This window comes from Muntiacus reevesi, chromosome 1 (genome assembly GCF_963930625.1).
Source record: "Muntiacus reevesi chromosome 1, mMunRee1.1, whole genome shotgun sequence".
Taxonomy (NCBI): Eukaryota; Metazoa; Chordata; class Mammalia; order Artiodactyla; family Cervidae; genus Muntiacus; species Muntiacus reevesi.
Window position 1 is genome coordinate 115,671,972 of NC_089249.1, and position 72,089 is coordinate 115,744,060.

A 72,089-nucleotide genomic window follows, 5' to 3' on the forward strand; every position below is an offset into this window, starting at 1 on the left:
ATCTTAAGTGAAAATATCCAAAATGCGCCAACCAAAAGACATAGAGTGGCTGAATGGAAACAAAAACAAGACCTGTGTATATGCTGCCTACAAAGGCTTACTTCAGATCTAGAGACACACACAGTGTGAAAATGAGTGTATGGAAAAGGGAGTTCATGCAAATGGAAATCAAATGAAAGTCAGAATAGCAACACTTAGACAAAATACTCTTTAAAATAAAAGAAAGACACTACCTAATCAATCAAGGGATCAGTCCAAGAAGAAGATATAGCAATGCTTATCCTCTGGCTTAGACAGTAATCTGCCTGCAATACAGGATACCCAGGTTTGATCTCCAGTTCTGAAGATTCCCAAGGAGAAGGAAATGGCAACCCACTCCAGTGTTCTTGCTTGGGTAATCCCATGCAAAGAGGCCTGTGGGTACAATCCATGGGGTCACAGATGAGTTGGCATGACTCAACAATGAAACAAGAACAAAAACACACGTGCACCCAGCATAGGAGCACCTCAATATACAAGCTAAATCTTGGTCATGTAACAGAACAAGATAATGGATTAGTTTGTGTCTCCTCACACAGGGCATTAAGTAGGCACTGGTGGGGGTCCTCTGACATCTAAGGAGACAGGAGGAAGCCCCTCGTTACCAGGTAAGACTTGGGAAAGAGGCGAAGGAGGGAAAATGGAGGCAGGGCGGAACCAGTGCACCTGTGGGTTTTGGGGATGCAGAGAAGCTCTGATGCTCAGAGGAGCCCACTCACTGAAGAGGCACTGGCGTGGGCAGAAAGGCAATTCTGTGGATCCAATGATTGGAAGGGAATCCTGCCAGTATATCCTCTCACCCTGGGAGGCTCAGGCAAGCCTGTTGGGGTACTCTGCCTGAACCCCTACTCTCCTCTGCCCCCTCAGAGTGAAAGCACAGTGAAGGGACTGGAGGGAATGGAGAGTGACCTTGGGGGGTCGGAGGGAAAGGCTGCCAGAGACTCCTCTGCCTGCTCAGGCTCTGGCCAGTCTGATGGGGTCCCAGGTTTGAAATTTCAACCCCCAGGGCCCCTTCTGGGTGAATGGATCCTGGGCCAGAGCACCCCACCTTAGGCCTCTTCTAGCCATGTAGGTCCCCTCTGGGCCACACCCACCCTCTGAGGCCTTTCCTGGTGCATGGGACCCCAGGCCTGAAGTGCACTCGCTGGGCCCCCAACCGCACCAAGGCCTGTTATGGAAATGTGGGTCCTGGCAGGCTGAGTGCCACCCTTGACAGGGCCTCCTGGTTGTGTGGGTCCAGGAAGACTAAGCCCCACCCCCCTCCAAGGCTTACTCTAGCTGCAGCGGCCCTTGCAGGGGTGCCTGTGGAAATCTGCATCCCCAATGGCCTGCACAAGCACCTGTGCTCAGAAGCAACTCCAGGAGCAAACGTTGGTGAGAAAATCACACACAGAGGTGGACTGACACAGCAGGGCCAGAGACCTGCCTAGAAGCCTTGGAGGCCTGCCTGGGGGTGCAGGGGTAGGTTGTAGCTCACTGTGGGAGTAAGGACACTGAGAGAGAAGGCACCAGGGAACTTTTTATTTTTTATATTATTATTGTTGTTGATTTAGTTTTTTTAATCTTATTTTTCAGTTTTTATTTATTTATTTTGCTGTTCTGGTTCTCGTTTCTTTGTTGCTGTTTCATTTTTATTGTTATTTTTTCTAAAGTATGTTTTTTATTCTTTTCATTTTACCTTAGCTTTTATTCTGTGTTATTGTTCTTCTCCTTACTGTTTGTTGCTTTTTGTCTTTTTCCCATACAGCATGGCTTGCAGGGGTTTGGCTCTCAGGCCAGAGATTGGACTTGAGTTTTTGTGGTGGGAGTGCTGAATACAATCCACTGGACTAACAGAGAATTTCAGGTCCCAAGGAATATTAATTGGTGTGAGATCTCCTGGAAGTCCTCATCTCAGCACCAAAACCAATAGATGAAAAGATGTAACATGTTCCAGGGGTGGAAGAATCAATATTGGTCAGATAACTGTACTGCCCAAGGCAATCTACAGATTCAATACAATCCCTATCAAGTGACCAATGGCATTTTTCACAGAAATAGAACTAAAATATCTTAAAGTTGGGAAGGAGACACAAAATTAGTAAAGAGAAATCTATTGTACTCAATACACTAAAAATGAGCCACCAGAAAGAGAAATTAAGGAAACAATCCCATTTACCATTCCATCAAAAACAATAAACAACATAGGGATAATCTTACCTAAGAAAAGTTTTGCACTCAATATGCCAGAAAATTTGGAAAACTCAACAGTGGCCACAGGACTGGAAAAGGTCAGTTTTCATTCCAATCCCAAAGAAAGGAAATGCCAAAGAATGCTCAAACTACCACATAATTGCACTCATCTCACATGCTAGTAAAGTAATGCTCAGAATTCTCCAAGCCAGGCTTCAACAGTACGTGAACTGTGACCTTCCAGATGTTCAAGCTGGATTTAGAAAAGGCAGATGAACCAGAGATCAAATTGCCAACATCTGCTGGATCATTGAAAAAGCAAGAGAGTTTCAGAAATACATCTATTTCTGCTTTATTGACTATGCCAAAGCCTTTGACTCTGTAGATCACAACAAACTGTGGAAAATTCTGAAAGAGATGGGAATACCAGACCACCTGACCTGCCTCTTGGGAAACCTGTATGCAGGTCAGGAAGTAACAGTTAGAACTGGACATGGAACAACAGACTGTTTCCAAATAGGAAAAGGGGTACGTCAAGGCTGTATATTGTCACCCTGGTTATTTAACTTATATGCAGAGTACATCATGAGAAACGCTGGCCTGGAAGAAGCACAAGCTGGAATCAAGATTGACAGGAAAAATATCAGTAACCTCAGATATGCAGATGACACCACCCTTATGGCAGAAAGTGAAGAACAAAAGAGCCTCTTGATGAAAGTGAAAGAGGAGAGTGAAAAAGTTGGCTTAAAACTCAACATTCAGAAAACTAAGACCATGGCATCTGGTCCCATCACTTCATGGGAGATGGAAGGGGAAACAGTGACAGACTTGATTTTGGGGGGTTCCAAAATCACTGCAGAAGGTGACTGAAGCCATGAAATTAAAAGATGCTTGCTCCTTGGAAGAAAAGCTATGCCCAACCTAGACAGCATATTAAAAAGCAGAGACATTACTTGGCTGACAAAGGTCTGTCTAGTCAAGGTTACGGTTTTTCCAGTAGTTATGTATGGATGTGAGAGTTGGATTGTAAAGAAAGCTGAGCATTGAAGAATTGATGCTTTTGAACTGTGGTGTTGGAGAAGACTCTTGAGAGTCCCTTGGACAGCAAGGATATCCAACCAGTCCATCCTAAAGGAAATCAGTCCTGAATATTCATTGGAAGGACTGATGCTGAAGCTGAAACTCCAATACTTTGGCCACCTGATGCAAAGAACTGGCTCTTTTAAAAGACCCTGATGCTGGGAAAGATTGAAGGCGGGAGGAGAAGGGCACGACAGAGGATAAGATGGTTGGATGGCATCACTGACTCAGTGGACATGAGTTTGAGTAAACTCCAGGAGTTAGTGATGGACAGGGAGGCCTAGCGTGCTGTAGTCCATGGGGTCGCAAAGAGCTGGATATGACTGAGCAACTGAACTGACTGAACTGAAGGAGACAAAAGACATGTATACAAAATAGCAGTATTTTTCACACATCTAGAAGAAGAATTTTTCAGTGCATATGTAAACAAAAGACCCCCAAAATCGAGTTGGGGAGGAAGACTGAGGGTGGGATTGTGAACTTGAGTGTGAAGGAAGTGATGTTGTTACACCCACCTCATCTCATGTCTTGCCTCAAAGAATAAAAGGAAAAGAAAGAAAATTTAACAATTAACCTCTCCAGAAAAGGTCATGTGATTTAGACTTGATTTCCTCTCCTTTTGGGGCTTCCATGATAGTTCAGTTGGTAAAGAGTCTGCTAGCAATGTGGGAGACCCTGTTCTATTCCTCGATTGGAAAGATCTGCTAGAAAAGGGATAGGCTACCCGCTCCAGTATTCTTGGGTTTCCCTTGTGGTTCAGCTGGTAAAGAATCTGCCTGCAATGTGGGAGACATGGGTTCAATCCCTGGGTTGGGAAGATCTCCTGGAGAAGGAAAAGGCTGCCCACTCCAGTATTCTAGCCTGGAGAATTCCATGGACTATATATACCATGGGATCACAAAGAGTTGGACACAACTGAGCAACTTTCATGTCACTTTCTTTCTTCTCTTTTTATCAACTCAACCCATAACAGGATGGGTGTAACATCCTGTTCCATTTTCTATTTCAAAAGAGAGGCGTTTTCTCAAAACCAAACACAGGAAGGGCTCAGGAAAAAAGCAAGGACAGCTGAGAAATTGTTTCCTGGCTGCAGAATACAGACAAAGTATGTACACTTCTAAAATTTACTTATAAGCATTTTTTTGTTGACTAGAAAGAGCAAGTAATCCCCCAGCACAGTGCCCACACTTTGGGAGGGGAGGCAGGAGGGCATGGAGAGAGTGAAGGATGAACAATCTGCAGGGAGCTTTCCTCCTGCTGCTCAGTATCTTGGTTTGGACCTGAGGCATCTGCAAGGCAATAGCCTCTGCACCGTGTCCTGGATGGATGATCCTCCTCCAGCATCCATCCAAGAGTGCAGAAAGGAGCCCACCGTGGAATAAGGAAGTGTGCATCCTAACTCTTCTGAGGTAAGGGGGCTGAAGTCCTTCCTAGGAATGCATGACCCAATACCTACCTCTTCACAGAGGCACTGATTGGGGCTGTTTCCCCTGCCCCTACCTCCCCGACTCTGACTGCGTCCTGACTGTACCTTGCTGGGCATTGAAAAAAGCAGAGAGAGTGCAAGTCCCATAATATACAGATTATGTAAACTCTGAGAGACAAACAAGGTTATTTTTCTATTAAAAATACTTAAAAATCCAGGGAGGAAGGATGGGAAGAAGGGCTAGTTAAGGATTTGGGGATCGACATGTACTCACTGCAATATTTAAAATGAATAGAAAGTGTTCTAATTTCATTCTTTTACAAGTGGCTGACCAGTTTTCCCACTACTTGTAAAAGAAAGAAACTAGAACACTTTCTAACACCATACACAAAAATAAACTCAAAATGGATTAAAGATCTAAACCTAAGACCAGAAACAACTCTTAGAGGGAAACATAGGTAAAAAACTCTCCTACATAAACCACAGAAGGATCCTCTATGAACCACCTCCCAGAATTTCGGAAATAAAAGCAAAAATAAACAAACAGAACCTAATTAAACTTAAAAGCTTCTGCACAACAAAGGAAACTATAAGAAAGGTGAAAAGACACCCTTCAGAATGGGAGAAAGTAATAACAAATGAAGCAATGGACAAAGGATTAATCTCAAAAATATACAAGCAACTCCTGCAGCTCAATTCCAGAAAAATAAAAGACCCAATCAAAAAATGGGCCAAAGAACTAAACAGACATTTCTCCAAAGAAGACATACAGATGGCTAACAAACACATGAAAAGATGTTCAATATCACCCATTATCAGAGAAATGCAAATCAAAACCACAATGAGGTACCATTGCACGCCAGTCAGAATGGCTGCTATCCAAAAGTCTACAAGCAATAAATGCTGGAGAGGGTGTGGAGAAAGGGGAACCCTCTTACACTGTTGGTGGGAATGCAAACTAGTACAGCCACTATGGAGAACAGTGTGGAGATTCCTTAAAAAACTGGAAATAGAACTGCCATATGACCCAGCAAACCCGCTGCTGGGCATACACACCAAGGAAACCAGAATTGAAAGAGACACATGCACCCCAATGTTCATCACAGCACTGTTTATAATAGCCAGGATATGGAAGCAACCTAGATGCCCATCAGCAGACAAGTGGATAAGGAAGCTGTGGTACATATACACAATGGAATATTACTCAACCATTAAAAAGAATACATTTGAATCAGTTCTAATGAGGTGGATGAAACTAGAACCTACTATACAGAGTGAATTATGTCAGAAAGAAAAACACCAATACAGTATACTAACACATATATATGGAATTTAGAAAGATGGTAATGATAACCCTGTATGCAAGACAGCAAAAGAGACACAGGTGTATTAAACAGTCTTTCAGACTCTGTGGGAGAGGGTGAGGGCAGGATGATATGGGAGAATGGCATTGAAACATGTAAAATATCATATGTGAAATGAATTGCCAGTCCAGGTTTGATGAATGATACAGGGTGCTCGGGGCTGGTGCACTGGGATGACCCAGAGGGATGGAATGGGGAGCAAGGTGGGAGTGGGGTTCAGGATGGGGAATACATGAACACCCATGGTGGATTCAAGTCAATGTATGGCAAAATCAATACAATATTGTAAAGTAAAATTAATTAATTAATAACAAGAAATAAAAATAAAGTGGATCATCAATGAGGTCCTACTGTATAGCACATGAAACTCTCCTTAACATTACAAGGCAGCCTAGATGGAATGGAAGTTTGTGGAAGAATATGTATGATAGAGCTCCCTTGCTGTCCACCTGAATCTATCACAAAGTTGTTAATCAGCTATACTCCAATATAAAATAAAAGGTTTAAAAAATATTTAATATTCCACATATTATGAAACTGTATTATATGGAATAATTTAATTTTAGTCTAAACCAACTATAAATAATAGCTTTAAGGTCTAATTGTGTTGGTTTATCATGCATTGTTTTTAATACCTTGCCCATATAAGAACTGCCTCATAATAACTTTTGGTATTTCCTGAAAATACAAGGATTAGAGTACTTTTAACCATCACTTCAGATAACTCTCCTGAACACTAGCCTTTGGAAAACATTAGTCATCTGCTGTGTAGTAACATTATTTCATTCTACTTGGTTAGTTTTAAAGTGAAAAGTTTCTTGGTTTGGGTACCTCAGTCTACTTTGAATTTTAAAAAATACATTGCAAACTCATGAACTCTTATACAAAACTTTATCAGTATTTAATCTCAGAAAGAAAGTCTACAATTTCTCTTGCTTATAACTGCTCACCTTAAAAATTAAACAGTTATTTTTCAAGTAAAAGTGGATTTATTCAGGAATAGCAGGGGAATTGTAATTTGGGAGTAGCAAGCTACAGGAAAGCCATGGGCAAATCTCACAAAGAAAGAAGAAAATTATTTTATTGAGAAAAGGAAGGAGTTGGGAAAGATTATTTTGAAAACAAGTCCATTAGTAAAAAGTAAGAGGTCAGGGTGATGACCTATCCTTGTTGGCTGAATTGTTGGGGGAGACAATTCTTCTAGGAGATGCAGTGTACATCTTTTCCTGTTGGGGACTGTCATTGATGACTCCCTTGTTGAAGATTTTTTCCTTGGGGTCTATAATTGACAGTTTTCCTTATAACGTACCTCTAGTCATACTGTATGAGAGCACTTCTTTCTGGCATGCTGACTCCATTTGAGTGAAGTTTCCCTTTATTAAGTTTCACATAACACAGAAGTAAAAGGTCATTTTGTTCTCCCATCTCTGCTCCCAATCTACTATAGGAAGAAAAAAAAAGATACATTTTAGACAGGAATTCTGCTGAAAAAATTTGTGTGTGTTTTTTTTTTAAAGGTTTTAGATGCTTCGATTATTTACAACTTACAGGAAGCACTAACAGATTATTACATTTTCTAACATGTTCACCGTTAAAACAGTACATTAATGCAGGAAATTTTCTTAAACTTTTCTGAGAGCCTATATGTTAGCAGCTGTACAGCAATGAATCAGGTAGGAATTATTCTTTTTCCTACAACATTGATAGAAAATGGAGGCTTCCAGAGTTAAGTTCCTTTTACAAGGTCATAACAGCAAACAAGTCACATGAACCCTCTGATTTGAACCCTGGCAGCCCAACTCCAGAACTTGTACTTGGACTTGGCAGGGCAGCTCTGAGCTCCTCCAGCCTGACTCTCCCCCATCACTGTCCTCCCTCTCAGCTATTACCACTGGATCTCCCCAGCCTGCTCATCTTCCTCTTGGGCTGTGTCCTCCCACTTTCTTGCAACCAGGGAGGGAAGTGTCACTGTTTCAGGCCAGAGTCAATCTTCTACTTTCATTCAGAAATTATCTTCCCTCTCTTCAGAGGACTCAATTGTAAAGCAATACTTATATAGGATTTACTATGAACCAGCATAATGTTAAGAATATTGTAAGTACTATGAGATATTTAATTCTCCTAATGACCCTAACAACAGACTGATTTTTACTTTTAGCATCACCAGTTTATAGCAGAAAAACATGAAGCACAGAGAAATTAATCTTCCCAGCTGTCACATGGTTAATAAAGTATGGGAACGTGTGCATGCTGCTTAACATGGTCTGTGAGAGAAAAAATGGGACTGTCAAAGCCCTCTGAGTGCTGTTTGTCTCTTGAGATCATGACACACATGATCATTGTGACAAAACCATTTTAAGTAGAGCCTGGCCCAAATGTTATACTCTGACATACCTAGGCAGATCTTAAAACACCCTGGTTGCTTGTATCTCTTCCCTATCAGCTTAAGTAATAAGAAAAGTCTTATAATTTCAGTTAATAAATTAATTCTTACACGCACAAATTTGAGTAGCCACATTAAAGTTCTATCCTTTGTGTTTGAGAGAGAGCTGCATTCTTTAACTCAATTTCTTTTCCCACACTCGCTCTTCCAGCTTGTTCCATATCCCACTGATTCCCTGCATCCATCTATCCTCATCAAATCATTGATTACATTCATTTTCCATACTTGGCACGGTCTTTCCTGGCTACTGACTACATAAATTCAACCCCCAGTGCTCTATAGGCCATTCCTTGATCATTTCCTTCTGATCTCTTACCATCCCCTAATATACATACATGTGTTTTGTTTGGGGTGAGGGGGCTTCCCTTGTAACTCGGTGGTAAAGAATCTGCCTGCCAAGCAGTAAACGTGGATTTGAACCCTAGGTCAGGAAGTTTCCCCTGGAGAACGAAATGGCAACCCGCTCCAGTATTCTTGCCTGGAAATCCAGTAGATGGAAAAACCATGCAGGTTACTGTACACGGGGTTAGACAAGACTTAGAAACAAAACAACAACAACAGCAATTTTGTTTTTACTTTATTATCTGTCTCCTCCAGAATAGAGCTCCATGACACTGGGATTTGTCTCCATTTTGTTCACAGCTTGCTTCTGAGCCCCTAGAACTGTGTCCAGCACATGGTAGGTTCTCAATAAATATTTGTGCAATTACTGAGTGACCAAATCATTCAGAATTCCAGAAATGGTGTCTGGTCATAACTCATCTGCTTCATGTCCCATCTGCTTCTAATACACCCTAAATGCTTGTATTCTCAAGGCTTCATCATCAGCACTTTGTATTCTCATTCTATTCACTGCATGCCTCCCATGGACAGGTTGCTTTAGGGTTCATTAAGGACCCATGAGGTAATGTATATAATTTACTTGTATAGGCCTTAGGACACTAGGCTGAATACTTACCTTTTAGAGTCATACAAAGAACAGAGAATTGATATACAGGTTCCACAAGCAGAAGCCTGATGTGCACCATGAGAAAGGACTTCCGGATCTTGTGTTTTACTGAGTTGTTCTTCTGGGTTACAGTTTCCAGTGGCATCTGGGTCCATCATAATGGACCTCATGTGTCTGGTGGAAAACCGGAACAATCAGCTGCCAGTAAATCCCAGAGCACTGAAGATTCTTGAGCAGATATCTCAGCCTGTGGTGGTGATGGCCATTGCAGGGCTCTATCGGATGGGGAAGTCCTACCTGATGAACTGCCTGGCAGGACAGAACCATGGTGAGTGTTGTTCAAGACCCTTTACTTGGAAGCAGTGATAATACAGTCTGCTGATCATCCTCCTCTAGGGTCATGTTAAGGAAGAGCCTAACTCCCTACTGAAGAAAACTTCTAATTCTCACCACCAAATTTACAACTTCAAACCCATCCCTCCACAATGTTAACTCTTTTATCCAGTAATCAAAAATTCCCAACCTCATCCAAACATCTACTTCATTCGTCCTAATCCTATCCACTGCCATCTGCTCAGGAGCAATCTTCAACAATCATTCCCTTCCCTTCTCCTTCACCACGTTTGCCCTAAACCACAGGGTCATTTCAGATAGCACACAAATGTTGTCCAACATGTTCTGTTTTTTGAAAAGGATAGAAGGAAGTACAGATAGATGAATCTCTGTAAAGCCCATATCTCAATGGGGCTACCACCCATCTTTTTTTGCTTCAGTTAATTTGCTTATTTCCAAACTTTGGTAAATTATACCTTCTTTTTTCTCTTTTTCCTACTATCAACTATACACATACAGAATGGTACATAAAATATACATATATAAATACTGTAAAATTGATAAACATAATGTAATCATCTGTCTAATCACTACTCAGATCAAGAAATAATACTTCAACACCCCAAATCCCAAGTTTTGCCCTCATACCTTCATTAGACTTCACCAGTGTTGTTGATTCCAGCTTGTGCTTCCTCCAGCCCAGCGTTTCTCATGATGTACTCTGCATATAAGTTAAATAACCAGGGTGACAATATACAGCCTTGATGTACTCCTTTTCCTTTTTGGAACCAGTCTGCTGTTCCATGTCCAGTTAAGTACAACACCTTAAAGGATACAGAAAAGAATGGAAGGAATCTGAATCAACCCCTAACCTCCAAATCTGGATCCACACTAGTAAAAGAAAAGAGGAAAACTCTAACAAAATAATAGTGAAGCTCAAGAGGGAGGGGATATACATGTAATTAGGGCTGATTTGTGTTATTGAGCAGCAGAAACCAACACAACAGTGTAAAGCAATTATTCTCCAATTTAAAAAAAATAGTGAATATGTCTGGGCTATAAAATTGAGGATTTTATATACACACCTATTTATTTTGCTAATGAAAAAAAAAGGTCACTGAGTTAAAAACACTTTTTAAAAAGGAAAGAGAAAGGGAAAAATGAAACATTTTTCAAGTGAAGAAAAATTAATAAACCCCCTCTCTCACAAAACACCCCTGAGAGACAGGCTGTTGAACTCTCATCCCACCATTACTTGCACCTCCTTCAAACCACTATGGAGGAGGGACAAAGTTGTGCTTACCCAGCCAGGCCTGGACGAACACATTTCTCCCTGTCTTTCCTGGAATTCATCCAGATTCCTGCCTCCATTAAAAAAAAAAATTCCCTTTTGATTTTGGTTTCGTTTCTCATAATTCCCACCACAACCTGGATGGCTTTTAATAACCAGCTGGCCCTCAGCGTCTTCTTTTTTTTTTTTTTCCCCCAGCTTCTGAGTAACAGAAGTTGGAAAAACCTAGTAACAGTAGGCTTCCTGAGGAGCTAGAAGGAGGAAGAGCCCTAGGGGCGAACCAGAGCAACTGACTTGACCCCCGGCTGCAACTCCAGGTAAGTCTGCTCCTAAACTTGACCTTCCAAGCACACTTCGGTTAAATAACAATAAATGCCCCAGCGCAGACCCCACACTGGGGGAGGAGAGGAGCAGATGGAGCGCGGGGCCGGTGGGTGGCGACCGGCCGGGCGCATTGTTTGGGCAGCTTCGAGTCTCCTTTTGGATCCGGGGCTGCTTCCGAGCTTATCGCCCGGATGCGCCGATGCTCCTGGAGCATCTAAGCAGCGCTGCAGCAAAAAGCAGGAGAGCAGGTACGTCTTCTGAGGAATGGAAGCTGAAGACCCAAACTCACCCTTACTCCCCAGCCCGCCCTTCGCAGAGGCGATGGGTGCGGTGTCTTCTCCCAGCCCCCTCTTGCCCTCCTCAGACACATCCTGAGTGCACCCCGCTAGGCAGTGGCCAAACCAAAAAATGGTCTTAAACATAGAGTCAATTTAAATCCTAAAAGATGGACCTGGGATTATTTTTGTTTTAATGTTTGATACTCTGAATACATACTGAACTGTTTTCTTTGGAATAATTCTATCTTACTCTTACTGAAAAAAAAACTATTAATAATAACTGCAAGATCTAATCGTGTTTCTTTATCATGCATTGTTTTTAATGAGTGACACATACATTAACAGCCTCAGAATAACTTCTGGTACTTGCTGAAAATCCCCAGTGTGGTGTATTTTTGACTATCAGATAATTCTTAACAGTCACCTTTGGAAACTTGCTGGTCATCTTCTGCCTTCTATTAGCACTGTTCTTTTCTATTTGTTTCGTTTCTTTTTTATGACTTTTTGTTGTTTTATATTTATTTGTTTATTTATTAAGCCATGCCATGCAGCACCTGGCGGCGGGGGGCGGAGGGAGGGGGTTGATCTTAGTTCCTGGACCAGGGATCTAACCCCTGTCTCTTGCATTAAAGCATGGAGTCTTAACAATTGGACTGCTGGGAAAGTCCCTTCAAGTGCTTAGTTTTGAAGGTAAAAGCTTGTTGGTTTTGGTCCCTCAGTATACTTTGAGCTAAAATACAAAATCTTTGTAGACTCATTGACTTACACAAAGCTTTATCAATATTTGGTCTAAGATATACTCTGCAATTTCTCTTGCTTATAGCTATTCACCTTAAAAATAAAAGTTATTTTACAAGCCAAAGTGAATTTATTCAGGAATAGTAGAGTTATTGCAATTTGGGACAAGCGAGCTATTTTAAAAAAGCCATAAGGAAGTCCAGCAAAGAAAAAGAACATTATAGAGAAAAGTAAGGGTCTGGGAAGGTTGGTTTGGAAAGAAAAGTCAGAGTTCAAGGGTGATGACCAGTTCTATTGACTGAGTTGCTGGGGTAGTCAATTCTTGTAGGAGATGCAATGTACACCTTTTCCTCTTGTGGGTTGTCATTGGTAATTCTTTCCCTGTTTGGGTCCTTTAATGGTCCAGGACCTGGCAGTCCTGAGTTGACAATAAGAAAGTGAAAGAGAGAGCCGGAGGGAGGGAGAGAGAGAGAAAGAAAGAAAGAAAAAGAAAGAAAGAAAGAAAGACATGGGGACCCAAGCTCTGATGGAGCAAAGGTGCTTTAATGATTTTTCTGTGACTATATATAGGCTGTGGTACAAGAAGTTTCTTACGACAATGATAAAGATCAGAAAACTAAACGTACAGTAATCATTACCAAGGGAACAAAGGATAATAATGGTCACAAGGTCAGGAGACAATTCACATCTCAAGAAAGGGGGTGAGACTAAGCAGTTCTGTCATAAAAAGAATGTTTACTAAAGGAGACCCAAGCCTGTCTCACATTATGACCTCAGTCCTGAGAGCTACTAGCAGTTCTACTCGCTTCTAGCAGAAGCGGATAAGGAACAGAGGATTTATGAGAAACAGCATGTAGGAATCCTCCCGTCAAACATTCCCTGACAATTCCCCCTTATTTATTTATAATATTTGTAAAAAGAGTTCTGACTATAAGAGTTTGTTTAGTTTTAACAATCTTTGCATGAAGGTAATGGTAGATGACAAATATAATTGTCAAGACAATCATTAAAATTACCGTTCCAGACCCAACACTGTGAGTAATGCTTTGAAACCATCTGCGTGGGTCTAAGCCCAGATAACTGATCAGCTAGTTGTTCAGCTAAAGTTTCCACATTAGTGGAAGAGGGCAGATTATTAGAAAAAGTTTCAAATATTTCTTTTTATAATAATTGTACACTCAGAGAGGCATTATCATGGATGTTTTGTAAATGAAATTTGATTTGTTCCCAGTTGTAAGCATTATTATTGAATTGAACAGGAGTAACACAAAATTGAGTAGAATTCCAATCACATTTTAGTATCACCTGTTTTTGTACATCTAACAATTGATCTCCAACCCATTTGATGGCTGTTTTTAGTTCCTGTATTTCATCTTGAATAGCCTCATCTATTTGAGTCTGAGTGGCCCACATAGTATGAGCATCTTTAGTCCAATTTTGAATAAAATTATGTTTGAATTGAGGTTTTTAAAGCAACACCAGTGACAGCAGCAGTGGTGCAAATAGCTATTAATCCCAAAATGCTAAAAATCAGCCATCCAATGAATAGTTTAGATCGCTGGAGCAATTTAGTAAGTAACCAGGAAGCAAGTCCAGCCAGGGACCTTCTTCCCAGGGCCACTGGAGATTTATTGGTAACCATATATTATGTCGAGATCAAAGAATCAAAGGGGAGTCATTTCTCAAGGAAATAGAGGAGTTAAGACAAGTATATAATTTACAATTTATGCAAGTTGCAGAACGTAAAGTCTTATTGAATTGTAAATTTCCTATAGCTACAACAGAAGGAAGTGGAACATAGGCTTGTGTAAAATATGATTGATTATAGTGAAAGAAATAATTGCTATAGCTACAACTGGTCCCTGTGAAATGTGCAGTCCAAGTCCCAAGTTCTTCAGTGTTTGCAGCAAGTTTCCAGATGTCCCATTGTTTTGGCCCAATCTGTTTATTAAGGATGATTCGAGGACGAGGAGGGGCTATTCCACCGTCAAGCCAGCCAAGAAGTCCTCTGTTTTGGTTGGTAATGCTCTATTGTAGTATTAGTAACCTTCCATGCTACTTGAGAAACATAATCACACATAGTGCTGTTAATATTATCTGAGTAGTTAGATAACCGCATAACATGGGGTCCCCAATCAACAACTGTATGATTAGCCATAAACATTAATTTTCCTGATTTGGCCTGACATTTGTCCCAATTAACAGGAATATATTTAAAGTTCTTATTAGTAAACCCTTTGCATAGTGTTCTTTGTTCTTTCTTTAATTCTTTCCCTAAAGTTTCAGTAGTATAAACATGATTCACGGACAAAGAAAGGGCAGTAAATAATCCAAGCAGCATCTGAAAGTCCTCTTCTGGAGCCAGGGAGAAAGCCCACGTTTGTTGACTAATGTTTATGCATAATTCTGTTGGGCCCATACATAAATGAAGGATTTCATAACCTAGAAAGATATTAATTAGTTTTTCTTTAGGATGAGAGGGCCCCTCCAAGTTCCAAGGAGGGGGTATGTGTGTTGAGTCATTAGTGGATATGATTGGTCTTATATTTGTCCATTTTATAACCTACAATAAAAAGGGGGATTAAGTATATAAGCCCAATAAGTGTGATCAATTAAGTCAGCCTGAGTGGTGGAAGCAAAAGCAAGCAAAGCAAGCATAGTGAAGAAAAATATTTTCAGGATTCCGAGGCATTCCCTGTTGAGAAATCAGATTTTCAGTTTGATTAGTAAGGGTTTTCATCTGTCCCCAAGGAGGGAGATCATAATGTCGGTGATGTAGAGTGCGGTGTTTTTTGGAAATTTTTAAAGTCGCCATGGCTTGTATTAGAATTCTCTCCCCCTGGGGTTTTTGTTGTTTTGTCTCTAGTCTGAATGCTGGGGGCCCCCTTAGGTTGAATCTTCTGAAGAGGAAGTCATGTGAGTTCGTTGGATCCATCTGGAGAAATAGAAGCATACCCTTTTCCCTGTAAAATTAGTTTCTTAGATTTCCATTGATTAGTTAACCCATCTTGATATCAAATGGGCAAAGGAAGGGAGGTGTCCTTTAATGTTTCAAAATGTTTTTCTACTTTTGTCAAAATATCTCCTTGCAGTAAGTTTAAAAAATTTAAAACAAATAAGGCTATATTAACAATAGTTATAGAAAGAAAGGAAAGCGATAATGATGAAAATATACCCAGGAAATATTTCAATATAAAAGAAAAAAAAATCATCTAGAAATCTGTTTGGGACTGGTACTTGGCTGTGGTTTTGAATTAATGGGTTGATTTTCTCTTCATTCAGTACATACATTTTTCCTGATATAAGAAATGGGATCTGACTGTGTTTTAAGTGGTTTGTGTTATTTGGGGCAAAGGATTAGGAGCAAACATTCAAACATTTTTTCCTAAGTGAAATTATTGAAAAGCTGATGCAGAACAACTTGACAAGTGAAATGTTGCTTACATCCAAATATATTTGAACTTGGTCCTTGGAAAAGAAATGCAGCCTGGCAGCTGTAGAATCTCTCTATTCAGTGTGTTAAAGAAGATGATTACACTTTCAAGACAGACCTGAAAAGAAGGTGAATATTTTGTATTTTTTATATTCTTAGGAACAAATAATTTATTCAGCAAATGGTGTCTTTTTTATGTTGTTTTTGTTTTGTATAGTGAAACAGGCATTGAAGTTGGTGTTGTTTTAAGAATCTTACAGATTGTAAACAGAAATAAAGCTATATTAATAATAGTTATAGGCTTAAAGAATGTATTGCAGTAGAATCTAGTAAAATCTGTTCTGAATAAGGAAGATAAAAGTGTTCCTGTGTATTTCCTCTTATTTAATTTTTTATTTGCAGTTACAGTGTGTAATGTGTTTGTTTAATTGTGTCTTGTGTTTGTGGACTATAAGGAATGTCTGTAATCTGTTTTATAGAGAATGAATGTAAAAATTGCTTGAACTGCTTAGAAATACAGGCAGGGTCATTGTTTTTATAGAATTAGGTGTTTTCATTATCGCAAAGTAAGTTGATAGGTGGGTTATAACATGTTGTGTAGTTTTACCTTGGAGAGGTGTTGCCTCTAGAAAAGAATTTGTATTGATCGAGACATGTAAGAAGGAAGAGGAAGAAAGTTCAGGGCAATGAGTCAGACCTATTTGCCATAAAATTCTCTTTCATTTGTCATAAACCTTTTTTTTGTATTCATCATTTTATTTGCCATTTCTTATATCTTTTTACTAAAAGCATAGATCTTATTTTTCTTTAGCAACTATGAAGTGTCTTGTATGTTAGTATTTTATAGATTGGTAAATATATTTATTATATCATATATTATAATATATATATTTATTAATAGCTTAAATCTCTTTAGATTTTCTGTAAGAAAAACTTTTTGTAAGAGTAAGTTAATGTTCAGTAATTAATGTTCTAAAATCTTACTTCATTTGGAAATGATCTAGTTATTTAATAAACTTTTATTATTTAGTTTAGTGTAACTCCAGAAACTTAAGTTACCCCAATCCTAAGAGGTTGTTTTAGATTATAGTAATATATTATTCTATCAAAAAATAATTATTTTAATAGAGCTTATCTAAAAGTTTTCATCTCATTTATATATATATATGTATATATATAAAGAGTTACTTTTTTGTTGACAAATTTAGTTTACCTTAAACCTAGGCAAAATAAAAGTATTATATAATGTTGATGACTTAAGGTGTGTCTTAATTAGATTAACAAATAATTATATTTAGATTATATATTTAAATTATATTAGAGGAGTTAATAGAAATGTAAGGCGAAAGAAGTAATTGAGCAATTTTGTCCCCCTTTTTGAATTGCCATAGAATCTGAGATGATATCATAATTTGAATCTCTCTATAATTTGAATCAATTATTCCAGGATGAACAGTAATTCCTTTAGAAGCCAAATTAGATCAGCCTAGTAAAAGACTGAAGGTTTGTGGGGGCAGGGGTCCAAAATGTCTGGTAGGTACTCTAGAAGGGACTGCTTAAGGGTAAAGGAAAAAATCATTTAGGGCTGGTATATTGATGGCAGCATTGATCGGTGTTGAGGGTTTGAGGGAAAAGAGAATTTGCCTCTGGTTTTTGTTGTAGGGGGCCTGCGGGGTCCCATGTTTGGAATTTCCTGGAATAGGTTTTCCTTCAATATCAAATTTAGATTTACAGTCTTTGGCCCAATGCATTCCTCTATGGCAGTGAGGGCCAATTCTTGGAGATTTTTTATTAGCCTTCTTAGGGCAGTCCCTTTTTAAATGGTTTTTATCTCACATGTAAGTCATCCTTCATTTCCCTTATTAAAGGTAGTAGCCATTGTTTCAGCTAGTATTTGCATCTTTTGAGTTTTTGATCCTAGATTCTAACAAGCCTTCAAATAATCAGTAATAGTCCCAGTCTCACAAATTGCAGTGATAGCTCTTTGACATTCCTGATTTGCATTCTCATAAGCAAGTAATTTCTCTAGCTGTTTCTTGGTTTCTTCTCCGATTACAGTACGGGAAATAGCAGTTTCTAATCTAGCTAAAAAATTAGCATAACTTTCATTAGGATACAACAAAGGAGAGACTTTTGGAATTGCGCCTTTTTGGCAGAGGAGGAGCATTTGGGGCAGCCGGGGCAGGGCTAATAAGAAAATTTTGAAATATTTTGTGTTGTTTTAATTGGGCCTTTTGTAAAGTTTTGTCATTTAATTTATATTCATGTAATAAGTGTTCTGTCTGTTTTCGAATATTGGAAGTGCTAGAATTTACCTTGAAATGGCAGAATTACAGCTTTAATGAGAGCCCCTAGGGGCTAGAAATCAATTAGAATATTTTTTCATTGTTTGGTGGCTCATTCAACATTTTCTTTGGCCCGGTACCAAATTTCTAAATCAAAACTGCATTTTTCAGGGAACCAAGGATTACACTTAACCACTGTTTGAAAGTAAGCCTCTATTCGTTGGTGCAAAACCAAAAGTCCCTGAGCTTCAAACAAATGGTGAGGTAAATAGAGAAATGATGGGGCTTTCCAGCCGTTTGACCCGTGTCTTAGTACTTACTAACCTCAATAGCTCCAGACCTCAATAGGCCTCTGGCGTCACTCCGTCCAAAATGCCATGTATACCAGTGTCTGTGTTCTAGGCGCCAGTTGTTGGCATCCTTTAATGGACCAGGACCTGGCTGTCTGGAGTCAAAGATAAGAAAGTGAAAGAGAGAGAGAGCCGGAGGGAAGGAGAGAGAGAGAGAGAGAAAGAAAGAAAAAGAAAGAAAGAAAGAAAGACATGGGGACCCAAGCTCTGATGGAGCAAAGGTGCTTTAATGATTTTTCTGTGACTATATATAGGCTGTGGTACAAGAAGTTTCTTACGACAATGATAAAGATCAGAAAACTAAACGTATAGTAATCATTACCAAGGGAACAAGCGATAATAATAATGGTCACAAGGTCAGGAGACAATTCACATCTCAAAAAAGGGGGAGACACTAAGCAGTTCTGTTGTAAAAAGAATGTTTACTAAAGGAGACCCAAGCCTGTCTCACATAATGACCTCAGTCCTGAGAGCTGCATGCAGTTCTACTCCCTTCTAGCAGAAGCGGATAAGGAACAGAGGATTTATGAGAAACAGCATGTAGGAATCCTCCCGTCAAACACTCCCTGACATTTTCCTGTTGAAAAATTTTCCCTTGGGGTCTGTAATTGACAATTCTTCCATAACTGACCTCCAGTCTGTAGTTCTGCAACAAGCCCCCTTCTGGCTTGCTGACTCCATTTGAGTGAGTGAAGTTCATGTTTTTGGCGGGGGTGGGGGGTTGGGGACACATGAAACCCAGGTGGCTCAGAATCCGCTTGCCAGTGCAAGATATGCAGGAGACACCAGAGACGTGGGTTTGATCCCTGATTCAGGATCCCTTGGAGGAGAAAATGGCAACAGGCTCCACTATTCTTGCCTGGAGCACACAGCACATACATGATGGGGGAGGGGACACAGGCCTTCAAGTGAGATCTTACTTCCCAGACCACGGATGGAACTAGCACCCTCATCAGTGAAAGCACAGAGTCCCAACTACTGTCAGGGAATTCTCCAGGTTTTCCTTTATTAATTTTGACATAACACAGCATTAAAAGGTCATGTTTTACTCTCCCATTTCTGCTCCAAATCCACTATAGAAGAAGAAAAGAAATCGTACAGAAGAAATCTGTTAAATAAATAAATGTTTTTTCTCATAAAAAGATTTTAGATCCCTTATAATTCTTGACAATTTCAGGTTACAGAGCTCACTGACACATTATAACACACTGTCTAGTTGAAATAGTACATGAATCTAGAAAAAAATTTTTCATAATTTAGAGCCTATCTGTTACCAACTGTGCTGTAGTGAATCAAGAATTGTTCCTTTACATATAAACTGCTAAGAAAAAGAAGGTTTTGGAGGTAAGTTTCTTTTTCAAGGCATCAACAGATAATAAGCACTGTGAACCTTTAGGTTTGAACCCTGGCAGCCCGACTCCAGAACCTGTACTTGGACATCCCAGGATGGCTCTGAGCTCCTCCAGCCTGACTCTCCCCCCATCACTGTCCTCCCTCTCAGCTATTACCACTGGATATCCCCAGTCTGCTCATCTTCCTCTTGGGCTTGTCGTCCCACTTGCTTGCAACCAGGGAGGGAAGTGTCAGAGCCAGTCCTCCAGTTTCATTCAGTAATTACTGTCCCTGTCTTCAGACATTCAGTTGTAAAGCAATACTTACATAGAATTTACTGTGTACCAGCATAATTTTCAAAGTATTGTAAGCATCATGAAATCATGAGCTAGTTAATCCTCCATATAACCTTAATGACAGATTGAGTTTTATGTCTCATGCTGCCATTTTACAGAGGAAAAAACTGAGGCACAAAGAAATTAATCTTCTCGGCCGTCACACAGCCAGTAACATATGGAAACATGTGGATGTTGCTTAGTATTGTTTTTGAGAAAATAAAGGAACAGTCAAAGCCTTCTGACTTCTGTCTGTCTCCTAAGATCATGAAACATCTAATCATGGTGATGAAATCAATTAAAGTAGAGTCTGGCCCAGATGTGAGACCCTGGCATATCTAGCCAGACCTTATAACACCCTAGTTGCTTGCATCTCTTCTCTACCTGCTTAAATAATAAGAAATTCCCTTTAATTTCAGGTAGTAACTGAATTATTAACATGTGCAACTGTGTTAGGTACCTTCAAGATCTGTGCTGTTTTAAGAGAGAACAGCATCTTTATCTCAACTTCTTTCTCTCACAGTCACTCTTCTTCCAGCCTGTCCTACTCCACTGACTGCTTCATCTGGTCACCAGTCACATTCATTTTTCCTTTGTTGGCAAGGTTTTCCCTGATTAAATTCCATGTAAATTCAAATCCAATTCCCTGCTCATTTCCTTCTAAGCATTTGCCACCCTCTAATATCCACATATGTGGATGTTTTATTTTTTCACTTTCTGTATTATTTGTCTCCTTTACTAGAATAGAGATCATGAAGCAAGAATTTGTATCCATCTTGTTCACTGTTTGATCCTGAGCTTCTAGAACAGTGTCCAGCACATGGAAGGTTCTCAATAAATATTTGTGCAATTAATGAGTGATCATATCATTCTGGAACTCAAGAAATCATCTCTGGTCACTCCTCATCCCATTCATGTCCCATCTGTCTCTACTTACCCCCAAAACGTTAGTGTTTTCAAAGCTCTATCATCAGTGCTTTGTGTTCTCAGTCTGTTCTCTGTATGCCTCATGTGGGCAAGGTTGCATTAGGGTTCATTTAAGAATCAGTAAGATAATATACATACTGTACCTATACAGGCCTTGGCACACGAGGCTAAATACTTACCTTTTTGAAATATACAAAGCAAAGAGAATTGATATCTAAGTTCCACAAGCAGAAGACTAATGTGCATATGACTTCTGTAACCATGATGGATGACCTCAGGACCCTGTAGGGGTTTTTTCCCATTTTTTTAAATTGAAATATAATTTCTTTACAACATTGTGTCCATCCTGCTGTAGGAACATATGAATCAGCTATGTGTATGCATAAATCCTCTCCCTCTTGAGCCTCCTTTCTGTCCCCCCCATGCCACCCCTCTGGGACCTTGTGTTCTACTGAGTTGTTTCTCTGGGTTACAGCTTCCCATGGCATCTGGATCCACCATAATGGACCCCATCTGTCTGGTAAGAAACCAGAACAACCAGCTGACAGTAAATCCCAGAGCACTGAAGATTCTGGAGCAGATATCTCAGCCTGTGGTGGTGGTGGCCATCACAGGGCTCTATCGGACCGGAAAGTCCTACCTGATGAACCGCCTGGCAGGACAGAACCATGATGAGTGTTGTTCAAAACCCTTTACTTGGAAGCAGTGATAACACAATCTGCTGAATATCCTCTTCTAAGGTCATGTTAAGGAAGAGCCTAACTCCCTACTGAAGAAAACATCTAATTCTCACCACCGAATTTATAACTTCAAACCCATCCCTCCACAATGTTAAGTCTTGTATTCAGTAATCAAAAATTCCCAACCTCATCCAAATATCTACCTCATTTGTCCTGATCCTATCCACCGCCCTCTGCTCAGGAGCTCATCTTCAAAATCATTCCCTTCCCTTCTCCTTCACCACGTTTGCCCTAAACCACAGGGTCATTTCAGATAGCACACAAATGTTGTCCAACATGTTCTGTTTTTTGAAAAGGATAGAAGGAAGTACAGACAGATGAATCTCTGTAAAGCCCATATCTCAATGGGGCTACCACCCATCTTTTTTTGCTTCAGTTAATTTGCTTATTTCCAAACTTTGGTAAATTACACCTTCTTTTTTCTCTTTTTCCTACTATTAACTATAACACATACAGAATGGTGCATAAAATATACATATATAAATACTGCAAATTTGGTAAACATAATGTAATCATCTGGCTAATCACTATTCAGATCAAGAAATAATACTTCAACACCCAAAATCCCAAGTTATGCCCTCTCACACCTTCATTAGACTTCACCAGTGTTCTGATTTTCATGGGGTATTCTTTCACTCTTCCTTTTAGAAAATTGGTTCATATTATGTTTCTGTATTTGTAAAACATGAAGTGAAAATGAAAGTCGCTAAGTCGTGTCCAACTCTTTGCAACCCCATGAACTGTACAGTCCATGGAATTCTCTAGGCCAGGATACTGGAGTGGGTAGCCTTTCCCTTCTCCAACAGACCTTCCCAACCCAGGGATCAAACCCATGTCTTCCACATTGCAGGCAGATTCCTTACCAGCTAAGCCACATCCAGGTTGTAAAACATAGCTTGAACTTAATACAAGGGGAACTAAATTGTGCCAATCATTGGGGTCTTGCTTCTTTTGCTCAACAAGAAATTTATAAGGTTCATCTAGTTTGTCATACTTGACTGTAATTTATTTTTGTTCACTACTTTATAGTATGCTATTGACAAAGGATAGAAGAATTCACTCATTGTTAATGAACACTGTTACTACCTGTAGTTTACCTTTTATGGATGCTTCTGTTGTGAATATTGTTGTGTCTATCCTGGTGCACATGTACACTAGCTACCCCTGTGTGATATACTCAGAAGTGTAACTGCTGAGTCATAGAGTCCATATATTTTCAGGCACTCAAGACAATATCAAACAGTTTTTGAAGTTTTCTGTGCAATTTATGTGCTTATTAGCAGTAACTGGAATTCTCCACATCATTAAAAAAATCTGGTAAAAGACACTTTAACTTTGACTGATCTGGTGTCTATACAATTGCATGTTATTCGCCTCACTACAAATAAGCATCTGTACTTTTGAACATATTAATTTACTCTTTACATTTCCAATTTCATGAAATCTTTCTTTTTCTAAAGAGTTGCTTTCTTGGTTCTTATTGATTTTAGGAACAACCTGCCAAAGTCTTGGATATTGCTGTCTAAGGAAACTACACACCATTTCTTTCTTAATGCCTTCTTATGTGGCTCAGTGTCTCAGCATGATTAGGGAGTAGAACCTCAGCCAACTAAAATCTAAGAATCTTAGCTATTTCTTAGTGTCTCTCTCAGACTCTCTCTCTTATCTCTCTTACTCTATTTTCTTCCTTTCTTTCACTTTTTGCTTTGCAATCTCCCATTGGCCTCAAACAAAAACATTTTATATTTCCCTTTCTTTTAGAGAAACTCTTGACAACTAGTCAGGGGAGGACTGGTTTCTCTGTCAGGCTATATTACTTAGTATGTCATTTTTGAGTGATTAGAGATTTGAAAACTGTGAGAAAAGTTATCAGTCAAGTGTTTAAACAATCAAGGTGTTTAACAACAATCAAGAACTCTACTACTCCAGCTGTATGACAAGGAGACAAAAACCAAAAATCAAACAAAATCGGTGCCCAGTCAAGGTCCATGAGCAGAACTAAGTCAGCACACTCTGCCCTTGTTGTGACTCCTTTGTCTGTCCTTTACCTCACATAACTGACAGTGATGACTCCCAGTTATACCTTGTTTTTTCTCCATGTGGGAAATGGGAGCTTGTATTTCTTGGTATTAATCAGCAAGCAGTGTAAAGCCATCACGATGTAGAAGAGTGCAGATCACCTCAGGTGTTGTATCCTCTCTGAACAGAACACACAGGATATGATCATTGAATGGCCTGAGCCGTCCTGAACCATACTCCACTAGGGATATCATCATATCCATTTCTAGTCTCACTGAAGGCACCATGGGCATCTGGTGGGCACTTAACATCTTGAACTATAGATAAAATGCACTGCCTGCAGCTTTTAGGCATATACCTCACATAATCTCCCTCTGGGCCTTCCTGGTCTCTCAGTGGTAAAGAATCTGCCTGCAATGCAGCAACCATGTGAGACTCAAGTTAGATCCTGGGTAGGGAAGATGCCCTGGAGGAAAAAATGCAATCCACTCCAATATTCTTGCCTGGGAAATCCCATGGACAGAGGAGCCTGGTGGGCTACAGCCCAAGCACACACACAATCTCCCTCAGTTGTTTTAAGACTCTAGAAAGAAGGGCAAACAATTCTCATGGGCCTTTTCTGATTCACTGCTGTAATATCAGCAACCTTGAGTCAATGAACGAAGAATTCATCATTTCTTGAAGAGGAGAACAGAAATGAGGAAAATACAGGGAGGAAGGGAAGGAAAAATAAATCTATCAAGAGGTGTATCAGTCCAGGTCCTGGAAGGACATACGAAAGTCACTTAAGGGGTAAATCAAGATGATTAATGAAGAAATAATCACAAAGGAACAAGCAGAACAAAAGGAATCAATGATGGATGCAGAAGAAGTCAGAGGGTGGCAGGAACAATGGCCATGTAGCCTTTATATCTTCTGTAGTGTGAAGAAGCAAGCAATGAATGGATTTCAGAATGTGACAAAGACCAGAGCTACTGGATGGAGCCAAACAAAAGGAGATGTGGTCAAGGTAGAGGAAGAGAGGCCCCGGGACAACGTGGCTCACAAGGGTGGAAGCCAGGGGAACAGGAGGCTTACTCCCGATCTCCTGCTGGTACTGCTGGGACTCTATCAGAAAGTGGGGAATATGGGAACTCTTCAGTATCAGATAACTAGAAAGGTTAACAGAGTTTACATTGACTTCTTAATGTGACACAGTATGAGCCATTAATGTTAGAAGGTGAATAAGGCACATTAAATATTTCTTGGGAAGGTCCTGAGTATGTGTAGCACTTGTCCTTGCTGAAATGGAAACACCTATCCCAACCCAGGCACTCACATTCCAATCATTTTACCAAAGCAATCCCTGGGTAGCCTGCACTCTCTGCTCTTCCACTGTGTTGCTTAATTCTCTTTTTTGTGCAGGTTTCCATCTGGGCTCCACAGTACAGTCTGAAACCAAGGGAATCTGGATGTGGTGTGTGCCCCACCCCTCCAAGTAGAACCACACCTTGGTCCTTCTGGACACCGAGGGTCTGGGTGAAACGGAGAAGGTAAGGCAGGGAATCTTTATTCCTTACTCTACTTACATTTCAATTTCCCACCTCAGTTCAATTTTTATGACATGTCCCAATCAAATTATGCCAATCAAACTATGAATAATGAGGCTAAAAAACCTTTCCTTGAATTTGTTCTATAATAAGTTCAATAGTTTGGTTATTATAGATCAGTTCAGTTCAGTCGCTCAGTCGTGTCCGACTCTTTGTAACCCCATAAATCACAGCATGCCAGGCCTCCCTGTCCATCACCAACCCCCAGAGTTTACTCAAACTCATGAACATCGAGTCAGTGATGCCATCCAACCATCTCATCCTCTGCTGTCCCTTTCTCCTCCTGCCCCCAATCCCTCCCAGCATCAGGGTCTTTTCCAATGAGGCAACTCATTGCATGAGGTGGCCAAAGTACTGGAGTTTCAGCTTCAGCATCAGTCCTTCCAATGAACACCCAGGACTGATCTCCTTTAGGATGGACTGGTTGGATCTCCTTGCAGTCCAAGTGACTCTCAAGAGTCTTCTCCAACACCACAGTTCAAAAGCATCAATTTTTTGGTGCTCAGATTTCTTCACAGTCCAACTCTCACAACCATACATGACCACTGGAAAAACCATAGCCTTGACCAGACAGACCTTTGTTGGCAAAGTAATGTCTCTGGCTTTTAATATGCTGTCTAGGCTGGTCATAACTTTACTTCCAAGGAGTAAGCGTCTTTTAATTTCAAGGCTGCAGTCACCATTCGCAGTGATTTTGGAGCCCAAAACAATAAAGTCTGACACTGTTTCCACTGTCTCCCCATCTATTTCCCATGAGGTGATGGGACCAGATGCCATGATCTTAGTTTTCTGAATGCTGAGCTTTAAGCCAACTTTTTCACTCTCCTCTTTCACTTTCATCAAGAAGCTTTTCAGTTCCCCTTCACTCTCTGCCATAAGGGTGGTGTCATCTGCATATCTGAGGTTATTGATATTTCTCCCAGCAATTTTGATTCCAGCTTGTACTTCTTCCAGCCCAGCATTTCTCATGATGTACTCTGCATACAAGTTAAACAAGCAGGGTGACAATATACAGCCTTGACATACTCCTTTTCCTATTTGGAATCAGTCTGTTGTTCCATGTCCAGTTCTAACTGTTGCTTCTTGACCTGCATACAGGTTTCTCAAGAGGCAGGTCAGGTAGTCTGGTATTCCCATCTCTTTCAGAATTTTACACAGTTTATTGTGATCCACACGGTCGAAGACTTTGGTGTAGTCAATAAAGCAGAAATAGATTTTTTTTCTGAAACTCTTGTTTTTTTTTTTATGATCCAGCGGATATTGGCAATTTGATCTCTGGTTCCTCTGCCTTTTCTAAAACCAGCTTGAACATCTGGAACTTCTCAGTTCACGTATTGCTGAAGCCTGGCTTGGAGAATTTTGAGCATCACTTTACTAGCGTGTGAGATGAGTGCAATTATGCGGTAGTTTGAGCATTCTTTGGGATTGCCTTTCTTAGGGATTGGAATGAAAACTGACCTTTTCCAGTCCTGTGGCCACTGCTGAGTTTTCCAAATTTGCTGGCATATGGAGTGTAGCACTTTCACAGCATCATCTTTCAGGATTTGAAATAGCTCAACTGGAATTCCATCACATCCACTAGCTTTGTTCATAGTGTTGCTTTCCAAGGCCCACCTGATTTCACATTCCAGGATGTCTGGTTCTAGGTGAGTGATCACACCATTGTGATTTTCTGGGTCATGAAACTCTTTCTTGTACAGTTCTTCTGTGTATTCTTGCCACCTCTTCTTAATATCTTCTGCTTCTGTTAGGTTCATAGCATTTCTGTCCTTTATCGAACCCATCTTTGCCTGAAATATTCCCTTGGTATCTCTAATTTTCTTGAAGAGACCTCTAGTCTTTCCCATTCTGTTGTTTTCCTCTATTTCTTTGCATTGATGGCTGAGGAAGGCTTTCTTATCTCTCCTTGCTATTTTTTGGAACGCTGCATTCACATGGTAATATCTTTCCTTTTCTTCTTTGCTTTTCGCTTCTCTTTTCGCAGTTATTTGTAAGGCCTCTTCAGACAACCATCTTGCCTTTTTGCATTTCTTTTCCATGGGGATGGTCTTGATCCCTGTCTCCTGTACAATGTCGAACCTCCATCCATAATTCATCAGGCTCTCTGTCTATCAGATCTAGTCCCTTAAATTTAATTCTCACTTCCACTGTATAGTCATAAGGGATTTGATTTAGGTTATACCTGAATGGTCTAGTGGTTTTCCCCCACTTTCTTCAGTTTAAGTCTGAATTTGGCAATAAGGAGTTCATTATCTGAGCCACAGTCAGCTCCTGGTCTTGTTTTTGCTGACTGTATAGAGCTTCTCCATCTTTGGCTGCAAAGAATATAATCAATCTGATTTCGGTGTTGACCATCTGGTGATATCCATATGTAGAGTCTTCTCTTCTGTTTTTGGAAGAGGGTGTTTGCTATGACCAGTGCGTTCTCTTGGCAAAACTTTATTAGCCTTTGTCCTGCTTCATTCCATACTCCAAGGCCAAATTTGCCTGTTACTCCAGGTGTTTCTTGACTTCCTACTTTTGCATTCCAGTCCCCTATAATGAAAAGGACATCTTTTTTTGGGTGTTAGTTATAAAAGGTCTTATAGGTCTTCATAGAACCGTTCAACTTCAGCTTCTTCAGTGTTACTAGTTGGGGCATAGGCTTGGATCTGGACTTAACATTCCAGGTTCCTATACAATATTGCTCTTTATAGCCTCAGACCTTGCTTCTGTCACCAGTCCCATTTACAACTGGGTACTGTTTTTGCTTTGGCTCCATCCCTTCATTTTTTCTGGACTTATTTCTCCATTGATCTCCAGTAGCATATTGGGCACCTACCGACCTGGGGAGTTCTTCTTTCAGTATCCTATCATTTTGCCTTCTCATACTGTTCATGGGGTTCTCAAGGCAAGAATACTGAAGTGGTTTGCCATTCCCTTCTCCAGTGGACCACGTTCTGTCAGACCTCTCCAACATGCCCCAACCATCTTGGGTGGCTCCACATGGCATGGCTTAGTTTCATTGAGTTAGACAAGACTGTGGTCCTGTGATCAGATTGGCTAGTTTTCTGTGATTATGGTTTTGGTGTGTCTGCCCTCTGATGCCCTCTAGCAACACCTACTGTCTTACTTGGGCTTCTCTTACCTCGGACGTGGGGTATCTCTTCACAGCTTCTCCAGCAAACCGCAGCTGCTGCTCCTTACCTTGGCAGAGGAGTATCTTCTCACGGCCGCCGCTCCTGATCTTGAATGTGGAGTAGCTCCTCTCAGCCCTCCTGCATTATTATAGATAGATCTTCTTATTTTCAGCACTGAGACAAAAAATGTGCTGTGCTGTTGCTTAGTTGCTCAGTTGTACAGAGGGAACATACCTCAACATAATAAAAGCTATATATGACAAACCCACAGCAAACATTATCCTCAATGGTGAAAAATTGAAAGCATTTCCCCTAAAATCAGGAACAAGACAAGGGTGCCCACTCTCACCACTACTATTCAACATAGTGTTGGAAGTTTTGGCCACAGCAATCAGAGCAGAAAAACAAATAAAAGGATCCAGATAGGAAAAGAAGAAATGAAACTCTGACTGCTTGCAGATGGCATGATCCTCTACATAGAAAGCCCTAAGACTATACCAGAAAATTACTAGAGTTAATCAATGAATATAGTAAAGTTGCAGAATATAAAATTAACACACAGTTGTTATTCTTTGCAACCGCATGGACTATAGCCCATCAGGCTCCTCTGTCCATGGGGATTCTCCAGGCAAGAATACTGGAGTGGGTTGCCATGCCCTCCTCCACAGGAGAGGAAAGATATAAGTTAATAAATATTTATTAGGCATCTGAATCCCAGGGCTTTGTGTTAAATGCAACAGGTATCACAGTGATGGAGCTAAAGGCCCATAGCTCAGTTGGGGAGGTAAGAAATATGCAGTGTTATCAGCACATGGAACCATGTTTACACAAAGTGATAACCTATATCAGTTGTTAGTTTGGGAAATCTGGTGAAAGCTAGACTGGTAGAAGTCTGGCTATGGTCAGAAGACTATAACCAGTCTTCCACCAGTTATAGTGGTGGAAGACTATAGTTATAGTCCAGTGGAAGCTATAACTCATGGGAACAATGGGCTCTACTAATTGAGAGCTGTGGAGTTGATGGGGTTGTAAGTAGAAACCATTAAATAGAGTTTCTCTGAATAAAAATCTATTTTAATAAAAAATATTTAATAAAATAACATTTTTTAAAAATTAATAAAATTTAAAGGTCTATTTAACAAAAATCTATTATATATATATATTTAAAATCTCCAGAAAAGCTCCTTCTATACAAGGAACATTTTATTCCAAGGCTCTGGGCATTGTCAGTGAACTCTTAACTGAAAAGCTTTGTAAATGGGATAACTTTAGATATTTTGACTCTCTAGTGTTAAGCTACAATCAGTTTTTTCTCCTTATTTGTATTAATCTACATCTAAATTAAATGTAGGAGCTTTGAATCTTGGGTTTCATCACTGCAGAAAAGAGTTGGGACATTAATTCATGAATTCTGAATTATAAATCAAAATTTAACTTATTCAGTAATCACATTAGTGTCAACCCAAGATGGTCTATGATTCATAATAGATTGTAGTTTTAATAACCTGTGTCATTTATCTAACCTCACTTGCCATAAGCCAAAGCACAGCAAACTGCATACTGATAGCAGCAGAACCACTTGCTGGTCTCACTATCTGTAATGTATCTGGGTGAAAAAAATTGAAAGTGTTAGCCATTCAGTCGTGTCCAACTCTTTGTAACCCCATAGACTGTAGCCAGTCAGTCTCCCCTGTCCATGGAATTCTCCAGGCAGGAATACTGGAGTGGTTAGCCATTCCCTTTTCCAGGGAATCTTCTGGACCCAGGGATCGAGCCCAGGTCTCCTTATTGCAGGCAGATTCTTTACTGTCTGAGCCACCAGGGAAGCCCAAGAATTCCATATAAATCAGTTCCAAAGTCACTCATGACTTGTTCTGAATATCATTTTCCACCTCATCTACTACCACACACGTAACATCACTTCAGCCAAATAAAATAACCTGGTAATACCTCTATATAACCACAGTTTCTGGCAATCATGATCAGCTTCTGTGGGCCCTTCCACTTGCATGGTCCGTGAAGTGACTGAAGTGAAAGCCCTCAGTCGTGTCCAACTCTTTGCGACCCCATGAACTATAGAGTCCATGGAATTCTCCAGGCCAGCATACTGGAATGAGTAGCCTTTCCCTTCTCCAGGGGATCTTCAAACCCAGGGATCAAACCCAGGTCTCCCGCACTCCAGGCAGATTCTTTACTATCCCACATTGCAGGCAAATTCTTCACCAATTGAGCTATCAGGGAAGCCCTAGAGTTTCACAAATCTACTTTCTATCAATTCTTTAATGCCCAGTTCTTTTCAGCTTAATGTCATCACATCACTGTAAGACACAATCACTCTTGGCTTTGAATGCACAGAGTATTTTTTTTTCTGTCTTTGTGGTATTACTCCTTTGTCTATTACAGTAACACATTTGGTTCCACACTGAGTTGTTTATCATCTTGGATAAATATGTATGTTCCCATATATATCTGACCCTCCAGAAAGCCGTCTCTCTAGGGTAGGGATTATTATGTGGAACTTTATATTCAAGTAAGTCAATGAGTATCTCCTGTTATCTAGATGAACAGTTAGTAGTTGAATTTAATTGATTAGTATTTCTATTCCTAATATACATCATGATCTAGAAAATGTTGCAAAAGGAATCATTGTCCACTTTCTACTGGAAAACTTATGTTCCAGGTGCTGTAGTAAACATTCAAACATATATAAGATGCCATTCATTTCTGTTAATAGCTAATCACACAAAAGAGCTTAGATGGGTCAATATCAACACCAGAAAAATTTGCATTTTGTCCATGGTGTCACAAAGAGTCGGACACGACTGAGTGACTGAACTGAACTGAGCTGAAAATTTATGTTGCTTGCCTTACTATCGAGTTACGTACTGCTGTTACAGCAAATGAACAGTGAATGAGAGCATGAGGAGCAGTGTCCTCACCCTGTAATGTACTTTCTAGGGGGACTCCAAAAATGACTCGTGGATCTTTGCCCTGGCCATGCTCCTGAGTTTTATCTACAACAGCATGAGCACCATCAACCACCAGGCTCTGGAGCAGCTGCAGTATCCTTCCAGAGCTAAACTAGCACATTTCATTGAGTTTCATTGGGAATAGCAACTGACACCGTTTCTCCTTTTCCACAACGCCATTCTGTTGACTGATGAGATGGTAAAATGGGGCAAAAGGGAATAGTTGTAAAACTTGTTTTGGGATAGGAGCTGGAAATTTTGTTGGAGAGTGCTTCTTTTTCATTAGCTAACATCCCAGCTATGTGACTGAATTAACGGAGCTGATCAGAATCAAACCATCTCCCATCTCCGATGATGTAGAGGACTCAGTCGAGTTTGTGAGGTTCTTTCCGGACTTTGTCTGGGCTGTGCGGGATTTCATGCTAGAGCTGGAGTTAAATGGAAACCCCATAACTGAAGATGAGTACCTGGAGAATGCCTTGAAGTTGATTCCAGGTATCAGAGCAGGGGCAAGGTGGTAGAAAGCTCAGTAGGAAATGGGATCAAGAGTCCTGACATTCAGCACTTGATGTCAATCTTAATTTGGGGTTGGAATGAGGCCATGCTAATGGTGCCTGGTGAATGACTGGTGGGTGGCTTCAGTCATTATTGTTACTGGAAAAACTTCAGAGACCAGAGCATAAACTCACTGAAGAAATTTAGAATCTAGTATTAAACAAACGATTTTAGAAAAATCATGAAGAAAAAGTCTCACATACTGTATTACATATTAAGTGCTTCTTCTTTCCTCATCAAATTGAAATTGGTAGATGTAGAATCATAAGGTAAATAAAAGGATTAATTTGTGAAATATTGATACACTTCACAGAGTGTTTTTTATTACCCATATAGATATATTCTTAATAGATAAGCTGTTTATACTCTAATTCAATCAAAAGAAAAGCATTGCTACATCCTTCCAGTGAGACTATCAGATCTTCAAATGGTTTCTCATAACATCATACTCTTCATTCTAGAGCCTTACACCATATGTACATGCATGCTCGTGTGCTCAGTTGCTCAGTCATGTTTGACTCTTTTCAACTCTGTGGACTGTAGCCCGCCAGGCTCCTCTGTCCTTGAGATTTTTCGGGCAAGAATACTGGAGTGGGCTGCCATTTCCTCCTCTGTGGATCTCCCTACCCAGGGATTGAACTCACATCTCCTTTGTCTCCTGCATTGGCAGGTGGATTCTTTACGATTGAGCCACCTATAACCTCTCTTACGTGGTATATGTCATATTCATATGCTAGTTGGTTACTCAGATTATATTTAGCAGAGAGAATAATAGGTGGTACCTAGAAGTAATATTGATTTTGTTTGTTTAATCATATATTTACACTTCCAATAAATACTTATTGAACTGATGGTATATGCCCCAAATCTCTCCGTATGATACTGTCACATACAGTAGAAAGTGTTGCAGAGGACTGATAGAGTGTCCTCATTTCCTTTAGGCCAATCTAACCATGAGATTATGTATGCTACAGTAATCTCAAAACATATTTGTAGAATGTGCATTTTTACTCAATTTTATAAAGCTTTTCTTTCCTATGTCATTTGTTTCCAATGTGATTTCTTTCCCAGATATATTGTGTATATCCTTATTTCCACCATTACTTTCATGTCTGAAATAGAGGTTGTAACATCAGAATAGTGTTTTTGACAGTTATTTGGGTTGGTTTATCTTTCAAGAAGCACCTAATAAATAATTGATCCAGTGCACACTATGCAATGGTTGAGGAAAACAAAAGTTTCTTCAGTTGGTATAAATAGTTCTTTTTCCTCCCCAAAAGTATTTCCTTCAGTCTTGGCTCAGTATAAAAATAGAGTTTCTATGGTAGATTAGTGTAAGCTTGATTTTCAAATAGAAAAGATTTCAGGCATGGGAATTAGAGTGAGTGCATAAATTCCTGGAAATCAAAGTCCTCAGCCCCCTTACCAAGAGTCTGTCTCTTCTTTGATTATTCTTTTCTGCTTTTGCAGATGAAAATCCCCAAATTCAAAATTCCAACTTACCCAGAGAGTGTATCAGGAAGTTCTTTCCCAAACGGAAGTGTTTCGTCTTTGACCGCCCTGCAAGTAACAGAAAACAATTACTCCATCTTGAGGAAATACCAGAGAACCAACTGGATGGGAATTTCCAGAAGCAGTCAAAGTTTTCTGCTCCTATATCTATACCCATGCAAAGGCCAAGAGCTTAAAAGAGGGAATCACTGTCACTGGGACAAGTGAGCCTCCTTTGCTACAGCATGTCTCTCTGTGATTCACTGTGGGTGAGGAATGTATGGTGGAGTTGAAGTTGTAAATGTACTCTGGGATTGTCAGTAATGTGCTTTCTTCCTTTTTCTTTCATTAATTGTGTTCTCTGTATAATTTGGAAAATCAGATATTCATCCCCCACATAGAAATGCATGTTTCTTCATTAAAATATCCTTGTATGAGGATTTTTTGAAGCATACCAAATCTCATGAAACTATTGGGTTGGCCAGAATGTTCTTTCAGGTTTTTCAGTAAGATATTATGGAAAAACCCAAACAAATGTTTTGGCCAAACCAATATTACACTAAAGATATTTTAAGGATAGACATATTCATGGTAATGAGCCTCTGAGTGGATAAGTGTTTCTAGTGAGGATATACAAGGTATTCTGTGAATTTACATGAATCAATAATAAGTAGTAAGTCATGAATCCATGTAAACTCATTGAGAGTCTGAGAAAGAAGTGTAAATATAATCTTATGTGATGCTGGCTTCGTGCCCATGTCAGTGGGGCAGTCACATAATGCCCTGTGCTGAGATGGGCCTGCTTGCTTTAAAGTTTGTATCATGGTCTGGAAATTCTTGATGATATTTTTACATGTGGCACTACATTTTCATTTGCAAATAGTGCTCACAAAATATGCAATTTACTCACACATATATAAGTTCTTTGTATTTTATTACAATGGGAAAAGTGTTACAGAAGAACTTTGAACATATTGTTTGAGATAATTCGGTGAATAGTATATTGTGATGAACTGAGAACTATAAAATAGAGTGCATAGGAGACACAGTAATGTTACTATAAGAAGTTATAGAAGGTGGAGGATACAATGATGAGGATAAGGATGAAGATGAGGAGAAGAAAGAAAACCTCAAATTCAATAAAACTTTAATAGTTTTAAGTGTACTGATCTAAAGTCCATAAAACAAGGGAGAATGTTCTGTTTCTTTTCAAAATATACTGTGTCATTCAGGGCTGGGAACTCTGGTGGAGGCCTACGTGTATGCCATCAACAGTGGATCAGTTCCTTGTCTGGAGAACGCGGTGACAATTCTGGCCCAGGGTGAGAACTCAGCAGCTGTGCAGAAGGCAGCTGACCACTAGAGTGAGCAGATGATCAAGCGACTGAGCCTCCCCACAGACACACTCCAGGAGCTGCTAGACGTGCACGCAGCCTGTGAGAAGAAAGCCATTGCAGTCTTCATGGAGCACTCCTTCAAGGATGAAAAGAAGGATTTCCAGAAGAAACTTCTGGTAATGTAGCCTAGAATATAGCCTTCCTGATACCTTTTCTTCTAAAAATGTACTTAAGCTCCTTCTTTTCACTTGTGGTTCACATGCTTCTCATTTATAAAAGGAGTTTGGATTCATGTGAAAGACAGGACTCTACTGGCTACATTCCATCCTTTGTTCTAAAAACTGGCCTCTTTACTTTCTACTGTAAACAAATTACCCTATACTTAGCTATTTAAAACAACACACATTTATTAACTCAAAATTCTTCAGGTTAGATCCCAACTCAGGGTGTACAGGTGATATACTCTGTGTACAACAAGATGGGGTGGGGAGAAGGCTCCCAAGAATAAACAGCAAACAGTTTGTCATAGGATAAGAAGAATTTGATTTGAGCCAAATGAGGACTAGTGCCCTGAAGATACATATACAAGAAGCATTTTCATTGTGTTCCACTGGACTCCAAAATGGGGACGGGGTTGGGGGGGGGGGGGTTGTTGCAAGACCCTCAATATAGGCAAAACCCACAAAATTACCTGTATTATTGGTTAAGAATTAACAAAGTTAGAAAGAAATTGGAGAGAAGTAAGAGTGCTTGTTAAAGTATTGTTTGGAGTCTGAAACCATTGCCTATTTGCAAAGGGATCTTTGAGACCATAAGTTTACAACTTCCAATTGCTATTATAGCAGACACTGTTTTGGGAATGGATAGTGGCATACTTGAGTATGATAAAGTTAAGAAGATTGAAGTTCTCAGTGATGCAGAAACATGCCTGAAACCACATCTACAATGGCCACCAAGCTCAGTTTTGAATTTCTGCACGTTATTCCATTTTCATTTTTAAATGTATTTCTTTAATGATTAAAGCAGATGTAAATGCTTGCTTGATAAGCCACAAACAGGTTATTGTATGTAACATAAAGTTGAACTTAAATTCGTGTATAATCCACTCTGTCCTCCCCCTGTGCAAACATGTGAATATATCTTTCTCCAACACTCATATTGGCTCTGGAAAACCACTCTGCTCCATCATTTAGCCAGCAATGGTGCCCTGTATTTTTCTTTTGTTGCTCATCTCTCTGATTACCTTTTCTGTCACCAAAAAAAAAAAAAAAGAAAAACAATAGATGTGAAAGACTTATGTGATTCGGTAATGTCCACTAGGGTCATCTCTACTTTTTAAAGTAACCTATGCTATATAACATAATCTAAATGCTAATAGAGTTTTGCCAAGAGAACGCACTGGTCATAGCAAACACCCTCTTCCAACAACACAAGAGAAGACTCTACACAGGGACATCACCAGATGGTCAACACCGAAATCAGATTGATTATATTTTTGCAGCCAAAGATGGAAAAGCTCTGTCCAGTCAGCAAAAACAAGACCAGGAGCTGACTGTGGCTCAGAAAATGAACTCCTTATTGCCAAATTCAGACGTAAATTTAAGAAAGTGGGGGAAGCTACTAAACCATTCAGTTTAGTTCAGTTCAGTTCAGTCGCTCAGTTGTGTCCGACTCTTTGTGGCCTGGTGAACTGCAGCACACCAGGCCTCCCTGTCCATCACCAACTCCCAGAGTTCACCAAAACCCATGTCCAGCCAGTCGGTGATGCCATCCAACCATCTCATCCTCTGTCATCCCCTTCTCCTTCTGCCCTCAATCGTTCCCAGCATCAGGGTCTTTCCAAATGAGTCAGCTCTTCTCATTAGGTGGCCAAAGTATTGGAGATTCAACTTCAACATCAGTCCCTCCAATAAACACTCAGGACTGATCTCCTTAAGGATGGACTTGTTGGATCTCCTTGCAATCCAAGGGACTCTCAAGAGTTTTCCCCAACACCACAGTTCAAAAGCACCAATTCTTTGGCCCTCAGCCATCTTTATAGTCCAACTCTCACATCCATACATGACCACTGGAAGAACCATAGCCTTGACTAGACGGACCTTTGTCGTCAAAGTAATGCCTCTGCTTTTTAATATGCTAACCAGGTTGGTCATAACTTTTCTTCCAAGGGGCAAGTGTCTTTCAATTTCATGGCTGCAATCACCATCTGCAGTGATTTTGGAGCCCCCAAAAATAAAGTCAGCCACTGTGTCCACTGTTTCCCAATCTATTTGCCATGAGGTGATGGAACCAGATGCCATGATCTTAGTTTTCTGAATGTTGAGTTTTAAGCCAACTTTTTCACTTTCCTCTTTCTCTTTCATCAAGAGGCTCTTTAGTTATTCACTTTCTGCCATAAGGGTGGAGTCATCTGCATTTCTGAGGTTATTGATGTTTCTCCTGGCAAACTTGATTCCACCTTGTGCTTCCTCCAGCCCAGCATTTCTCATGATGTACTCTGCATATAAGTTAAACAAGCAGGGTAACAATATGCAGCCTTGATGTACTCCTTTCCCTATTTGGAACCAGTCTGTTGTTCCATGTCCAGTTCTAACTGTTGCTTCCTGACCTGCATACAGGTTTCTTAAGAGGCAATTCAGGTGGTCTGGTATTCCCATCTCTTTCAGAATTTTCCACAGTTTATTGTGACCCCCACAGTCAAAGGCTTTGGCATAGTCAATAAAGCAGAAATAGATGTTTTTCTGAAACTCTCTTGCTTTTTCGATGATCCAGTGATGTTGGCAATTTGATCTCTGGTTCCTCTGCCTTTTCTAAAACCATTCAGGTATGACCTAAATCAAATCCCTTATTATTATATAGTGGAAGTGACAAATAGATTTAAGGGACTAGATCTGATAGACAGAGTGCCTGATGAACTATGGACAGAGGTTTGTAACATTGTATAGGAGTCAGGAATCAAAACCATCCCCAGGAAAAAGAAATGCAAAAAAGCAAAAGGGCGGTCTGACGAGGCCCTACAAATAGCTGTGAAAAGAAGAGAAGTGAAAAGCAAAGGAGAAAAGGAAAGTTATATACATTTGACTGCAGAGTTCCAAAGAATAGCAAGGAGAGATAAGAAAGCCTTTCTCAGCGATCAATGCAAAGAAATAGAGGAAAACAACAGAATGGGAAAGACTAGAGATCTCTTCAAGAAAATTAGAGATATCAAGGGAATATTTCATGCAAAGATGGGCTCAATAAAGGACAGAAATGCTATGGACCTAACGGAAGCAGAAGATATTAAGAAGAGGTGGTAAAAATACACAGAAGAACTGTACAGAAAAGATCTTCTCGATCCAGTTAATCCCAATGGTGTGATCACTCACCTAGAGCCAAACATCCTAGAATGTGAAGTCAAGTGGGCCTTAGGAAGCATCAAGACTATCAAAGCTAGTGGAGATGATGGAATTCCAGTTGAGCTATTTCAAGTCTTAAAAGATGGTGCTCTGAAAGTGTTGCACTCAATATGTCAGCAAATTTGGAAAACTCAGCAGTGGCCACAGGACTGGAAAAGGTCAGTTTTCACTCCAATCCCAAGGAAAGGAAATACCAAAGAATGCTCAAACTACCACACAATTGCACTCACCTCACACGCTGGTAAAATAATGCTCAAAATTCTCCAAGCCAGGCTTCAACAATATGTGAACAGTGAACTTCCAGATGTTCAAGCTGGTTTTAGAAAAGGCAGAGGAACCAGAGCTCAAATTGTCAACATCTTCTGGATCATCGAAAAAGCAAGAGAGTTCCAGAAAAACATCTATTCTGCTTTATTGATTATGCCAAAGCCTTTGACTGTGGGGGTCACAATAAACTGTGGAAAATTCTGAAAGAGATGGGAATACCAGACCACCTGACCTGTCTCTTGAGAAACCTGTATGCAGGTCAGGAAGCAACAGTGAGAACTGGACATGGAAAAACAGACTGGTTCCAAATAGGAAAAGGAGTATGTCAAGGCTGCATATTGTCACCCGGTTTATTTGACTTATATGCAGAGTACATCATGAGAAACGCTGGGCTGGAGAAGCACAAGGTGGAATCAAGATTGCTGGGAGAAATATCAAAAACCTCAGAAATGCAGATGACTCCACCCTTATGGCAGAAAGTGAAGAAAAACTAAAGAGCCTCCTGATGAAAGAGAAAGAGGAGAGTGAAAAAGTTGGCTTAAAACTCAACATTCAGAAAACTAAGATGGTGGCATCTGGTCCCATCACCTCATGGCAAATAGATGGGGAAACAGTGAAAACAGTGACTGTCTTTATTTTGGGGGGCTCCAAAATCACTGCAGATGGTGATTGCAGCCATGGAATTAAAAGACGCTTGCTCCTTGGAAGGAAAGTTATGACCAACCTGGTTAGCATATTAAAAAGCAGAGGCATTACTTTGACGACAAAGGTCCCTCTAGTCAAGGCTATGGTTTTCCAAGTGGTCATGTATTGGACTATAAAGACGGCTGAGCACTGAAGAATTGATGCCTTTAAACTGTGGTGTTGGAGAAGACTCTTGAGAGTCCCTTGGACAGCAAGGAGATCCAACCAGTCCATCCTAAAGGAGATCAGTCCTGGGTGTTCTTTAGAGGATCTGATGTTGAAGCTGAAACTCCAGTACTTTGGCCACCTGATGAGAAGAACTGACTCATTTGAAAAGACCCTGATGCTGGGAACGATTGAGGGCAGGAGGAGAAGGGGATGGCAGAGGATGAGATGGTTGGATGGCATCATCGACTCGATGGACAGGAGTTTGGGTTGGCTCCCCGAGTTGGTGTTGGATAAGGAGGCCTGGCGTGCTGCAGCTTATGGGGTCACAAACAGTCGGGGATGACTGAGAGACTCAACTGAATTGAAAGACATAATCAATGTTCAACTTACTTACAGGTCCAGGAATGTGAATACCAGGGAGAGAATTCTTGGTGATCATAATCCTGCTTACCATTTCCATATTCATGAAAACTTTGTATTTTAGTCTACCTTTGTCAATTCTCCCAGTTAAAAAATCTCTTAGAGGAAAATCAGATCAATTATAGTTTACAAGTACAAAAGTGAAAAATAAAGTTCCTATATTTTCGTACACTGAACCCCTCAATGAAGCAAGAATTCAGAAAGAGTTCAAAATTCTGTTGGGTATACTTAACTCATTAAGTTAGGCAATTGATTAGCTATGTATTAATAGATATCTTTATCTATAGCACCTAGTTTGCATAGGAAGCCCTACTTCAAGTCATAATTGAGCTTTCCATTTTTCATTGTTGATGGATGGATCACAATTAATCCTATTACTGTTAAAGAACAATGGAATTCACAGCTACCAATCTGTCAGTTCACAGATACTGAGACTAAGTCAACAGAGTTAAGAGACTTCTTATAAGTCACACAAAGAGTTGGTCAGATCTAGAAATAAAACTGGAGAAGGCAATGGCACCCCACTCCAGTACTCTTGCCTGGGAAATCCCATGGACAGAGGAGCCTGGTAGGCTGTAGTCCATGGGGTCGCAAAGAGTCGGACACGACTGAGCAACTTCACTTTCACTTTTCACTTTCCTGCATTGGAGAAGGAAATGGCAACCCACTCCAGTGTTCTTGCCTGGAGAATCCCAGGGACGGGGGAGCCTTGTGGGCTGCTGTCCATGGGGTCGCACAGAGCCGGACATGACTGAAGCGACTTAGCAGCAGCAGCAAGAGAACTAAAACTAGTCTCCTGATTCTGTATCTATTATTCTGTTTCTCATGTGCCCTGATGTTGTGCAACTGCTTCCTTCAAGAGGATCACAGTTGGACTTTCTCTTCTAACAGCTTCTTTCTGTTGAATTTCTCTTCATTTCCTTGACAGGTCATGATCAAGAAAAAGAAAGAAACTTTCATGCTGCAAGATGAAGAAGCATCTGTCAAGTATTGTCAGGCTGAGCTTAAGAAGCTTTCAGACCCCTTGATGAAGAGTATTTCAAAAGGAACTTTCTCTGTCCCTGGAGGACACCGTCGCTACTTAGAAGCAAGGAGCAGGTTTGAAGAGAACTATAAACTCATTCCCAGGAAAGGAGTTAAGGTGAGGAGTAAGGGGATTGGGAAAGAACAGAAGATTGGAGTCAAAGGGTCCTGGCTGGTTCTTTTGAAATTCTAAGACCATAGCATCATTTTTGTAGAGAAAGCAGAGCGTGGTGGTATTTCTACACTTTTATCTTTTATAACCACAATTTGGCAGCTGCTTGGAGATCCGGGTTCAGTCCCTGGGTTGGGAAGATCCCCTGGAGGAGGAAACAGCAACCCACTCCAGTATTCTTGTCTGGAGAATTTCAAGGAGAGAGGAGCCTCATGGGCTACATACAGTCCATGGGCTCACAAGGAGTCAGACATGACTACGTGACTAACACTTTCACTTTCTTTAAATAAACTAGAAATATTTCTTCCCAAAGAGAGGATCTATTATCAAGAATCCAGATGAAAGAGAACATTCCTTTCAATTAGCAAAGACTGTAATAAGTTTTGATAAAACACTAAATCAAAAAGATACCAGCATCCCAATGTTCATAGCATTACTTACAATAGCCAAGACATGGAAGCAACATAAGTGTCCATCAACAGATGAATGAATAAAGGAGATGTGGAGTGTGCATATACAGGAATGCTGCTCAGTTATTTAAAAAAATGAAATGTTGCCATTTGTGGCAATCTGGATGGACTTGGAGGGCATTATTCTCAAAGAAATGTCAGACAGAGAAAGACAATACTGTATGTTATCACTTACATGTGAAATCCAAAAAATACAACAAACTAGTTATAATTGAAAAGAAGACTCACAGGTATAGAGAACAAATTAGTGGTTACTAATGTGGAGTGTCATCTGAATATCTGAGGTTATTGATATTTCTCCTGGCAATCTTGATTCCAGCTTGTGCTTCTTCCAGCCCAGCATTTCTCATGATGTACTCTGCATATAAGTTAAATAAGCAGGGTGACAATATACAGCCTTGATGTACTCCTTTCCCTATTTGGAACCAGTCTGTTGTTCCATATCAAGTTCTAACTGTTGCTTCCTGACCTGCATACAGGTTTCTCAAGAGGCAGGTCAGGTGGTCTGGTATTCCCATTTCTTTCAGAATTTTCCAGAGTTTATTGTGATCCACACAGTTGAAGGCTTTAGCATAGTCAATAAAGCAGAAATAGATGTTTTTCTGGAACTCTCTTGCTTTTTCGTCGATTCATGGGGTCGCAAAGAGTCGGACACGACTGAGCGACTGAACTGAACTGAACGTGGATTGGGGGCAATATTGGAGTGAGGGTGGGAGGTACAAGTGACTGGGTGTAAGATAGGCTACAAAGATATATTGCAAAATACAGGAAATATAGCCAATATTTTGTATTAACTATAAATAGGGTATAACCTTTAAAAATTGTGTAAAAAATAAAATAATAAAATTTTTAAGTGAGTAACCCCAAAATGGACTTTCTGCAAAGTGTAGGGAAAATTAAAGAAAAGTTGTTCTCAAGAAGCTTATGATCTTACCTGAGGACACATAAATAGCCATTGGATATGGTGGCACAATGATTATCATACAGGTACAGACTGATAGAGATAGTGACAGGGACGATTGCAGTGGTACTGATGGTGATGACTGACGTGTGTGGAGCACTCACTACTTCAAGTGTACTTTAGGTGTTTTGGTTAGACCATCAATTTAGTCCGCAGAATAATATAGATTAGATACTGCTATCATCTTCATTACAAAATTGATAAATATGACATAAGGAAAAGGAACTACGTTACCTAATGTCACATATCTATCAAGTGGTAGTGCTGATAGGGTAGCTCTTAGGTTCTTGGCAGCCATTCAGAACTCAGAATAAAGCTTAAGAAAACTTCCTGGAGAAGGAGGCAAAAGCTACAAGTTGAAATGTCAATAACCGATAACTTAATAAAGAAAGGGTTGGTGAGCATGAGTCAGAGGGAAAGCAATGTGCAGGTAGAGCAGTTGCAAACAACGGAGGATGGGTGTTTTTACAGCTGCACAGAATTCCAGCATCTATAACCACTGTGGGGTCTGAAGAAAGGTGAAGAATTTAGAGTCAAACCTGGAGGGTCGTTGCTGTTGCTCAGTCACTAAGTCATGTCTGACTCTTTGTAATCACATGGACTGCAGCCTGCCAGGCTTCTCTGTCCACCATATCCCTGAGTTTGCCCAAATTTATGTCCACTCAGTCAGCAATGCTATCTAAACAGCTCATCCACTGTTGCCCCCTTCTCCTCCTGCCTTCAGTCTTTCCCAGCATCAGGGTCTTTTTCAGTGGGTCAGCTCTTTACATCACATTGCCAAAGTATTAGATCTTCAGCTGCAGCATCAGTCCTTCCAATGAATATTCAGGGTTGATTTCCTTGAGGATTGACTAGTTTGATCTCCTGCTGTCCAACGGACTCTCAAGACTCTTCTGCAAGGTGGGTCATAGAGGATCCTGCTGTGATTTATGTCAGAGAGTGTTTTGCTTATGTTCTCCTCTAGGAGTTTTATAGTTTCTGGTCTTACATTTAAATCTTTAATCCATTTTGAGTTTATTTTTGTGTATGGTGTTAGAAAGTGTTCTAGTTTCATTCTTTTAATGAGATGGATGAAACTGGAGCCCATTATACAGAGTGAAGTAAGCCAGAAAGATAAAGACCAATACAGTATACTAACACATATATATGGAATTTAGAAAGATGGTAATGATAACCCTATATGCAAAACAGAAAAAGAAACACATGTACAGAACAGACTTTTGGACTCTGTGGGAGAAGGCGAGGGTGGGATGTTTTGAGAGAACAGCATTGAAACATGTATATTATCTAGGGTGAAACAGATCACCAGCCCAGGTTGGATGCATGAGACAAGTGCTCAGGCCTGGTGCACTGGGAAGACCCAGAGGGATCAGGTGGAGAGGGAGGTGGGAGGGGGGATCAAGATGGGGAACACATGTAACTCCATGGCTGATTCATGTCAATATATGACAAAAACCACTACAATATTGTAAAGTATTTAGCCTCCAACTAATAAAAATAAATGGAAAAAAAAAATGATTCTAAAGAATCAATTCTTCAATGCTCCACCTTCTTTAGGGTGCAACTCACACATCCATACATGACTACAGGAAAAACCATACCTTTGACTGTATTGACCTTTGTTAGCAAAGTGATGTCTCTGCTTTCTAATATGTTGTCTAGGTTGGTCATAGCTTTCCTTCCAAGGAAGAAGCATATTTAATTTCACTTTTGCACTCACCATCCACAGTGATTTTGGAGCCCAGGAAAATAAAATCTGTCTGCCTCCACTTTTTCCTTTTCTATTTGCCATGAAGCAATGGGACTGGAAGCCACAATCTTAGCTTTTTTTAATGTTAGGTTTTAAGCCAGCTTTTTCCACTCTCCTCTTTCACCCTCATGAGGCTCTTTAGTTCCTCTTCACTTTCTGCCATTAGAGTGGTATCACAGGCATATCTGAGACTGTTGATATTTTGCTCAGCAATCTTGATTTCAGCTTGTGCTTCATCCAGTCGAACATTTCACATGATGTACTCTGCATGTAAGTTAAATAAGCAGAGAGATGATATACAGCCTTCACACACTCCTTTCCCAATTTTGAACCAGTTTGTTTTTCCATATCCAGTTCTAACCGTTGCTTCTTGATTTGAATACAGGTTTCTCAGAGGACAGATAAGGTGGACTGGTAATCCCACCTCTTGAATAATTTCCCACACTGTTGTGATCCTTACAGTCAAAGGCTTTAGCATAGTCAATGAAGCAGAGGTAGATTATTTTCTGCAATGCCCTTGCTTTCTCCATGATCCAACGAATGTTGGCAATTTGACCTCTTTGAAACCCTACTTGTACATCTGTAAGTTCTTGGTTCATGTACTGCTGAAACCTAGCTTGAAGGATTTTGAGCATAACCTTACTAGCATCTGAAATGAATGCAACTGTGTGGTAGTTTGAACATTCTTTGACATTGCCCTTCTTTGGGGTTGGAATGAAAACTGACCTTTTCCAGTCATGTGACCACTGTTCTTTTCCAAATTTGCTGACGTAGTGAGGGCAGCACTTTAACAGCATCATCTTTTAGGATTTTAAAGGGCTCAGCTGGAATCTATCACCGCCACTAATTCGTGTTAATGCTTCCTAAGGCCCATTTGACTTCACACTACAGGATGTCTGGCTTTAGGTGAGTGACCACACCACTGTGGTATCCAGGTCATTGGAACCTTTCTTGTATAGTTCTTCTGTGTATTCTTGTCACCTCTTCTTAATCTCTTCTGCTTCTAATTAGGTCCTTATCACTTCTGTCCTTTATCATGCCCATTCCTTGCATGAAATGTTCCCTTGATATCTCCCATTTTATTGATGAGATCTCTAGTCTTTCCCATTCTATTGTTTTCCTCTGTTTCTCTGTATTGTCCATGTCAGAAAACCTTCTTATCTCTCCTTGCTATTCTCTGGAACTCTGTATTCAGTTGGGTATATACTTACCTTTCTCCCTTGAATAGGGAAAAGTACTAGGCCATTGAGATATGAGCTAAATCAAATCCCTGATGTTTACACAGTGGAGGTGACAAATAGATTCAAGAGATTAGATCTGTTAGACAGAGTGCCTGAAGAGCTATGGATGGAGGTGTGTAACACTGAACAGGAGGTGGTGACCAAAACCATCCCAAAGAAATCTGTAGGTTCACTGAACAATAATTTCCCCAGGAAGATACTATATTGATGCTGCCTGACAAGTCTTTGCTCCTTCTTGTTTCCTCAGGCAAACCAGGTCCTCCAGAGCTTCCTGCAGTCACAGGCAGAAGTAGAAGCAGCCATCCTGCAGGCAGACCAGGCCCTCACTGATGCGGAGAAGGCCATGGCAGGTACAGGGGAGGACTGAGCTCTCAGAGGGGAAAGTGGTTCCTGTGCTGCCCTTAGACAGGTGTGGGAGGAAACACTTTCTGACACTAGAGCTTCCTCTTCTTCCCTGGAATGTCTCTGCTACATGTGGAAATAAACAAGGGAGTTTGGGTTGTATGTACATCCAATCAGTGTGTCTACATCATATACCAAAGCAGGTTGTCTGATGTGGTAGCAGGAACAGTCAGACGCCTTCCCACCAATTTAATGTCATTTTAGTCTTTGAGCTCAGGAAGGTATAGCTCAGCATAACTGTTTTTGTTTAAACATCTGATGAAACAGAGGAATGTAGCAAAAGACAAGCAGCAGAGATGAAACAGGATCTGTTAAAAACAGGAACTGAATGATAAGAATCAAAAAATGGAGGCCCAAGAAAGAAGCCACACGGTAAGTATAGCCCAACTGATAGAGAAGTTCATGATGGAAAGACAAAACCTTCTAAGAGAGCAGGAAGTGCTGGAGCACAAGTCTAGATGGGCATGGGCAGAGTCTGATGGACAAAATGCTAGTTTCTCAATAATAAAGGGACAGAAATGTGACCTATAGTCAGATCCCAAAGAGAAATCCAAAGACAGGATTCATATAACATCAATGTGGATCGTGCTGAAGACTTACCTCTGTAAGACTCAGCATCTTCTGCAGTGCTAAGGCTTGGAAGGGACAGACAACGGCCCAGGCTCCTGGACTGAGGGTCACACTTCACCTAAGTGAACAGGATCCCAGCCTTAGAGTACTTAGGACTTGCGGAACAACCATCCGAGACCTGTGATATTCCCATCTGCTCTCAAAAGTATCAACTGTACTTCTACCAAATACAGGATGTTGAAAACGTAAAGCTGCTACATTTTTTCCAGATCTGCCTGATTCTCTTTATACACCTAGAGTAAATGAATTCTTTGTCCAAACCTGGAGTTTCAGTGTTCTAAAGAGAGACAGCAAACCTCATTATTTGTGACATGTGTGTGGTCACCCTACCTCAAGGGAACTGAGAAATATTTAGAATTCACCTACATTCCCTCCCAAAGTGCAGTCTTAGGGCTAGAACACATTACTGGTGTAGTTTTAAGTCCTGACTTAGGCCTAACTCCTCCTTGCCCAGGGAACTGGTGTTGAGGGATCCTGGGAAGCTAAACCATGGATGCTGTCACTCCCCACCATAATCAAATATTTGGAAATACTGTACAAACTCATCAAAGAACATCTAAAGTAGTAGGGAAATAGACACATGTGCTAAGCTGCTGTAGTTGTTAGATATAAAAAGATGACAATTGGATATTTTCAACAGGGTACTATCTTCTTGTTGCAGGTGCAAATAGAACAACTCCATGTGGACTTTCAAAAGATATCTGATGAATTACGTATTGGGATAATGATGAGACGACGACAAGAAACTATAAGAAATGAAAATGCATGCTTACTACTTTAAGGATCCTGGCAGGTTTTACCTTTGTGTTAATGTCCTTATGAAGTGGCTTTTTTTCACAATGCGCATAGGGATGATGCATCTCGTGTGAATTATTAAGTGAGTTGACAATTCCACTTAAGTACATTGTAAAGGGTTTCATTATAATAGTTGCTAATCTTTGAAATATGCCATGGTTGTTTCAATCCAGAAAAGTTTAAAAGTAAAAAGAAGTTATCAGGGCCTGAAGAATCAGGGCCTGATATACAAATATCTAAGTAATTTTGATTGAAAGTGAAAGTGAAGTCGCTCAGTCGTGTCCGACTCCTTGCGACCCCATGGACTGTAGCCCACCAAGCTTCTCCATCCATGGGATTTTCCAGGCAAGAGTACTGCAGTGGGTTGCCATTGCCTTCCCCAGGGGATCTTCCCGACCCAGGGATTGAACCCAGGTCTCCCACACTGTAGGCAGACACTTTACCATCTGGTCCACAGGGAAGTCCTAATTTTGATTGAATTAATTTACAGAAATGGAGAAGAAGTTAGTCGATAATGATTGATTCATAGAAAAGTTTTAAGAAAAGTATAAAAACAAATCATAAGAGAAAAAGTCTCCATGAAACAGGCATGGAGATGATTTCTTTAAGCCATAATGAACCCTTATACATCAGTGAGGGAAAAGCAACAATCACGTTTTTCAAATGGGTAAAAACATGAGAATATAAATGTCTACGTTTACTGATTATAAAAGATATGAGGGGTAAAATTAGGAGGGACCTGTGTCACCTCTCAGATGGACCAGAAAGTAGTTTGGACAGGACATAGGCCAGCAAGGGGGACACGAAATTGGCAGTCTCTGATATATGCTAGGAAGAGTGAAGATTAATGCAAATATATACCACACTTTAAGTGAAAATACTGTTGATACAGCAAGTTCTCATTTAGGAATTTATCTTAAACATTTATGTACCCAAGTTGAAAATGGAATGTGTGGTAGTATATTTATTGAGGGGATTGTTGTCATCCCCAAAGACTGGAAACATCCCTAAAGTCCCTCTGTCACATACTAGTGCGATTAATCCTGGGACACGCTTACACAGGAGTACTCTACAGTCACTGAAATGAAAAGGGAAGCTCTATTAGTGCTAAGGTGAGGCAGTCTCCAAGAGGGTGCTGCTCAGCTTCACAGCTGTGTCTAACTCTTTGAGACACCATGGCCTGCAGCACGCCAGGCTTCCCTGTCCTTCACTATCTGCCAGAGTTTGCTCAAACTCATGTCCATTGAGTTGATAATGCCATCCAACCATTTCGTCCTCTGTCACCCCCTTCACCTCCTGCCCTCAATCTTCCCAAGCATCAGGGTCTTTTCCAATGAGTCGGCTGGTTCGCATCAAGTGGCCAAAGTATTGGTGCTTCAGCTTCAGCATCAGTCCTTCCAGGGAATATTCAGGGTTGATTTCCTTTAGGATTGACTGGTTGGATCTCCTTGCTGTCCAGGGGACTCTCAACAGTCCTCTTCAATGCCACAGTTCGAAAACATCAATTCTTCAGCATTCAGTCTTCTTTATGGTCTAACTCTCACGTCCATACACAACTACTGGAAAAACCATGGCTTTGACTATACGGACCTCTGTTGGCAAAGTGATGTCTGTGCTTTTAAACATGCTGTCTAGGTTTGTCATAGCTTTCCTTCCAAGGAGCAAGTGTCTTTTCATTTCAAGGCTGAAGTCGCCATCTGCTGTGATTTTCGAGCCCAAGAAAATAAAGTCTGTCATTGTTTCCATATTTTTCCCCATCTATTTGCCATGAAGTGACAAGACTGGATGCCATGATCTTCATTTTTTTGAATTTTGAGTTTTAAGCCAGCTTTTTCACTCTCCTCTTTCACCTTCATCAAGAGGCCAAGATATATCATAAGTGGAAAAAAATAAAGATATAGAAAATGTGTAAGTTGCATTAGTGATTTAAAACATAATCAGCATATATACACGTTTTCCTCTATTTCTGGAAATAGAAAAGAAACTGGTGTCCCTGAGCACAACAGGAATGGACCTGTATATCTGAGATAAAAAAAATGAGAGGAGAAATAGGTTCGTATGACATATTCCTCTGTGGGTTTTATATTTTGCATGAATTATTAGCTACTCAAAAATAAATAAATATAAATAATGAAATGAAAATAATAATATATGGAATGGAATAGTTCTCATGATAGGATGAAAGTATCAAACACTATGAGAAATAAAAAGTCAGCTCCATAGGAGGAATCTACTTATTACAACAGGAAACAAAAAGTACTAGATGTGCATCCTGATATTGTTGTCATTAAGGCTTTGAAGTCCTAGTCCCTAAGTTATTCTCAGGTGTAAAGTCTATTGGAATGTTGGCCGGAATGACCTCACAATTCCTGCACATTTATAAAGATCATGTGCTGGGAGCCGTTATGGGAGGTCCCGCCCGTGACGAGGTCATGAAGAAAATACCGGGCAGGCAAGACCGTCCGGGACCCCATCCATGACGAGGTCACGAGGAAAAAACCTGACAGGCAAGGCTGTCTAGGATAAGGGACCCTCCAGGTTGGCCTCGGCCTTTATCCCACCCTGTATACTCCCCCCTTTTCTGCTGTTGTTCTTGTTTGCCCTGCTGTGGTTTCTTATGTTGCCTGCCGAGAGCTCTCCTGCTCCTCTTTCACTGAATAAAGACCAACTTAAAACCCTAATTAATAAATCTCCTGGACGCTGGTACGCTATGAAGGGGCCAGGGATGAAGGAAATGCTTCAATTCAAATCCTTTTGCTGGCATCCTGGCTTGTATGATAAATACGTGCTCTCATTACAAAAAATGCTATTGATTGTTCTAAACATCCTAAGCACAGTACGCTAACAAAAGAAACCATTAAGCATAGGCCCCTTCACGGGGTGAAAAAAGCTCCACAAATATGATAGCCACAAATGTGCCTAATAGAAAACACTTTAGATGGAGATTAGCTGGCGGCTTCTTGCAGGTGGTTAACTTTTAGACTAAGAGCCTATTTTGTGCCATATCTGCTGTTTCTACAGTCCTTCACATTTCTGTTCTGTAAAAATGTAATCCTATCTAGTTCCCATAGAGATGACGCTTATTAGAAAGAAAATAGATTAATTACAAGAAAAACAGGGTCAGCTACTGAAGTTGCTTAAGTCACACCAGGTGCAAGCCATAAAATGTTAGCAGGCCTGAAGGCCAAATGATAAGAAAGACTCTTGTGAACCAAAAAGTATGTGGGTGACATCCAGTTTCTATTGAAGGCGAAGTTGCTGTAATGTTTTCAGATGCCCTGTGTGTAAGCAACATGCACTTCCCCCAAAGATGTTGTTAAGGCTATAAAGAGGCCATGCAAAAATAAACTTCGGACTTAGCCCCGAGCTTTGTCTCACTGTCTCTCTCATTCGCCGACGCCGTTCATCCTGAGGGTTCCCCTGGATCCTGCTGGGGCTGGACCCCGACAATCATGTACTCAAAGAAGACTCATTCAATTTCAACTCAACATTTTAGGTATTCTTGTCAGCTCTTTAATGCTAGCGTCTTGTACTCAGAATGAACTGGGTGTGGTGTCCCTCCTGTGTGCTGCCATCATACCATGTTTCACTCTGAGCACAGGATTTTCATATAATTTTGATATTGAAATAATCTGTTTATATTCTGTCTCCCCTACTGCCTTATGATCTCATCTACTTGATGATCTTCACTGTATATTTATGTCCCCTACAAAGTCCAGGTGTTCATAATCCCCAGGTGTTCAAACAATGTATGTGGATAAATACATGACCTTCCACTCATCAGGGCCACAAACTGCCATTTCCTTACTCTATTAACTGCTGCCTAGGGCACTCAAAATCAAGAACAGTTTTATGAACTAGTACTAAAATGATGGGCTTCCCTGGTAAAGAACTCGTCTACCAATGCAAGAGACAAAGGTTCGATCCCTGGGTCAGGAAGATTCCCTGGAGAAGAAAATGGAAACGCATTTTAAGTATTCTTTTTTTTTTTTTCTAATATTCTTGCCTGGGAAATCCAATGGACATAAGAGCCTAGTGGTGTACAGTCAAAGGGGTTGCGAAGACTTGGAAACCATTCAGCAATTAAAACACCAACAACAACTGAAAGGACTTGGGTGGAAAGTACGTGCACACCCGTCTGAACCTGCTGCTCTTCTCTGGGAGGGACAGGACACCCTACGTGCTCTGGGTTCCTCGAGCTTCTCTGCAAGAAAACTATCCAGCATTGAGGCCATCACCTTTGACCCACGAACAATGATACTGTAATTGGCGATACTCCAGTTGTCATCATAAAGCAGCTGTTCAAGGAGCTTCTGTTGAAATAAAACTATTCTTTTGATAGGAAGATATATTTCTCACTGAATATGACACCCACAAGCTGACAGAACATGGCATCTATCAGATGACTGCTTTCTTAAGGGATGTGAGTTAACACTCAGTTGCCACTTCTCTAACCAAACTCTCTGGAATAAGTCCTGCAGCTTGTCTAGTCCCCAAAGACCCTCTGGTGTCTCCAGAAGAATGCCCTGAATACTGGAAGTCTGGATGATCTGGTAAAGGGGGCAGTGAGGAGTTCTGCTTTCTCATCAAATCTCCCTGACACACATGACAAGTCATGCAAACAAGAAACAGGCACACATGTTTCCACCATGAAGTGATCATGGTTTAGAGAAAGAAAGGGGTCAAGAGTAAGGGACTGAACAGTTAACAGCAGAGTGAAAGGAACCTGCATTGCTCTGATGTTCAGTCCTAAGTGGTCATCTATTGGAATAAAGTTATACTCATCTCAAGACAAAGTTCCAGATGAAAAGCCTCTTCCGGACTTCATAACTAATAAACATATGCTAATTGCTAATGGAATTAAAGATCTATACAAGTATTTGTTGAACAATTCTGTAGGAAGGCAACATCATAATCATTTTTTCACACGGTACTTAGTACAGGAAGAGTGAGCTACTCTGGACATCTCTACATCCCTATCCCTTTTTCCTTAGACTTGTGTATAGCATGCTCACGAGGGTCTCTTGCCTGTTGACTGGGTATTACACAGTCCTCCCAGAATGTATTTATTAGGGAAATAATTTAGTGTTACAGATGGATTGTCAAAATTCATTAGAAATGCAAATAAAAAGTCCAACTCTTTGAGACCCTATGAACTGTGGCCTGCCACACTTATCTGTCCATGGGATTCTCCAGGCAAGAGCACTGGACACGACTTAGTGAGTGAATAACAACAACAACAGCAACAGTGCTTTTATTCTGCTCCCAAGAAAACAAGGTCTGCAAAGACACGTATATGCCCTTAGGACTCGTAGGCTAGTATTTTAACCAAAATATTCCTCCCTGCTCCCATCACATGGTAGCAATAGTACCGCTTCATGACGATCAAAGTCAATTGTCATGATAAACTACTTCTGTGCCTGCTGCTTTATTGGCAAAAGATGCCCAGAGAAAACAGGCAGTATCTATAGCTTTAGGTTTAATGGTGGCCTTAGTGTGCCCCCTCAATGAAACACTCCCTCTCCAGAACCACAGGCCTAGATTTTCAAGGTCAAGGAGCACAAATTTCCCCAAAAAAAGTCACTGGGAGTGACAATGTTGCCACTGGCCTCCAACCCATGTATTATGCCTATTGGCCACACAGCATCCAATATCGACTTTGGGCTTAAGTTATTGACCACATCCAGAAAAATGGTGTCCCATCCTCTCAAGAGTTATGGTCAAATTGGCACCTCAATTGCCTCCTGAGAGTGTTCCACAATTCTACTGGGCAAGCTAGTTCTGAACTGTGTGATTGTGGTAGAACCAGTGGAATTTATGTCACATGATCTTAAGCTCATTCTCTATTGTGTGAGTGGCCAAACACATTCCCAAGAGCTGAAAAAAGGCTCATCTTTGAAAGGACATTGAAGTCCTGCTATGGTCATAGCCAGCATAACAAGGAGCAAACTACAAAGCTATAGCTTTAAAGAGTTTTACATGTTCTCCTCCAAATTTGTCTGCATTAGCTTCCCTTTGTTTGCTTCTCATTATAAGGCACATTTAAAGGGCACAAAATAGGGACTGGAATTCAGCTGGGTATATTGAACAGTTGGGAATACTTTGAAAAAGAAAATGTTTGTGCCTAACTAGAGTTTGTCCTTATCGGGTAATGGCTGCAGTTTCTTTTCCCCTCATTTGAAGTAAGAACCAAGACAAAACAGAGTAGGAGTTTAATTGATAGCTGTCCACACCACTTCTCATGCAAGAATGAGATAGACTAGTTTAAGATAATTAGATATATAGTTAAAGATTTTCACTATAGTAATACAATTGTGACATGAGTATTGGCTCCAATATTCTTAAAAAGTAGTGGAGATGAGTGAGAAGGTAACCATTCCTGGTGAAGTACATGTGGATCCTAAAAATTTAGAACAATGAACAACACAGAATGAGGCTAATGGTGGACGAATGCACAGACACTTGGGGCCTTCAGTTTGTATTAGATCCTGCTTTCTCTTTCTGTATAGTGCTAATAGACACCTTCCCCCGAAACTTCTACCCAACTATGTTAAAGTCTGTGGACTTTGATCATGTGGACTCTCTGACACATCAAAAATGGTTCAAGGAACCTTAAGCCAGAAATAACTTTTTCCTTTAAGAATGAGATCTAAAGAGAGTTTAGCTTGAACACTATCAGTTATTCCTTTACCTTGTATTGAAGATACACTGAGGCTGAACTTCCTCAGGTGATACACCTCTATCCCAGCTTGTAAGCAGAACGACATACTTATTATAGCCAAATAAGGAGTAAAGGTCTATCACCTTACAATTTTATAGTCCTGAATCTCTATTTTTTTATTTATTTCTGTGCTCAGCAATATCCAAGGTGCTTTTAGTTTTGCAACATTTTTACAAATACGTTGTCTCAGTGGCTACTCTGTCCAATTCTAGAACTCCCCAAACCTAGGAATTTTATCCCCAAAGGCTATTATTCCTTTGTACCCACATTTTCCACACCTGATGAACTGCACTCATATTTCAGAACTGAAAGTGCTTCAGGTTTGAACTATTTACAATGCTGGTCAATCCACAGCCCATGGTCTTTCACTAAACTCTGAGGATGTGAAAATGAGACTCTTCGTCTCAAAAATTTCACTAGACACAAAGTTAAGTGCACTAGATGACAAACAAGCACAATTTCTAAAGCAAGATGCAGACCACTCATTCTGGAGTTCAGTTCAGTTCAGTCGCTCAGTGGTGTCCAACTCTTTGTGACTCCATGAACTGCAGCACACCAGGCCTCCCTGTCCATCACCAACCCCCAGAGTCTACCCAAACCCATGTCCATTGAGTCAGTAATGCCATCCAACCATCTCATCCTCTGTCGGCCCCTTCTCCTCCTGCCCTCAATCTTTCCCAGCATCAGGGTGTTTTCAAATGAGTCAGTTCTTTGCATCAGGTGGCCAAAGTATTGGAGCTTCAGCTTCAACATCAGTCCTTCCAATGAACACCCAGGGCTGATCTCCTTTGGGATGGACAGGTTGGATCTTCTTGCAGTCCAAGGGACTCTCAAGGGTCTTCTCCAACACCACAGTTCAAAAGCATCAGCTCTCTGGCGCTCAGCTTTCTTTATAGTCCAACTCTCACATCCATACATGACTACTGGAAAAACCATAGCCTTGACAAGACAGACCTTTGTTGACAAAGTAATGTCTCTGCTTTTTAATATGCTATCTAGGTTGGTCATAACTTTCCTCCCAAGGAGTAAGCATCTTTTAATTTCTTGGCTGCAATCACCATCTGCAGTGATTTTAGAGCCCCCAAAAATAAAGTCTGTCACTGTTTCCTCTGTTTCCCCAAATATTTGCCATGAGATGATGGGACCAGATGACACGATCTTAGTTTGCTGAATGTTGAGCTTTAAGCCAACTTTTAAACTCTCCTCTTTCACTTTCATCAAAAGACTCTTTAGTCCTTCTTCACTTTCTGCCATAAGGGTGATAGTTCTGGAGTTAAATTAATAGAAACTGAAAAAAATTTCGTTTCAGTTAAATTGTCTTATTGACTGTCTTCCATTTCAGTTCAGTTCAGTTCAGTCGCTCAGTCGTGTCTGACTCTTTGCAACCCCATGAAACATAGCACGCCAGGCCTCCCTGTCCATCACCAACTCTGCGAGTCTACCCAGACTCATGTCCATCAAGTCAGTGATGCCATCCAACCATCTCACCCTCTGTCATCCCCTTCTCCTCCTGCCCTCAATCTTTCCCAGCATCAGGGTCTTTTCAAATGAGTCAGCTCTTCGCATCAGGTGGCCAAAGTCTTCTATTTAGGAACACATTTTAATCATTCTTCAGTTCAGTTCAGTGGCTCAGCCATGTCCAACTGTTTGCAACCCCACGGACTGCAGCACGCCAGGCCTCCCTGTCCATCACCAACTCCCAGAGTTCACTCAAATTCATGTCCATTGAGCTGGTGATGCCATTCTTACTTACTTAAGTAATTACTCTTACTTTTTCAAAATAGTATACTTTTGTCAATTATACCTATAGGATATAATTTTAAAAGGATTTTTCCTGAAGCAGTGACAAACCATGGAAACTGAAAATAAAACTAAAAATTTATTTGTAAGTAATAATATATATATCATGTTTATAATATGTATAATATATATCATGTTTCAGAGCCAAACATATCTAAGTGGCCTTACGGTCTTCATTGTGAAACATATATCTTTATACTCACATTGACAAAAACAAAAAGTTAATGAAAACAGAAGAGAATAGGTCAAGAGATCCAGAACAAGGCCAAGAGTGAGGAAGGAAAAGAGAGAGAAATTTCTTGGATCCAGGTAATTGAGAAAAGATTAACTTTATTTGGCTTTAGGTCATGTCCCCAGTCTCCTACTAAATGCATCTCAGTGGCTGAGGGATTACAGGGCCACGGTAGTTTTCCCAGTTTGGGCTCAAGTCTTGAATCTATCAAGGGAAGTCTCAGAATTCTAGAAAAATCTGACCCTGATATTGTAGTATACACCTTTAGAGCTATAACACACTTTGCAGCTCCAAATATGGTCCCATTCTATTTAACAAAATAAGCATATGGCAATCTGGCTAAGGATTGTTATACTTTTCTAGCTGCTTTTTCAGCTAAAGAAGTCTGCATAGGGAATATGTGCCAAAGCATTTGCTCTTGGGGAGGTCTGGCCATAGGACTTTGAGATTATACTCTGCCTGTCCTTCTTTTCCCACTTTCATCTGAAATACAAATGGGATGGTGAAACCCTGCTTCATAGGGTAAAAACCTGTAACAGAAACTGCAGACTAAGGGAAATTCTTGAGCTCATCTTACAGAATGAGCAGATAAGGGAAGAACTTGTTTGAAAACTTCCTCTTGTAACACAGCAAAACTGTCTGAAACCAGATTAAATCAATATAGCTGATCAGAGTCAGAATAGACCCGCCTGCCCCATAGGGGACCTACATTACAGGCCCTGCAGCCTTACTGGGTTGCCTCACAAACTCTCTGCTGCAAATCTCCTGCTCTCAGTGTTTTGGCTTGCAGCTCCTTGGACAAAAGAACCTGGTTCCCTAACATGAGCAGTCAAGCTTTTAACTTACAGGTTAGCACAATGCCTTAAAGGATACAGAAAAGAATAGAAAGAATCTGAATCAACCCCTAACCTCCAAATCTGGATCCACACTAGTAAAAGAAAAGAGGAAAACTAACAAAATAATAGTGAAGCTCAAGAGAGAGGGGATATACATGTAATTATGGCTGATTTGTGCTATTGTGCGGGAGAAACTAACACAACAGTGTAAAGCAATTATTCTCCAATTTAAAAAAGTAGTGAATGTGTCTGGGCTATAAAATTGAGGATTTTATATACACATATTTATTTTGCTAATGAAAAAAAAGGTCACTGAGTTAAAAACACTTCTTAAAAAGGAAAGAAAAAGGAAAAAATGAAACATTTTTCAAGTGAAGAAAAATTAATAAACTCCCTCTCTCACAAAACACCCCTGAGAGACACTGCTGAACTCGCATCCTATCATTACTTGCACCTCCTTCAAACCGCCTGTGGAGGAGGGACAAAGTTCTGTTTATCCAGCCAAGTATGGAGAAACACATTTCTCCCTGTCTTTCCTGGAATTCATTCAGATTCCTGCCTCCATTAAAAAAAAAAAAAAAAAATCCCTTTTGATTTTGGTTTCGTTTCTCATAATCCCCTGGATGGCTTTTAATAACCAGCTAGCTTTTCAGCTTCTTCTTTTTTTTTTTTTTTTTTTCTGCTTCTGCACATAAAAGTCGGTTTCCGGAGGAGCGAGACGCAGGAAGAGCCCTAGGGGCGAACCAGAGCAACTGACTTGACCCCCGACTGCAGCTCCAGGTAAGTCTGCTCCTAAACTTGACCTTCCAAGCACACTTCGGTTAAATAACAATAAATGCCCCAGCGCAGACCCTACACTGGGGGAGGAGAGGAGCAGATGGAGGCGCGGGGCCGGTGGGTGGCGACCGGCCGGGCGCATTGTTCGGGCAGCTCGGGGTCTGCTTTTGGATCCGGGGCTGCTTCCAAGCTTATCGCCCGGATGCGCCGATGCTCCTGGAGCATCTAAGCAGCGCTGCAGCAAAAAGCAGGAGAGCAGGTACGTCTTCTGAGGAATGGAAGCTGAAGACCCAAACTCACCCTTACTCCCCAGCCCGCCCTTCGCAGAGGCGATGGGTGCGGTGTCTTCTCCCAGCCCCCTCTTGCCCTCCTCAGACACATCCTGAGTGCACCTCTCTGGGCAGTGGCCAAACAAAAACGATGGTCCTAGACATAGAGCCAATTTAAATCCTAAAAGATGAACCCGGGATTATTTTTGTCTTAACGTTTGATACTCTGAATACATACAGAACTGTTTTCTTTGGAATAATTCAATCTCACTCTTACTAAAAAAAAAAAAAAAAACAAACTATTATTAATAACTGTAAGATCTAATCATGTTTGTTTATCATGCATTGTATTTAATGAGCGGCACATACATTAACAGCCTCAGAATAACTTCTGGTACTTGCTGAAAATCCCCAGTGTGGGGTATGTTTGACTATCAGATAATTCTTTAAAGTCATCTTTGGAAACTTGTTGGTCATTTTCTGCCTTGTGTTAGCACTGTTCTTTTCTATTTGTTTTGTTTCTTTTTTAAGGCTTTTTGTTGTTTTATATATATTTTTTAGGCCATGCCTTGCAGCACGTGGTGTGGGGGAGGGGGAATCTTAGTTCCTGGACCAGGGATCTAACCCTTGTCTCTTGCATTAAAGCACAAAGTCTTAACAGTTGGACTGCTGGGAAAGTCCTTCCAAGTGCTTAGTTTTGAAGGTAAAAGCTTGTTGGTTTTGGTCCCTCAGTATACTTTGAGTTAAAATACAAAATCTTTGTAGACTCATTGACTTACACAAAGCTTTATCAGTATTTGGTCTCAGATATAAACTCTGCAATTTCTCTTGCTTATAGCTATTCACCTTAAAATAAAAGTTATTTTACAAGCCAAAGTGAATTTATTCAGGAATAGTAGAGTTATTGCAATTTGGGAAAAGTGACCTATTAAAAAAAAAAAAAAAGCCATAAGCAAGGCCAGCTAAGAAAAAAAACATTATAGAGAAAAGTAAGGGTCTGGGAAGGTTGGTTTGGAAAGAAAAGTCAGAGTTCAAGGGTGATGACCACTTCTCATTGATTGAGTTGCTGGGGTAGTCAATTCTTGTAGGAGATGCAGTGTACACCTCTTCCTCTTGAGGGTTTGTCATTGGTAACTCTTTCCCTGTTGAAAGTTTTTCCCTTGGGGTCTGTAATTGACAATTCTTCCATAACTGACCTCCAGTCTGTAGTTCTGCAACAAGCCCCCTTCTGGCTTGCTGACTCCATTTAAGTGAGTGAAGTTCATGTTTTTGGCGGGGGTGGGGGGTTGGGGACACAGGAAACCCAGTTGGCTCAGAATCCGCCTGCCAGTGCAGGATATGCAGGAGACACCAGAGACGTGGGTTTGATCCCTGGGTCAGGATCCCTTGGAGGAGAAAATGGCAACAGGCTCCACTATTCTTGCCTGGAGCACACAGCACATACATGATGGGGGAGGGGACACAGGCCTTCAAGTGAGATCTTACTTCCCAGACCAGGGACTGAACCAGCACCCTCGTCAGTGAAGCACAGAGTCCCAACTACTGTCAGGGAATTCTCCAGGTTTTCCTTTATTAATTTTGACATAACACAGAAGTAAAACTCTCCCATTTCTGCTCCAAATCCACTATAGAAGAAGAAAAGAAATCGTACAGAACAAATCTGTTAAATAAATAAATGTTTTTTCTCATAAAAAGATTTTAGATACCTTATAATTCTTGACAATTTCAGGTTACAGAGCTCACTGACATATTATAACATACTGTCTAATTTAAATAGTACATGAATCCAGAAAAATTTTTTTTTCATGATTTATAGCCTATCTGTTACCAGCTGTAGTGAATCAAGATTTGTTCCTTTACATATAAACTGCTAAGAAAAAGAAGGTTTTGGAGGTAAGTTCCTTTTTCAAGGCATCAACAGATAATAAGCACTGTGAACCTTCAAGTTTGAACCCTGGCAGCCCGACTCCAGAACCTGTACTTGGACATTCCAGGGCAGCTCTGAGCTCCTCCAGCCTGACTCTCCCCCCATCACTGTCCTCCCTCTCAGCTATTACCACTCGATCTCCCCAGCCTGCTCATCTTCCCCTTGGGCTGTGTCGTCCCACTTGCTTGCAACCAGGGAGGGAAGTGTCAGAGCCAATCCTCCAGTTTCATTCAGTAATTACTGTCCCTGTCTTCAGACATTCAGTTGTAAAGCAATACTTAAATAGAATTTACTGTGTACCAGCATAATTTTCAAAGTATTGTAAGCATCATGAGCTAGTTAATCCTCCAAATAACCCTAATGACAGATTGAGTTTTATGTCTCATGCTGCCATTTTACAGAAGGAAAAACTGAGGCACAAAGAAATTAATCTTCTCAGCCGTCACACAGCCAGTAACATATGGAAACATGTGGATGTTGCTTAGTATTGTTTTTGAGAAAATAAAGGAACAGTCAAAGCCTTCTGACTTCTGTCTGTCTCCTAAGATCATGAAACATCGAATCATGGTGATGAAATAATTTAAAGTAGAGCCTGGCCCAGATGTGAGACCCTGGCATATCTAGCCAGACCTTATAACACCCTAGTTGCTTGCATCTCTTCTCTACCTGCTTAAATAATAAGAAATTCCCTTTAATTTCAGGTAGTAACTGAATTATTAACATGTGCAACTGTGTTAGGTACCTTCAAGATCTGTGCTGTTTTAAGAGAGAACAGCATCTTTATCTCAACTTCTTTCTCTCACAGTCACTCTTCTTCCAGCCTGTCCTACTCCACTGATTGCTTCATCTGGTTACTAGTCACATTCATTTTTCCTTTGTTGGCAAGGTTTTCCCTGATTAAATTCCATGTAAATTCAAATCCCATTCCCTGCTCATTTCCTTCTGAGCATTTACCACCCTCTAATATCCACATATGTGGATGTTTTATTTTTTCACTTTCTATATTATTTGTCTCCTTTACTAGAATAGAGATCATGAAGCAAGAATTTGTATCCATCTTGCTCACTGTTTGATCCTGAGCTTCTAGAACAGTGTCCAGCACATGGAAGGTTCTCAATAAATATTTGTGCAATTAATGAGTGATCAAATCATTCTGGAACTCAAGAAATCATCTCTGGTCACTCCTCATCCCGCTCATGTCCCATCTGTCTCTACTTACCCCCAAAATGTTAGTGTTCTCAAAGCTCTATCATCAGTGCTTTGTGTTCTCAGTCTGTTCTCTGTATGCTTCATGGTGGCAAGGTTGCGTTAGGGTTCATTTAAGAATCAGTAAGATAATATACATACTGTACCTATACAGGCCTTGGCACACGAGGCTAAATACTTACCTTTTTGAAATATACAAAGCAAAGAGAATTGATATCTAAGTTCCACAAGCAGAAGACTAATGTGCATATGACTTCTGTAACCATGAGGGATGACCTCAGGACCCTGTAGGGGTTTTTTCCCATTTTTTTAAATTGAAATATAATTTCTTTACAACATTGTGTCCATTCCTGCTGTAGGAACATATGAATCAGCTATGTGTATGCATAAATCCTCTCCCTCTTGAGCCTCCCTTCTGTCCCCCCCCATGCCACCCCTCTGGGACCTTGTGTTCTACTGAGTTGTTTCTCTGGGTTACAGCTTCCCATGGCATCTGGATCCACCATAATGGACCCCATCTGTCTGGTAAGAAACCAGAACAACCAGCTGACAGTAAATCCCAGAGCACTGAAGATTCTGGAGCAGATATCTCAGCCTGTGGTGGTGGTGGCCATCGCAGGGCTCTATCGGACCGGAAAGTCCTACCTGATGAACCGCCTGGCAGGACGGAACCACGGTGAGTTTTGTTAAATGTTGTTTAGGACATTTGCTTGAAAGCATGGTAACGCAGGCTGCTGATCCTCCTCCTCTAGGGTCACGTTAAGGAAGAGCCTAACCCCTCTTCCCACCGCCACTGAGGATAACTTCTAATTCTTATCACCGAGTTTATAACTTCAAACCCATCCCTCTACAATGTTCACTCTTCTGTCCAGTGATCAAGAGTTCCCAATCCCATCAGAATATCTACCTCGTTTGTCCTGATTCCATCCACAGCCATCCTCTCAGAGGCTCATCTTCAACAATTACTGCCTTCCTTTCTCCTTCACCATATTTGCCCTAAACCACAGAGTCATTCCAAGCAGCACACAAGTATTTTTTAACATGTCTTATTTTTAGTAAACAATAGAAGGGAGAACAGACAGCAAAATCCCTATATCCTATACCTCAACGAGACTACCATGCATTCCTTTTGGTTTAATTTCACAGTAAAACTTTGATAATTATACATATTCTCTTTCTCTAACTAGTCTTTTCTAATATGTGAACTCTAAGGCACATAGATGGGGCTTCCCTGGGGGCTCAGATAGTAAAGACTCTGCCTGCAATTCAGGAGACCTGGTTTCAATCCCTGGGTCAGGAAGATCCCCTGGAGAAGAGAATGGCAGCCCATTCCAGTATTCTTGCCTGGAGAATTCTAGGCAGCTATGGCTAGCGTTATTGGGGTTGCAAAGAGTTAGACACGACTGAGCGACTAACACTTTCGGGTTTCCCAGGTGGCGCAGTGATAAAGAATATGCCTACCAGCACAGGAAATGCAGGAGACTTGGTTTAATCTCTGCGTCGGGAAGATTCCCTGGAGAAGGAAATGGCAAGCCACTCCAGTATTCTTGCCTGGAAAATTCCATGGACAGTGGAACGTGGTGGACTATAGTCCATGGAGTCGCAAAGAGTCAGTCAAGACTGAGCACACACATGCAACAACACATATGGAAGAATACATAAAAACACATATATACATATTAAAATGTTGATAAGTATAAAGTGATCAACTGTTCAGTCACTGCCCAGAGTAAGAAATAAAACATCACCAACACCCGAAAGCCCAAATCACAACCTGTTACACCCTCACTGGAGCTCACCAATGTTTTGATTTTCATGGTGCCTGCTTTCATTCTTTATATTTAAATATTGTTTTACAATCTATGCAACTATTTCTTAAAAATAGCTTAAACTTTATAGAGGAAAGTACATTCTGATATTCATTGGGATCTTGATTCATATTCTCAATAAGCTTATGAGGTTCATCTAGTTTGTTTTCAGTTCAGTTCAGTTCAATTGCTCAGTCGTGTCCGACTCTTTGCAACTCCATGAATCGCAGCACGCCAGGCCTCCCTGTCCATCACCAACTCCCGGAGTTTACTCAAACTCCTGCCTATCGAGTCAGTGATGCCATCCAGCCATCTCATCCTCTGTCGATCCCTTCTCCTCCTGTCCCCAGTCACCCCAGCATCGGGGTCTTTTCCAATGAGTCTAGTTTGTCATAGGTGTCTGTAATTACTTTCACTATTTTTTACTTTTAAACTGACAGAGAATACCACAATTTATTGATCCATTTGTTACTGATGAACACTGGCATTATTTGCAACTTTATCTTTTATGAATGGTGCTCTCATGATTATTCTTCATCTATATCCTGGTGTATATATATACTAACTTCCTTATGTTTTACCTAGAAGTGGAATTGCTGAATCAAGATGTGTTTGTCTTCAGCCTTTCTAAATAACGCCAAACAGCCTTTTAAGCTTTATGCTCAGTTTATGTGCTTATTAGCAGCAATTTAAAATTCCCACATTGTCACAAAATTTTAGTAAAAACATTTTTAAACTTTTATCAATCTGGTGTCTGTATGGTTGCTTGTTATTTGCCTCACTACTAATAGGTTTGAGCACTTTTTCATATATTTGCCTTTTGCCTTTCCTATTTCAAGAGGGTTTTTTCTACCAAGTTACCTGACTTGTTTCTAATTGATTTTTAGGAATAATACACCCATGTCCTGTTGGGCATTTCTAAGAAGACCACACACCATTTCTTTCCTAATACCTTCCTCTGTGGCCCAGCAGCTGAGCACAGTTAGGGGGTAGCACCTCAATTCACTAAACTGTAAGGGTCCCTAGGAATATCTCAGTGTCTCACTCAAATTCTCTGTTTCTGTGTCTTTATCTCTCTCTTCCCCATCTCTCTTTGTTCTTCCTTTCTCCCACTCTCATTTTTCCTTTGCAATCTCTTACTGACTTAAAACAAGACATTTTATGTTTGTCTTTCTTTGAAAGGAAATTGATCACCAATCAGGGGAGGACGCTTTTGCTTGCCAGCGTAAATTAACAAATAGGTCATTTTTTGAGAGATTTCAGATTTCAGAACTCTAAGAAAGATACATGCAAGGAATTTGAGGAACATTCTTTCTTTTCCTACTTGAGATAACATCTGGTAAATAAAGAGGTGATTTTCCTACTGAGGAAACCTTTAACCCAGTCATGTTTTAGGGCTTCCCTGGTGTCTCAGTTGGTAAAGAATCTACCTACAATGCGAGAAACATGGGTTTGATCCCTGGGTTGGGAAGATCCCTTGGAGGAGGGCATGGCAACCCACTCTAGCATTCTTGCCTAGACAATCCCCATGAACAGAGAAGCCTGGTGGGCTGCTGCCTATGGGACCACAGAGTTGGATACAACTGAGCGACTAAGCAGTCATGTTTTAAAACACCTGAATTGTGACTTACCACCTGAGTCATATCACAGGAAGAAGAAACAAATTAGCACCCAGTCAGGGCTGACTAGCAGAAGCAAGTCAATATTTTCTCTCCTGTGGTGATACCGTTGTTTGTTCTTTACATCTCATAACTGACTGTGATGACCTCCACTTATAGCTTGTCTTTTCTCCCTGAAGGAACTGAGAGTTCACATTTCTCTGTATTAATCAGCACACAGTCAAATGCCATCACGATGTAGAAGACTGAAGATAATCTCAGGTCCTATACCCACTTTGAGCAGAACACACAAGATATGGCACTGGATGGCCTGAGCCATGTTGAACCATGCTCCCTTAGATATTCATCATACCGATTTCTATTCTCAGTTGAAGGGAGCATTGGCATCTGACCAAGGTCAAAATCTTGGACTGTTGGATGAGATATCTTACCTGCAGCTTCTTAGGCATATACCTCACATCCTCTCCCATCTCTGGGCTTAAGCCTTGAGAAAGAAGGGCAAGCAAGTCTTACAGGTCTGTTTTGCTTTCCCTTCTGTTATATCTCCATGTGAGTCAGTAAACAAAGAATTTCTCATTTTTGAAGAGGAGAAGGGAAATGAGGAAAATACAAGAAGGAAAAAGAGGAATAAAACTAACAAAAGTTGGGAGAAGGAAATGGTAATCCACTCCAGTATTCTTGCCTGGAAAAATCCATGGACAGAGGAGTCTGGCAGGCTGAAGTCCATGGGATTACATGACTGAGCATGTGTGCACGAGGGTGGAGGGAGATGGGTTGGTAGCAATAAACTGGTAGAACTAAAAAAAAAAAAAAAAAAAACGAACGAAAGTTGATGTATCAACGTAGGTTGTGAAAGGAAGGACACAGAGAAGCTACTTAGAGGGTAACTGAAGATGTTTATGCAGAGAAGGCAATGGCACCCCACTCCAGTACTCTTGCCTGGAAAATCCCATGGATGGAGGAGCCTGGTAGGCTGCAGGCCATGGGGTTGCTAAGAGTCGGACATGACTGAGTGATTTCACTTTCATTTTTCACTTTTCATGCATTGGAGAAGGAAATGACAACCCACTCCAGTATTCTTGCCTGGAGTGAGTGGACTCCAGATGTGGTAAAGATTAAGGCCTTATGCTTAGTTGCTCAGTCGTGTCCAACTCTTTTTGATCCCATGGACCATAACCCAGCAGGCTCCTCTGTCCATGGGGATTCTCCAGGCAAGAATACTGGAGTGGGCTGCCATGTCCTCCAGGGGATCTTCCCAACCCAGGGATCGAACCCAGGTCTCCCCCATTGCGGGTGGATTCTTTACCATCTGAGCCCCCAGGGAAGCCCAAGAATTCTGGAGTAGGTAGCCTATCCCTTCGCCAGGGGATCTTCCTGACCCAGGAATTGAACAGGGTCTCCTGCATTGCAGGACGATTCTTTACCAAAAAGGAGATGTGACTAAATATAGCAACAGAGGCATCGGAACACCATGGTTCATCAGGGTGGAAGCCAGGGCAACAGGTGCCTGCCTTCTAATCTCCTACTGTTACCTCTGACTGGTAAAAGTCCATCAGAAACTGGAGGATAAGGGAGCTCTTCAGTGTCAGACAAATATAGAGAGGTCAATAGAGCTAACATTAGTTTTAGAATATGACACAGTTTGAGCTATTAATGGTAAGAGATGAATAGGGGACACAAAGGGTTTCTTGAGAAGTTTTTGAATATGTGTAGAGGTTGGATCTTCTGTACTTGTTGAAGTAGAAGCATCTTCCCCACAGGCAGGCACTCATATGCACACAAGTTCACCCAAAGTAACCTGTGAGCAGCCTGGAGTATCTGCTCTTACTTTGCGTTGCTTCCTCCTCTTTCTGTGCAGGTTTCCGTCTGGGCTCCACAGTCAGGTCTGAAACCAAGGGCATCTGGATGTGGTGTGTGCCCCACCCCTCCAAGGAAAACCACACCCTGGTCCTTCTGGACACTGAGGGTCTGGGCGATGTGGAGAAGGTAAGGCAGGGAATCTTCTTCACTCCTGACACTGCACTTACAATTCAATTTCTCACCTCAGTTCAACTTTTACAACATATTCCTATAAACTGCAAATCCAGTTATAAATAATGAGGTTAAATTCTCTTTCCTTGAATTTTCTCTTTAATAAGATCAATACTTTGGTTACTTGGGACACATCTCCTTATTTTTAATACTGGGGTGAAAGATGGAAGTTAACAAATATGTATTGGGTTCAAATCTAAGGCTCTGTGTTAAGTGCAACAGTGTGTGAGGTATAAGCCAGAGGTGAGTTGGGGAGATAAAAAAATAAGCAGTCTTGACCCATGAAAAAAAGAGTGAGGCCTTACCCCAGTTTTTTAGGTTTGGGAAGAAATCTTAGTGAAAGCTATAATTCATGCCATCAACTAGATCTACAGGTTCAGATGTGTAGGGTTAATCAAATTGGAAGTAGGAATCATGAAAGTATATTCAGCAAATAAACTATTTTTTAAATCTCCAGAAAAGCTTCCAACATACCAGGAGCATTTTATTCCATGTTTTGGATCTCTGAAGCGGAATTCTTTAATGAATTCTATAAAAACTTGAGCTAGACTCATGATGAGAATGTAAATGGGATAATATTAGGTATTTTGTCTTCACAGTGTTACTTGCAATCAACTTTTCTCTTTATTTATATTAATCTGCATCTAAGTTAAAATTAGTAGCATTGAATCTTTGACTTTCATCACTGCAGAAAAGGATTTAGAGCATGAATTCAGAAATTCTGAGTTTAAAAAATCCAGATTTAAAGTATTCAATAATAATCTCAGTGTCAACCCAAGATGGTCTACTGACTCCTGCTAGATTCTAGTTTGCATGACCTCCTTCTTTTTGTCTAATTGTATTTGTCAAGGAACCAAAGCACACCAGCCTGCACACTGATAGCAGCAGAACTTGCTGCCCTCCCTGCCTGTGTGTGTCTCGGCGATATATACTCTGTTCCAAAGTCACTCATGACTTCTCCTGAGTCTCATTTTCAGACTCATCATCTATGACCACATAGGTAACCACTACTTCAGCCAAATAAAATGACCATAATACGCTTTCTGATCACGCTTTCTGACAACTGTGATTGGTTTCTGTGGGCCCTCCACATGCCTGGTCCCTGTAACTGCACAAGTCCATGTTCTGTCATTTCTCTAAAGCCCAACTCTTTTTAACCTAATGCCATCATATCACTGTCAGACACAATCACATCTGGCTCTGAATGCACAGAGTATATTTTCTGGTTCATTTGAAATCACCCCCTTTGTCTTTTACAGTATAGTATTAAGTTTCATGCCTGGCATCTTGATGTATTTACATGTGGCCAGATAATCTGCCCCTCCATCTCTCTAAGCAGGGGCTGTCATAGGAGACTTTATATCCATATAAGCAGATGTCATATCCACTGTTTTCTAAATGCATAATGAATAGTTGATGAATTTTATTGAATAACACTAGTTCCAAATTATCATAGCCTATGATCAAGAAAAGAAGCCTATGGTCAAGTCTAGTTCTAACATAGCCTACGATCAAGAAAAGAAGTGCAGAGGAATCATGGCCCATTTATTATTGTGTAACTTATGTGTTCCAGGCACTGTATTAAACATTTGACATTTTAAAAAAATAATTCTGTTTATTTATTTAATTTTTGACTGCACTAGATCTTTGTTGTTGTGCGGGCTTTTCTCTAGCTGCAGACAGTGGGAGCCACTCTCTAGCTGCAGTGCTTAGGTTTCTCACTGCTGTGTCTCCTCCTGTTGCAGAGCACAGGCTCTAGGGTGCGCGGGCTTCCGTAGTTCCAGTGCATGGGCTCAGTAGCTGCAGCTCTCGGGCAGGAGAACATAGGCTCGATAGTTGTGGTGCACAGGCTGTTCCTCCGCAGCATGTGGGATCTTCCCAGTTGAGGGATCTCACCCACGTCTCCTGCATTGGCAGGTGGGTTCTTTACCACTGAGCCACGAGAGAAGCCTGATGCACATTTATGATGTCATTCACTTCTGTTAATAGCTAACCACACCAAAGTGCTTAGAGGGATCAGTGTCAACACCAAAGAAAGGTTTGCATTTAGCATTGTCTTGAAAATGTATGTTACTTGCCTTAGTATTTAGTTACACTATAGCTGTTGTAGTAAATGAGCAACTGTATGGGACAATGAGGAGCAGCATCCTCACGCTGTAATGTACTTTTTAGGGGGACTCCAAGAATGACTCGTGGGTCTTTGCCCTGGCCGTGCTCCTGAGCAGCACCTTTATCTACAACAGCATGAGCACCATCAACCACCAGGCCCTGGAGCAGCTGCAGTATCCTTCCAGGAACTGAACCAGCACATTTCATTGAGTTTATGGGACTAGCAACTGACACTGTTTCTTCTTTCCCATGATTCCATTCTCATGGCTGATATAGAGGGAAAATGGGGCAAAAGAGAAGGTTGATATAACATGTTTTGGGGCGAAATCTGGAAATCATGTTGGACGGTGCTTATTCCTTATCTAAGATCCCAGCTATGTGACTGAACTAACAAAGTTAATCAGAACCAAATCATCTCCCAGCTCTGATGAAGAAGAGGACTCAGCCAAGTTTGTGAGTTTCTTTCCAGACTTCATCTGGACTGTGCGGGATTTCATGTTGGAACTGGAGTTAGATGACTGCCCCATCACTGAAGATGAGTACCTGGAGAATGCCTTGAAGTTGATTCCAGGTATCAGAGCAGGGCCAGAGTGTTGGATGGCTCAGTAGGAGGTGGAAGTCAACAGAGCTCTGATATTCATCACTTGATATCAATCTTGATTTGAGGTTGAGTTGAGGCCATGCTAATGGTGCCTGGTGAACGACAGATGGTGACTTCGGTCATTATTGTTACTGGGAAAACTCTAGTGAGGAGGGCTTAAGCTCACAGAGGAAATGCTGGATCCAATATTAGACCAAATGATTTTAGAGAAATGAATACCGTGGGGGGAAAAAAAGGCTCACATAAACTTATATTACATATTAAATCTAAGTGCTTCTTTTCTATTTGAGAAAGATAATCCATCAAACCAGAATCAAAAGGTAAACAAAAAAACAAATTTTCAAAGTACCTTAATACAGTGCATCTTACCAGCATAGGTAGCTACATTTTTCATATTGATAGATAGGCTATTTATACACTACAGAGCTCAGAAAAAAAGCATTGCCATGTCCTTCCAGTAAGACTGTCAGATCCTTTATATGCTCTTTCTCATAGTATCACACTCCTCATCCTTACACAGTATACATCAGCTAAAATAATAAGTTAGTTATTCAGATTATTTTAGCAGAGTGGAACCTGGAAGCAATATTCATTTTTGTTTACCTAATCATTTACTTCCCTGGTGGCTCAGCTGGTAAAGAATCTGCCTGCAATGCAGGAGACCTGAGTTTAATCCCTGGGTTGGGAAGATCTCCCAGAGAAGAAAATGGCTACCCACTCCAGTATTCTTGCCTGGAGAATTCCATGGACAGAGGAGCCTGGCAAGCTGCAGTCCATGAGGTTGCAAAGAGTTGGACATAACTAAGCGACTAAGTTTCACTTTCAATAATTTATTCATTCTTTCAATAAATAAGTATTTGTTGAACTACTGGTAGATGCCCAGAATCCTTCTGTATAATAATCACATCCAGTGTAAAATGATGCAAAGAATAGATCAGGTCTCCTGGTTTCAGTTCAGTTCAGTTCATTTCAGTCGTTCAGTCATGTCCAACTCTGTGACCCTATAGACTGCAGCATGCCAGGCTTCCCTGTCCATCACCAACTCCCAGAACTTGCTCAAACTAATGTCCATTAAGTCAGTGATGCCATCCAACCATCTCATCCTCTGTCGTCCTCTTCTCCTCCTGCCTTTAATCTTTCCCAGCATCAGGGTCTTTTCAAATAAGGCAGTTCGCATCAGGTGGCCAAAGTATTGGAGTTTCAGCTTCAGCATCAGTTCTTCCAATGAATAGTCAAAATTGATTTCCTTTAGGATTGACTGGTTGGATCTCCTTGCAGTCCACGGGACTCTCAAGAGTATTCTCCAACACCACAATTCAAAAGCATTTATTCTTCGGCATGCAACTTTCTTTATAGTCCAACTCTCACATCCATACATGACTACTGGAAAAACCATAGCTTTCACTAGATGGACCTTTGTTGGCAAAGTAATGTCTCTGCTTTTTAACATACTTTCTAGGTTGCTCATAACTTTTCTTCCAAAGAGCAAGCGTCTTTTAATTTTCATGGCTTCAGTCACCATCTGCAGTGACTTCAGAGCCAAAAAAATAAAGTCTCTCACTGTTTCCATTGTTTCCCTATCTATTTGCCATGAAGTGATGAGACCAGATGCCATGATCTTCGTTTTTTGAATGTTGAGTTTTAAGTCAACTTTTTCCACACTTCTTTGCCACTTTCATCAAGAGGCTTTTTAGTTCTTCTTCATTTTCTGCTGTAAGGGTGGTGTCATCTGCATATCTAAGGTTATTGATATTTCTCCAGGCAATCTTGATTCCAGCTTGTGCTTCATCCAGCTCAGCATTTCACATGATGTACTATGCATATAAGTTAAAAATGCAGGGTGACAATATACAGCCTTGATGTACTCCTTTCCCAACTTGAAACCAGTCTGTTGTTCCATGTCCGGTCTAAATGTTGCTTCTTAACCTGCATACAGTTTTCTCAGGAGGCAGGTAAGGTGGTTTGGTATTCCCATCTCTTTAAGAATTGTCCACAGTTTGTTGTGATCCACACAGTCAAAGGCTTTGGCAGAAGTAGTCAATAAAGCAGAAGTAGATGTTTTTCTGGAACTTTCTTGCTTTTTTGATGATGCAATGATGTTGGCAATTTGATCTCTGGTTCCTCTGCCTTTTCTAAATCCAGCTTGAACATCTGGAAGTTCATGGTTCATGTACTGTTGAAGCCTGGGTTGGAGAATTTTGAGCATTACTTTGCTAGCATGTGAGATGGGTGCAATTGTGTGGTAGTTTGAACATTCTTTGGCATTGCCTTTCTTTGGGATTGGTTTCATTTAGGCTACACTAACATGAAATGCTAAAGTAATCTCCAATCATATCTACAATGTGTGTACTTTTTTGCTCTGATTTATGAAGCGTTTCTTCACATCCTGAGTATCATTTTGTCTTCCACAGGTTATTTTTCCAGCAATATCATAAATATATAATAAATATCTTTATTTCTATCATCACGTTACTATAGAGCTCATATGTCATTTCTCACATGGGAACTGTAATCTCAGAAAAATATTTCTGACAATTTCTTGGATTAATCTATTACTCAAGAAACATCTAATCAGTAGTTGATCCACTGCACAGCATGGAAAGTTAAGGAAAAGAATCAGAAGTTTGTCACTAAGAATGGGTTCCTCCCCTGCCTCCTCAGAAGTACTTCCTTTGCTCTTAGAGATATACAAAAGGTGGGGGGGGGGGGGGCAAGGGGATTTTCCACCCCTGGGTAGATTAGTGTAAGATTGATTTGCATGATTCAATAATAGGAGCTATCTGAGTATGAGAGTTATAATGATACAAAGATCCTTGGAACTGAAAGTCCTCAGCCCCCTATTCCTTTCATGACTGCT

General features: G+C 40.6%; 2 protein-coding genes across 2 annotated transcripts in view; both read left to right on the forward strand.

The window, feature by feature from the left end:
• Positions 1 to 11,235: 11,235 nt before the first annotated feature.
• LOC136149315 (guanylate-binding protein 6-like) lies at positions 11,236 to 52,285 on the forward strand. Its single transcript, XM_065909507.1, is given in 11 exon segments — positions 11,236 to 11,414; positions 21,575 to 21,776; positions 25,263 to 25,390; positions 31,525 to 31,628; positions 31,834 to 32,030; positions 33,561 to 33,731; positions 33,734 to 33,805; positions 34,814 to 35,094; positions 40,781 to 40,993; positions 45,717 to 45,819; positions 47,163 to 52,285. Coding segments are annotated over 10 exon segments (1,509 nt in total). The 5' UTR covers positions 11,236 to 11,414; positions 21,575 to 21,580; the 3' UTR covers positions 47,207 to 52,285.
• Positions 52,286 to 57,451: 5,166 nt separating this feature from the next.
• Positions 57,452 to 72,089, forward strand: part of LOC136149308 (guanylate-binding protein 7-like) — a 23,650-nt gene continuing 9,012 nt past the window's right edge. The window contains exons 1-5 of the mRNA XM_065909494.1: positions 57,452 to 57,665; positions 61,545 to 61,740; positions 66,350 to 66,477; positions 68,695 to 68,804; positions 69,006 to 69,202. Of these exons, the coding sequence (XP_065765566.1) occupies positions 61,551 to 61,740; positions 66,350 to 66,477; positions 68,695 to 68,804; positions 69,006 to 69,202 (625 nt within the window). The 5' untranslated portion in view covers positions 57,452 to 57,665; positions 61,545 to 61,550. The remainder of the gene's footprint in view (positions 57,666 to 61,544; positions 61,741 to 66,349; positions 66,478 to 68,694; positions 68,805 to 69,005; positions 69,203 to 72,089) is intronic.